This window comes from Benincasa hispida, chromosome 3, assembly GCF_009727055.1.
Source record: "Benincasa hispida cultivar B227 chromosome 3, ASM972705v1, whole genome shotgun sequence".
NCBI classification, from domain to species: Eukaryota; Viridiplantae; Streptophyta; class Magnoliopsida; order Cucurbitales; family Cucurbitaceae; genus Benincasa; species Benincasa hispida.
In genome coordinates, this window is record NC_052351.1 from 70,862,384 (window position 1) to 70,924,634 (window position 62,251).

Genomic DNA, 62,251 nt, shown 5'->3' on the forward strand with positions numbered 1-62,251 from the left:
TATGTTGTATTGTTCATTAGAGGAATCAATGGTACTTAAGCAGTGAGATGTAACTACAGGGGAAAAACGGTATTTTGGCCTAGTTGTACTTACGAGCATCTGTGAAGGTTCAACGTACTCATGATTTGTTATATCCGAAATATATCTATGGTAAGAAGAGTTCAGCTGTTGGTTTTTAGTGGAATGCCTGATAGTTAATGGATGGTGGATCTCGTGGCTAAAGAGTTTAGTTAGCTATTCACGGATCATTGGAGCTTCGAGCCACAGGTCCATTAGGTCCATTTGGTAGCTTGGATAAAGTTGAGAACCAGTATTTGGGTTAATTTGAAATGTTCAAATTGACAAGAGGAAGTTCGATTATATATGATATAATTGGACTTGTTAATTATATATGATATAATTGGTTAAATGTATGAGATATACTATTTTGGAGGAAATTAGATATAAATATGATTTATATCAAGTAGAGGAGAAAATACTATAGTAGATATGTGATATCAACCTTTAGGATAAAAATATAATATGATTATATTAATTAATTAATTAATTGGTTAATTATATGATAATTAAGCCAATTTTCACGTTTGGATGTGGGTTAGTGGGAATGCATCGGTTATTGTAACCGATGAGTTAAAATGAAAAATATTTTCATTTTGAATGGTCCGTCGTTCAAACGCCCGAAGAGAAAAAGAGAGCTCGCTGGTGATACTAAATGATTGCTTGAGCTTTACGAGAGACTATATGATAGCTACTCTCTGTCTAAACGATCGTCCACCTCGCACCTAAACGATTGCACACTTTCGCCTACACGATCGCATAGCTTCTCTAAACGATCGTATAGTGTGTTGATTTTACTAACGATCATATACCTTTTCCTAAACGATCGTTTAGTAAATCCTACACGATTGTGTAGCTCCTTCTAAATGATAAGCATTTCTGCTATGCGATAGCATTTTCTTCCCTCTCACTTGCTTATCGTCTACATGATTTGTGTTTCCTCCTTCCTCTACCAAATTCACCAAAGATCACCCTTTGGGTTTTCACTCTAAGAATACCCGGGGCACTTTAGTGGTGGTGTCGTCCCCGTTGCGATCATGAGTTCGCAGTTGTTCGTGCTGCTACAGTCGACGCTTTCGCCGAGCGTTGGTAGATCGCATGGAGGTTTTCCGCTGCGTTGGAGTTCCGAAGTGTGAAGAACATCTTCTTGGTATGGAACCCTTTCCCTTGTTATTTATCTTGTTCTTAGCATGCCGTTAATTAAGTTTTGTTTGCATAACTGTTCATATGAATATATAATGTGTATTTCGGTCATGGTGAGATCGAAGCGATCCGAACACGCTCATGGAACTCTTAAATATGAGATGGATATGAGTAAATGAAAATAAAATAATACTTATTTTATTATTAGCAATGTATACAAACTGTTTACAAACTAGGAGACTCCCGGAGAATTAGGATACCAATCCCAATAATCTCTCACTTGTCCTAATACCTTGGGAGACTAATGTACAATACATAAAACAGTACAATATACAATAAACTAGGGCATACTCTATACCCCAGTATCATCTCCCACTTGCTCTAGACAAGATGCCGTCCTGATGACCCTCAAACACTTTAGTCATGAGAGCCTTTATAAACAGATAAGCAAAGTTGTGCTCCGACGCGATCTTCGTGACTATCACATCACCGCGATGCACAATCTCCCTGATCAAATGATACTTCCATTCAATATGCTTGCCTCAACGATGAGTCCGAGGTTCCTTAGAATTTGTACACATCATAGTGATGGGATTGGTTTCCTAATTCTCCCAAAGTCTTGTTGTTTTGTAAAGATACACATTGTTCGATGAATAAAATAAATGTTATTTAATTCTGACATTTACTCATATCCAATAAACAAAGCTCCATGGTTATCTTATGTGAACTTAAGTATGTATATGTGATATACATGTAGATCATGCCTTAAGTGATAACCTAAATAGATTTGTAGTATAAGGATTAAGGTGGGATACCTGATCCTGGTGACACTACGGATACGACCCGCTTTGTAGAGGTTTGCAACTATTGTAAACTACTACAGATGGTAGATCCTGACCATTCATGTAGAGACGTGCGAGCGGGGGTGTCCTATACAAAGAGTTTGTATAAGACTTGGACCATGAGATGACTAGACTCTGTATATAATGTCGTTGATATTAGAGACTTACATCTCACCTAAATGACCATAGGTGACACGACATCAATCCTGAGTGTTTTGGGAACTCCTTCCTTTGAGGGCGGTTCTTTGATTAGTATGGGTGAGAGTGGCCAAATTGCCAACTCAACATGCCTACCTTTTTGGGGACTTGTCTGATCTGGGAGCTGGGAACTCAATCCACAAGATGGAATTCACTATTTTCTTGAAGTAGGGATAAGTAGAGAGATTGTTCCCTTAAGGGCTGATTCTGGGACTTGAACATAGTGGTCACAGCTTCTCTTTGGAAGAGAGGACTCGATCATAGTAGGACTATAACTTATGTTTATTAGAGGGATCAGTGGTACTTAAGAAGTTAGATGTAACTACAAGGGCATAACAGTTATTGGCCGAGATGTACTTACGAGTGATCTATGAAGGGTTGTCGCACATTTGATTGGTTAAGATGGACACATATATATCTGTGGTAAGGAGAGTTCAACTGTTAGTCTTTAGTGGAGTGTCTGACAGTTAATGGATGGTGGATCCCGTGACTAAAGAGTTTAGACAGTTATTCACGTACCATTGAAGCTTCGAGCTACAGGTTCATAAGGTCCCCTTGGTAGCTCAATGGATTCAGTTAAGGATCAGTTCTTGGTGTTGATTTGAAATGTTCAAATTGACAAGAGGTATTTTGATTATATATGATATGATCAATATGATGTATGAGATACATCTAGTGGAGGATTAATGTAAATGAGATTTACATTAAGTACCATAGACTAGAAAAAGAACTATGGTTTATATGTTTCATGAGATGAAATATTAAAACTATAGGTTATAAATATATTATGGTAAGTTGGCTATCATTTATATTTATAATATTAATATGGATAATTAAATCTTTTTCTCTAATAACCAATTGAGTGGGAGGTTATTGGTGGTTCATGGTAACCGTGAGATAAAAGAAAAATTATTTTCCTAATTTTAGTAAGTTGTTTGCAAAAGTAATTTTGAGATTTCTCTCGGAAAAATATCTCATGGGAGCTTGTCAAGTAAATACAGATTTACTAAGCGACAACTTGTTTTAGTAAATGATCGTGTAGTGTTTTGTAAGCAACAGACACGGTACTAAGCGATGAGCTAAATGATCGCTTAGCTTTTGCTAGATGATCACTTAGCTTTTGCTAAATGATTGGGCATTAACCTATACAATAGGTCTCCGCCATCTCCCACTTGCCCAATCGTGTACACGATTGTTCATTCCTCTATCGTCTGCCTCAAACCAAGTCCAAACAGAGCCCACCCTCTGGATTCTCATACAAGAATACCAAGATAGCCTTCTTGGTGGTGTCATACTCAACTCGACACCATCAATGTTTTGTGGAGGCCGTTCATGTTACTAGGAAGTTTGTGACTAAGGCGATCGCTGAGTTCGAGTGCCAAGTGTTCGTGCAGTGTTGCGGTCATGTTGTTCGAGCGTTCGAGGTTGTTGTGTTCTGACGGTCGTGAGCAAGGAGTGAGGAGATGAGTCGAAAAATGTTCATAGTTTTTCTCCTTGTTTCTTGTTGTATCATGCTGTAATTTCTATATAGATTGCATAACTGTATGTTTTGTTTACGACAGTAATTTGTAATATTCATACATGATTGTAATTTGGAATGATCTTTTTTTCGCTGCTCATGGAAATCTCGGATTCGATTTCCTTCACATAAAATAGAGTCTCACATATAACTCATAACATAAAGCCCATTCATCTTAATGCATATCAAATAAGATCCCAAAAATGCTCATACATTCTTGTAAAATATCTTATAAAAAAAGATCATGCTCAAACTCATAGCATACTCGGAACTTAACAGTCACGTGCTCATATAACCTCTCTAATTAGGCATTACATTTCATACGGACTTAGGTTCATCAAATTATCCTTTAATTTTATTGTTCAACACAAAAGCGGTTCCAATAGTAAGATTACTTATCTCAAAATTCAAGCTCGATCAAACAAATTTATGCTCTTCCTTGCCTAAAACGAATCCTGAATTAAGAGCTCTAGTAAAAACCATAATTTAATTCCAATCCTAAGAGTATAACCCAAGTCACGAATTCACATCCATTACATCCAAAACACTTACCTGAAGTGTTTGCTTAAACTGGAACTACCCTCGAGCTTCGAACACGAAGTTCAATGTAGACACAAGCCAAATTGAGGGGTCTTAAACCAAATCTAAAACCCAACAAATAATTAAATTCACGTCAAACCAAATGGGCATTCAAAAATTAATAATAGCCCAAACTAAACTCACCAATTGCTCACAATTCTTGCTGGACAGTGATTCACAATGCCCAAAATCTTCCAACCTAAAACCAAAATTTATGGGTAACAATAAATTGGAGAAGAAATTAGAGGGGAAACAATAATACTTCAAAAGACCTTCCAAAAATCATAATCTTAACAAAAACTTCCAGATTTTGACGAGATCAGGTAGCAACACTTGACAGAGATCGGCGAAAGACCTCACCACGACCAAAATACGACTGACAACCCTAGATCTACGGTAAGACAACGCTTGAGATTGACGTTCTGTTGTTAGGTTTTTAAAGGATGTATATTTTCTATGTTAATTCCCCCAAACTCTTGTTGACTACTTGCTTTAATTGCTAATTTTATAGGTAAAATAGTCCTCGAGGAATTTATGAATCATTAAGAGAAGATTGGACCAAAAGGGATCCAAAACAACCAAGACATTCAACAAATTGAAGATAATCAAGTAAATTACCAAAATGCCATTGAGAGTCGAGTATTCACCTTCGAGTAGCAGTGTCAGGACCCTAGGAGAGGTGTTGCGCAATGCTTGAAGACAAAATGATTCATTCTGCTACAAAATAGGGCAACATTGCAATGCTCTCCATAACGTTGCAATGCTTCAGACTTTGACGCAAATCATCCACGTGCTCCTTGCGTTGACAAGTGTTGAGGGGTAGCGTTGCAATGCAAGCTCAACGCTTCTTGGATTTTCATCGATTTAGCGTTGCAATGGTACCCCAACATCGTGACGCTACCCTGCGAACTATAAAATGCTTTTCTTTCATTTTTGCAAAGGAGAGGAAGAAACTCCATGGAGGTGGGGATCTCTCTCCGAGTTCTTTCACTTCTTTGGTAATTCTTGTTCCAATTTAGGTTAGATTTTATATTTTTGTTGAAATTTAACCAAAACTCTTGTAATTCTTCATACAATTTGTTAATGAATTTGTGAAGTTTGACTGAATCTTGTTTTTATTTCAAGGGTTCGTGCAATTCTTTTGAGTTTTCTACTTTCTTTATTAATTACAATCTGATTTGTGCTTTCTTGAATCTATACTTAATTCTTGAAGCATGATGAATGATCTTTTTCTTGAACATATATAGCCTAGATGCTTGGTTTTGTCACAATCATTGTTGAATATGTTGCTATCAATGTGTTCAATGGAATGTCTAGCTAAGATCTACAAGAGGCAATAGTAATAGTGTGTTTGATGACTATCCTAGGATGCACTAATTACTAGATTTGGAGAAATTTTGGTTAATTGAGTAAGTTATCTTAACAATTAATCAACGCAATTGAATCCTAGAACCTAATGCACATGTTTTCTATTTTATATGGCCGTTATCAAACCCAATAGAAGTAGGTGTTATAGTCTAAGGGTGAATGGAAGCATGTTTTGCTTGTTTTCATTGTTGTTTTGTATAAATGTTATATAAAAGAGGTAGCAATGAATGGACAATGCATTGAGTATGTCACCTAGGCTATTTATAATCGTTATGAATGCCTTGCATGTGTTAGCTTCACATTGTGGTTAGTTTCCTTGTGTTATAAAGGAAATTAGACCTAAAATCAATAATTCAGAGTTGCATGCAGACTTAGGGTGAACTCAAGTTTTTTTAAAAGGGTTTTAAAATTGGATTGAGATAGACCTAAGTTCAAGTGGTTCTAAAGAGTTTAGATACCTAGATTAATCTTTTACAATTGGTTTAATAGGATTAAATTGGTTGGAATAAAAGATTAAATTTGTTTTAAATCTATCTATAAGGGACCTTTTGTCTAAGGCGGGTTCTGGCTAGGCTGGGGTTCTTAAGTTGACGGAAACGTAATACCCATACCTGGGAACCTACCTGGAAAAGTGAATTAGATAGATTTTCAACAAGCATGCGACAATTTGGTCCAAGACTCCATTAAAGAGTTTAATGGATGATCATCAAAAGTTGTTTAACTATCCAAGGTAAAAGTTACTCTTAGGCAAACCTAAAAGTCACTTAGTTAAAATCCTTAGCTGTGTTTTTCTAAAACCTTAGGTTATAAAATGCTCAGTGGGAGGAAGAGATGTATCTGATATGTCTATGATTCCACTCACGTTTCTCCCTGTATGTTCACATCATGAGATTCATGCTTGGCCTCGTGGTGCCCTGGGAGCATCTCCCTTCGGATCGTGTTTGCATGAGTCAATATCAAGGTGAACGGACAGAGTGTTTATAATAAGTGGGTGAAGGGTGTGTGTCAACACGTCCTATGGTCTCTATCATTGGTTCACACCGTGAGATCATTCTGTACTCCCTCGTGTCACCTTTGAGCATCCCCCTTTGGATGGGTTTTGTGCATTTGGTCAAGATCAAGGTAAACTCTAGAAATGGATAGGGTCGCTTTAGATTTTGCCCTAGTCGGATTTTTCCCCCTTCGGATTGGCTTTTTAGGGCGGACCTCTAGGGCCTAAAATGGCGGGTCACACTTACGGAAGATTGTTAAGTAAGTTAATGATCTCTTGGCCAAATCAATGATGGCTAGTCGTTATAGGAGCAAGAGTTGTTCTGGTATTAATGACTGGTTGAGAACTTCTCAATTTAGAAGAGGGATAACTGACCTCCCTTTGGTGGCTTTTGTCCTAAACCTTTGAAGCATCATTGTGAAACTAGATGTCACACGGGGTTCATATTAGTTTTGCTAAAACCTTATTGGATGTTGTTTTGTTTTACAACAGGTATTTGCCTAAAACCTAATGTAGGTCAATGTGTTTTTCTTTTTAGCAACTTGTTAGTATTTTTGTTTAAAGCTTTTAAAATGACCAACTACTTACAGTGGAAAGAATCGTATGAAACGAATTTCGTGGCAAACGACCTCAATCCCATTACTCTCCAAAAGAGGAGAAAAGACAGTAAATATGATTTATTGGTCTTGGAGACGTGTTTGGTAGAGAATGATGATTCTACTTGGATTCTAGATTCGGGTGCTACCTGATAACTTGTAGAAATACAAATTATTTATAATTCTTTATTTAGATATTGCGGCCAAAAGAAAGAAGTTGCATCAATTATAGAGAAATTAGCTAAGAACTGCAAGAATTATAAATTGTCATCAATACACCCACTGACACCATTGCGATGGTAGAAGAGAATATTTCAAGCCTGTTTTGCAGGAAATCAAGTCACCACATGCGTTCATGGCTCAAGATAAAAAGAACAACGCATCTATGTCGCATTGTGCCCATCATTCAGAAATGATTAGACGATCAACGCAATGACGGCGCATGCGACAATCGATCAAGAACTAAGCGATCAACGCAAATTTAATAGCATGCGGTAATAAAAAACAACACCGCATGTGGGCAAACGATCGAAGATGCAAAGAAGCAACGCAATTGCGGAGGATCCTGACATATGTACAGCTGACCGTTGTGCATTTCTAACGGGACTGATCGCGTAACAGAAGGAATATTCACTCCACCATTTCCAGAGCTGCCATAACAATAAAGTGGGGTCCACACTGTAGAGAGTCAAAGCTGAGTTTATAAATAGCCTATGAAATTCTATGAGAAAATATACTTGATACGGGCATATTTTGATATTTGTATATTGAGAGAGAGACTGGTTTGAGTGTTGATCGAAGAAGATCTGGGAAGATTTAAGAGACAAGGCCGAGAGGTGAGTCTCAGGGAAAATCCTTTCTATTCCCGCTGTGAATCTCTATATCAAGGTCACTTCTACCGAACGAGCAAGCCTGAGAGGGAAGCTCTTCCTTCCATTCATTCCATTCGCCGGCAAACAAATCCACCGTCTATATCTATGTCAAGACGTTGGCACTTTTCTGTATTTGTTTCTATCTCTTTATCATTAATTGTATTCATCTTTTTAATCTCTATCATTCACACCATGTATCAGATGCTAAATATTAGTATTGAATGTCATGATCATTTTCATTTCCATCTTTCTGTCTATTTCCGTTCCTCCATTAATCGCTTTCTCCATGACGTTTTCTTAATCCCTTGGTAGTTAGAATGAATTAAACAAGTAAATTAATCTGTGCTAAAGAAATAAATATGTTTAGCTAAAGCATGCTAGACGACATCTTCACCTGTGAGAGTAGAAGTGAAGATGCCATTCTGCCTGTCGAGAGAAGGTTAGAAGAATGTGTTAACTAAAGCGAGAAGTACTTCCAGAGATGAAAGTAACCTTGCGTTCATTAAGTTCATCCCTGTTTCACCACAGAGATGTGGGAACACGGCCGATCATCGAGAGGTGTACGCCAAGGGAAAGCGGAACCGTAGTTAAATCTTTAACGCAATTAATGAACTTGCGATGTTTATATTAATTACCCTTCCTATCTCTGTTTCATACATAAAGACTTGCCACCGCATAACACGACCCTTTGTATAATCTTCACAGTCAATCTCAATCTCAATATCATGTATCTGTATCCTGTATCTTGTATCATATTAGCTTAGGTTTACTTTTACCGCATTTTATTGTATTATCGCAACTTTACTTTACCGCATATTTTACTTTACCACAATTTTAAATACCTATACAAACCAATCTTTTATTAATTGAAAAACCCCCAGTCGCATATATCACGAACGTAACGCATTAACTACGCAATCCCTGTGTTCGACCTTGGATCATTCTGAGAAACTTGCAGTGGAATTATACTTGGTTTCAACGCAAGGAAACTTGTGACAACGCATAGCATACTACAAGCATTTCATTAATAACCTATACATCTAGAAGTAGTATCGCATATCATCGCATTACATTACACACATTATGTGCTTACAAGTTTATGGATTCTAGACTCGGGTGCTACCAATCATGTCAGTTCCTCTTACCAAGGATTCAGTTCCTAGCAAACGTTGCCACAAGAAGAGATGACTCTTCGAGTCGGTACTAGTGAGGTTGTTTCAGCTGTTGTTGTAGGCAGCCTGGAGTTATTTGTTGACAAGAAACATTATCTATTACTGGATAATGTTTTTGTAATTTCTTATATTAAGAGGAACTTATTCTCGGTTTCTTGTCTCATTGAACAAGGCGATACCGTCTCCTTTTCTGAGAATAAAGTATTTATTTTCAAGAATGGAATGAAGGTTGGTTATGGTTCAATGGAGAATAACTTATATGTACTAAGACCATTAGTCTTAAAAGCGTTGTTTAACACTGAAATGTTCAGTACGACAATAACAGCCAAAAGACCAAAGGTTTCTCCTAAGGAAAGCGCCCATCTTTGGCATCTAAGGTTATGTCACATCAACCTCAATAGGATTGAGAAGTTGGTGAAAAGTGGACTTCTAGAGAGTTTAGAAGAAAACTCCTTGCCGGTATGTGAATCATGCCTCAAAGGCAAGATGACCAAATGACCTTTTACTGGAAAAGGTTATAAAGCCAAGGAAGCCTTGGAGCTTTTACATTCAGACCTCTGTGGTCTGATGAGTGTAAGAGCTCGAGGTGGGTATGAATATTTCATCTCTTTCTTAGATGATTATTCAAGGTTTGGGTATCTCTACCTAATGCAATGTAAGTCTGAAGCTCTTGACAAGTTCAAGGAGTATAAAGCTAAAGTTGAAAACTTGATAGGTAAGACGATAAAAACACTATGATCTGATCGTGGTGGAGAGTATATCGACCTCCAATTCCAGATATGATAGAACATGGGATTGCATCCCAACTCGCGGCCCCTGGTAGACCTCAGCAAAATGGTGTATCTGAAAGGAGAAACAGAACCTTGTTGGACATGGTTCATTCTATGATGAGTTATGCTCCTCTTCCAGACTCGTTTTGGGGTTTTGTAGTGGAGACTGTATGTTATATCCTGAACAACATTCCCTCAAAAAGTGTTTTTGAAACACTTTTTGAGTTATGGAGAGGCCGTAAAGGTAGTTTATGCCATTTTAGGATTTGGAGCTGTCTGACACATGTGCTAGCGACTAACCCAAAGAAGTTGGAACCGCATTCAAGGGTTTGCCTCTTTGTGGGCTACCCCAAGGAAACGAGAGGTGGATACTTCTATGATCCAAGTGAGAACAAAGTGTTTGTTTCTACAAATTCTATCTTCTTAGAAGAAGACCACATGAGGGATAATAAGCCACGAAGTAAGCTCGTTTGGCGTGAGATCTTTAGTGAGATTGAGACTGCTGAAGGTTCAACAAGAGTTGTTGAATAGGCCGACAGATCAACAAGAGTTGTTGAGGTCGGAACGTCTAGTCAACCAGCTCAAGAGTTGAGACTGTCTCGATGTAGTGGGAGGGTTATGAACCCACCAGATCACTTTATGGGTTTGACTGAAGCCCAAAACGTCATTACAAATGACGGGGTCGAGGATCCGTTGTCTTTTAAGAAAGCAATGGAGGATATCGACAAAGATGAATGGGTTAAGGCCATGAACCAGGAAATGGAGTCTATGTACTTCAATAACGTCTGGGAGCTTGTTGATCCACCTGATAGGGTAAGATCTATTGGGTGTAAGTGGATTTATAAGCGAAAGAGAGGTTGTAATACCTTGACCCCTAATTTGGAGGGCATGAGGAAATAGGATATAAAAACAAGAAATATAATAAAATTATGAGGAATTTAGACGCGGGAAAACCAATATAAATGAATTAAGTATGGAATAACGCAATGGTTTAAGTATTGTCTACGTGTTGCGAAGGGCATATGGTGATGGAAGCGTTGGACCAAATAACTGTCCTACGCGTGATGCCAAGCGAGATTGGAGAGAGCAGTTTGAGCGAGAAAGTGGGAGAGAGCGAGATCAACGAGAGCAAAATCAGCGAGATTGGGACAGATGGACGCATGGGAGAAGAGCTGGATGTGTTCATCAGTAATTTGGATAAATAAATTAGAAATTAAGCAGATGAAGTGGCAAAAGAGAATTACATGCAGGAAGATTTTTATCAACTTAAGTAGCTGATGTACGGTTGAGATTACATGCAAATTAAGATAATTTTGGTTGGCAAACCCGCCAGATTAGACAACTCAAAGCTCGGCTAAGCCAGAGTTAGTGTGGCAGCCTAAGGAAGGTCCATTTGTATAGTGAGTTGTCGCGTGGAAAGAAGCTAGGGACGACTATAAATAGGAGGCCTCGGGTGAAGATTAAACTTATTCCAACAATCCCAGTATAAAAGTCCTTAAATAGAGACATTAGTGTTTAGTGGTTAAGCTGCCGTTGGTATTGGAGTTCAAAGATGGTGTTAAGGCCAGGCATACTGCTGCACAGCTTCACATTCGATCTGTGTTGGAGTAGGGTAAGCCGGTAGTTTCTTTAAAAAGTGTTTTCAAATATATTTATGAAATGATATTAATTGGGAATTTTTCCTTGAAACAATGAAAATGATAGGGAGACATTTATAAGTAAATTACGATAGGAGAACTTACAGACTATGAGTGTTATACAGCTTTGATAATTAAAGCATATTGTGAGTGTTTATATAGCTTTGATAATAGATGCATATTGTGAATATTTATAGCTTTTATATGAGTATTTACTTAGCTTTATGCTTTGATATATGAATATATGCATATGTAAATGCAAAATATATGCTTTTGATGATATGATGATCTACATGATATTATTTGTGTAATGACTATGGAAACTGGAATTATACCTAGGATATAGTTAGCATGCTTAACAAAAGGTGCTTGGCGGGAAAATATAGTCGGCCTCGGTCGGCAGGAAATAATAGTCGGCTTCGGTCGACAGGAAATAATAGTCGGTGACAACCGGCGAGAAATATAGTCAAGTACCTAAGCATGACTAGCGGGATAAAGAAATAGTCGGTGTACACACTGGCGGGAAATGGGTCATAGGAGGTTTCCATAGGTGATTGTGATGATTGATGATGATGTTATATGCCTGCCACGTGTAGCATGGGAATAAAGGTTATTGATTGCATGACTATATCTATGACCATGCATAAGTTATACTGTGAGTATTATCATGAGATTGATTTCCCAAAAATGATGATTTGCAAACTGATTTCTGTCTTAAAAGAACCACTCACTGGGCTTAGTAGCTCACACTCTTCAAAAGGTTTTCTTATATCCTCCCCAGGTAGCAAAGCGGAGCATTCGAGGAAGAGTCCATCACCCCCCACCACCATCTCAGGATTGGGTAAACTCTCAAGGCACAACTCAGACCATGTAACAAAGAATAGAAAGAAAATCTACTTATGTGTATAGAGGGATAGGGGGAATATTGTAAACTTATTAAAATTTGTAATAAATATGGGGGGAAAATATTGAACATGAGTATTGTCTTAGGATTCTATTAATTACCCTCATGCTCCCTTCCTGGTCTTGGGGTTTAAGGCTTGGGAAGGGGTGTGATAGAGGTGTAGATGGAAAGGTGCAAACCTTTAAGGCTAGACTCGTGGCAAAGGGTTATACACCAGTTGAGGGAGTTGACTATAAGGAAACTTTCTCACCTATTGTCATGCTCAAGTCTATCCAGATTCTCATGTCCATAGCCACATTTTATGATTATGAAATATGGAAAACGGACGTCAAGACTGTCTTTCTTAATGGTAATCTTGAGGAGACCATCTATATGACTCAAGCAAAGGGGTTTATAGATCCAGATCAAGAGTAAAGGGTTTGCAAGCTTAATAGGTCCATTTATGGGCTGAAACAAGCATCTAGATCTTGGAACATCAGATTTGACACTACTGTTAAGTCATTTGGCTTTGATCAGAATGTTGATGAACCTTGTGTATACAAGAAGATCATCAACAACTCAGTGGCTTTCCTAGAACTGTATGTGGATGATATCCTACTCATTGGGAATGATGTAGGGTATCTGAATGACATTAAGAAATGGCTAGCTTCTCAGTTCCAAATGAAAGATTTGGGTGAGACACAGTATGTTCTAGGGATCCAGATCATTCGGGATCGTAAGAACAAACGTTAGCCCTGTCTCAGGCGTCGTACATTGATCAAATGTTGATTAGGTACAGGATGCAGGATTCCAAGAGGGGTTGTTACCCTTCTGGCATGGAATCATTTTGTCTAAGGATCCAATTTCCTAAGACACCTCAAAGATTAAGGAGATGACACAGATCCCCTATGCTTCTGCTATAGGAACTAATGTATGCAATGTTGTGTACCAGACCCGACTTTTGCTTTGCAGTAGGGATTGTCAGTCGGTATCAGTCCAATCCAGAATTTGATCACTGGATGGTGGTCAAGAATGATTTCTCAAGTATCTTCGAAGTGATGTGATAGTCCTGAAGATTGCATCGAAGCACAACGTTGCTAATACCTTTACAAAGGCCTCAAGGCTAAAGTGTTCAAGAGTCACCATGGAGAGTCTGGGTCTATGGGACATGCGGTATCTTGTTTAGGACAAGTGGAGATATACTGGGCTATGCTCTTAGTTTATTGTATTATTGTATTCGTACATTAGTCTCTCGAGTCATTAGAACAAGTGGGAGATATATTAGGATTAGTGTCCTAATTCTCCTGGAGTCTCGTTGTTTTGTAAAGATAAACATTTGTTTGATGAATAAAATAAGTGTTATTAATTCTGGCATTTACTCATATCCAATAAACAAAGCTCCATGGTTATCTTAATGTGAACTTAAGCATGTATATGTTTGATATACAAGTGATCATGCCTTAAGTGATAACCTAAATAGGTTCTGAGTATAAGGATTAAGGTGGGATATCCTGATCCTGGTGACCACTTCGGATACGCCACTTTGTAGAGGTCTGCAAATGTTGTAAACTACTATATAGATGGTAGATCTGACCATTCATGTGGAGACGTGCGAGCGGAGATGTCCTATACAAAGATTTGTATAAGACCTGGACCATGAGATGACTAGACTCTGTATATAACACCGTTGATATTAGAGACTTACATCTCACCTAAACAACTATAGGTGACACAACCTCAATCTTGAATGTTTTTTAGAACTCCTGCCTTTTGAGGGTCGTCCTTTGATTAGTATGGATGAAAGTGACCAGATTGCCAAACTCAACATGCTTGCCTTTTGGGACTTGTCTGATCTGGGAGCTGGGAACTCAATCCACAAGATGAATTCACTCCTTTCCCAAAGTAGGATAAGTAGAGAGGATTGCTCCCTTAAGGGCTAATTCTGGGGCTTGAACATAGTGGTCACTACTTCTCTTTGTAAGAGAGGACTCAATTATAGTAGGACTATGACTTATGTTCATTAGAGGGATAAGTGGTACTTAAGGACTTAGATGTAACTACAGGGGCATAATGGTTATTGGCCCAGCTGTACTTATGAGTGATCTATGAAAGTTGTCACACTTCTGATTGGGTTAAATGGCACATAATATATCTGTGATAATGAGAGTTTAGCTGCCAGTCTTTAATGGAGTGCCTGGCAGTTAACGGATGGTGGATCCGTCAATTATTCACGTAGGGTTGGAGCTTCTAGCTACAGGTTCATAAGGTCCCTTGGTAGCTCAATAGATTTAGTTGAGAATCAATTCTTGATGTTGATTTGAAATGTTCAAATTGACAAGAGGTTATTTAATTATATATGATATAATCGATATGATGATGAGATACATCTAGTGGAGGATTGATGTAAATGAGATTTACATTAAGTACCATGGAATAGAAAAAAGAACTATGGTTATATGTTTCATGAGATGAAATATTGAAGTATAGGTTATAATATAGTATGATAAGTTAGTTATCATTTATATTTATAATAATATTAATTATTGGATAACTAAATCTTTTTTTCTAATAACAATTGAGTAGGAGGTTATTGGTGGTTCATGGTAACCGTGAGATAAAAGGGAAACTATTTCCTAATTTTTAGTAAGTTTTGTAAAAATTTGTTTTGAGATTTCTCTCTTCAAAAAAAAAAAAAAAAAAAAAATCTCACGGAAGCTTGTCAAGTAAATACTAATTTACTAAGCGATAACTTGTTTTAGTAAATGATCGTGTAGTGTTAGGCGACATACACGGTACTAAGTGATGAGCTAAACGATCACTTAGCTTTTGCTAGATGATCACTTAGCTTTTGCTAAACGATTAGGCATCGACTTATACGATAGGTTTCGACCATCTCCCACTCGTCCAATCGTGTACACGATTGTTCATTCCTCCTTCTTCTGCCTCAAACCAAGTCCATAAGAGCCCACTCTCTGGATTCTCACACCGAGAATACCAAGGTAACCTTCTTGGTGGTGTCATATTCAACTTGACATCGTTGAGGTTTTGTGGAGGCTGTTCATGTTGCTGGGGAGTTCGTGACTGAGGTGATCGCAGAGGACGAGTATGCGGTGTTCGTGTTGCGGAGCAGTCGTGTTGTTCGAGTGTTCAAGGTTGCTGTGTTCGAGCATTCGTGAGCAAGGAGCGTGGAACGAGTCTACAAATGTTTATAGCATTTTCCCTGTTCATTTGTAGTTATCATGTTGTAATTTCTGTATGGATTGCATAATCGTTTGTTTATGTTTACAACTATAATTTGTAATGTTCATTCATGATTGTAATTTAGAATGATCTATTCTGCTGCTCATGGAAATCCTCGTGTTTGATTTCCTTCAATAGAAGCATGTGGGTTGATTAGGATTTTTCCTATCCAACCTTAATCAATAATTAGGATGCTCTCTCAACTAGATTATTGCTAGTTGTCGGCCTTTGTAGAGGCTAGCTTGATCGAATGGAGTGAGTAGTTACGTGCATAATCCGATTGTCAATTAACTTTTAGAATTCGATGATAGGAATTGCATTAAACGTCTAACTTGAACTAGAAGCAAGATCATTTCTCACTTGTTTACATTCATCTTTTATCTTTTGATTTTTAGTATTTTTCTAATTTTATCAAATCCTCGTTTTATTGATTTAATAGTCAAGGTTAGTTAAGAAAGGATTAGAATTAAAACCTTCCTGAGGATCGACCTCTTACTTCCACTTTAACTAGTTAGGTTGTTGTTCGAGCTTTATAAAGATTGTTTGTTTCGGTTTAGGTAGAACTAACGATACCTACTTTACACCGAACATTGAAAAAGGCATGGCTTGCGTTGGAGCGGAAGAGGGTGACAGACGAACAACATCAAGAAGTTGAGAGCAGCGATGGCGCGGCTGAACTTGGTTGATTGGAACTTGAAGCGGCGGCGCTAGGGTAGAGACCACTAAGAGAGAGAGAGCGCGATTGGCTCGGCGAACAGAGGAGAGACGAGATTAGATTTGCGGCAGCTGGAGTCTTCAGATTTGGCGCGACTTGAAGAGAGGGTTAGCGCAAACTAATGATCCCAACGGCTCTGGCAAATCGCGAATAGGTGAGAGAGATCAGATAACTGGAACGGTCAGCGGCTAGGGTTGTGCAATAGGAGAAAATGAGGGGGGTTGCATGTTCCACGAAGAAGAAAGGGAATTACTTTATTTTTTTTCTCTTTTTTTTAAACACTTATAACCCATATATGTATATAACAACCTTAAATCCCTTTCCCTTTTTCCTTCTCCTGAACTAAACCTTAAAAAATTAATAAATCAATTAAATCAATTATCCTATAATTTTGATTTAATTTATTTATCTTCTCCAAATTAAAACAATTTCTAAATCTCCCAATTTTAGTTCAATTTCTCAAATTAAATTAAAATTTGAAACAAAACCAAATCCTCCGCAACTTAAATTTAAATTCCAACTTCTTCATTGAAACAAATTTTTAAATCTGAATTATCCCGGCACAATAATTCAATTTAACATCGAAACCCAAAATAACTCCCAAATATTTTGAAAATAAATAAATTTAAATTACCTCAAAATTTTGGGATGTCACATTCCTCCCTTCTCAAGAAATTTTCGTCCTCAAAAGTTTATTTCTGAAAAAGGTCTAGGTACTGGGCTCTCATCTCATCCTTTTGCTCCTATATCGCCTCCTTCAACTTGTGATCCTACCACAAAACTTTCACTAGAGTTATCTCCCTGTTGCGTAAAGTCTTCACCTCCATGGCGAGAATTTGAACAGACTTCTACTCATAACTTAAGTTCTCATTCAACTGTAATGGTTCAAAGTCCACCACATGAGATGAATCTGTCACATACTTCAACAACAAAACATGAAAAATATTGTGAACTGAAGTTAAAGATGGTGGAAACACCAATCGATAAGCTATAGGGACAACTCGCTCCAAGACCTCAAATGGCCCAATAAATCGTGGACTTAGCTTTCCCTTTGCTACTTTCAAGAACACCTTGTCACTAGTTTCAAACTCCCAGTCTTTATGCCTAACATTGGTGTAACTTTTCTGTACTCTAAGCTATTTGCATACGTGCTTGGTGTTGAGTTGTATGTCCTAAAACTCGCAGTTTGCAAGATTAAACATATTCTATTTGCAATAAAAAGTTATTAAAGTTTATTCAATAAAACTGTTATTGAAGATGTAAATTGCACTAAATCCAATAAACTAAGATCTATGGCTATTACATGAGTACTTGGACTTTATGTGGAGACATTAGAGTGGATCAAGTTTGAGTAGATAGCCAAAATAATCTATATGCATATGGATAAAGCTGGGTACCTTATTTTGGAAACATTATTGGATGCGACCCACTTTGTATTTAGTACAAACGATGTGATCCTGAATCGTTCATGTGGAGACATGCGAGTTGAGGTGTCCTATGTAAAGAGTTTGTATAAGATCGGACCAAGAAATAAGTCACTCTTACTTTATAACATTGTTTATTCGGGATTATCCTTAGATTTTCATGAGTGAGGGTTGGCTCAACAGCACCAGCTCAATAAGCCTCCCATTTTAAGGGTAAGATCGGATAGATAGTTGGGGACATAAGGTGCAAGATGAAATTTGCTCCTACCCGCTTTTAGGGATAGTAGAGAGGTTGTTCCCTTAAGTACTGACTTCGGGACATGAACAAGGGGCCCCACCCTCTCATTGCCCCGAGAGGGACTCAGTTTGGTGATTGGATCACAGACCAATTATTCATTAAAGGGTCAGTGAGACTTAAGGGACAAGATATAATCTTGAGGATAAAACAAATTTTCATCCAGTCGTTATTACGAATGACCTGTGAAGGGTTAACTTATCGATTATGGTTGGACAAAAATATCTATAGTGAGGGGAGTGCAGCTACTGGGCTTTAGTCAAGTGACCTGGTAGTTAACGAATGTTGATTAATTAGGTTTAAAGAGTTTAACCAATTAATCTCAGATCATTGGAGCCCATGATTTGTAGGTCCATTAGGTCCCCTACTAGTTCACAGATAGATTAAACCTTATAATAGAGTAATGAGTGAATATGAAACGTTCAAATTCGAATTAAAGGAATTAGTAATTATATATGATTGTTCGAACTCTAGAAAGGCGTCGTCGTATACGCCTTTAACACGTTGTGAATGTGATGAAATAATGGTGTATAATTGCGATGATGGTTTATGCGTTGCTGATAACTTGTAGAAATACAAGTTATTTGTGCTGTTTTATTTAGATGTTGCAGCAAAAAGAGAGGAAAGTTGCGTCATAATATAAGAATTGGCTGAGAAATACGAAAATTATGAAATTTCGTAAACGCATCCACTAACCCCATTGCGATGGCGAAATAGAATGTTTCAGTCTTTGTTTTGCAGGAAATAGGTCACCGCATGCGTTAATGGCTCGAAAACAAAATGTACAAACACATCTACATCGCATGCGCCAATTGATCAAGAACGAAGAAATGATCAACGCAATGACGGCGCATGCGACAATCGATCATGAGCTTTAGCGATCAACACATTTTAACCACATGCGGTAATAAAAAATAACACTGCATGCAGCGATCGATCGAAGATGTGAAGAGCAACACATTCACGGACGATTCTGACAAGTGTACAGCTTTCTGTTGTGCAATTCTGATAGATTGATCGTGGAGTAGAGAGTAATTTTCCATTACGCCATGGCAAGAATGATCATAATTATATAGTGGGACCACAAATGCAAAAAGCCAAGGTCTTGTATATAAATAGCTTCCTTGAACATACGAGGAGAGGGAGGCTGGTTTGAAGAGACTTTACAGAGTAAATCCGGGAGAACTACGAGACAAGGCTGAAAAGTGAGTCTCCGAGCAAGGAATTCTTCCGATTCTCGAAGCTGAAGCTCTGTGAAAAAGGTCAATTCTACCGGGAAAGCAAGCCTGAGAGGGAAGCTTTCCTCTCCACTACATCCATACGCCGGAAAGCACAAGTCTTCGATCGGGATCCGTGTCAAGACGTCGACACTCTTTCCGTATTTGTTTCTATTCATTACTTCATCTTCTGTGTTCATCTTGTTTAATCCCTCATTCACAATCATGTATCAAACGCTTAATTTTAGAATTAAATGTTATCATCGTCATCATTACATCTCTCTGTCTCTTTCCACACATTTATCATCCATTTTCTCCATGATGTGTTCTTAATCCCCTGGGTAAAAAGGGAGAATTAAGCGAATGAGTTAATGTGTATTAAGGAATCAATTAAGTTTAGCTAAAGCATGCTCGACGAGATCTGCATCTGTGAGAGTAGAAGTGAAGATGTTATTCTGCCTATAGAGAGAAGGTTGGAAGAATGCGTTAACTAAAGCGAGAAGTATTTCCAACCTTGCATTCATCACGTTCATCTCTATTTCACCATAAATGTATGGGAACGCGGTCGATCACTAAAAGGTGTACGCTTAGTTGTGTCCTTAACGCGATTGATGAACTTGCGATGTTTTTACTCTTTACTCATTCTCTCTCTGCCGCATTCATAAGACTTGCCATCGCATCCATAGATTCTTTTGTACGACTTCACAGCCAGTCCTCGACCCCTGTATCATAGCAGTTTAGGAATTTACTTTATCAACACATTTTTACTTTCAGCGCAATTTATATTTCTGCACAAACCAAAATTCTTTATTCATTATTATAACTGGTCGCATGTATCACATTAATATCGCATTTAACGACAACAATCCTCATGTTCGACCTCGGATCATTCTGAGAAACTTGCATTGGAATTATACTTGGTTTCAGCGCAAGGAAACTTGTGACACGCACTACTTCATCGCATACTACGAGCATACACTATCAACGCATACACTTAGAACGTAGTATCGCAAAATATCTTTATTGCAAAGCACTTGAGCGCATATAGAGCATCATTCATTCATTCATCAGCGTAATAGATAAAGATAGATTAATTTTTACCGTTACAAGTTTATGGCAACATGAGCTTGTATTATATTCATCCATCAGTTGCGTGTATAAGCGATACAAAACATAACACAACATTACCTTGCATTCGTATCCTTACAGTTGCACATGCAAGTTTTCCTAGTAAAACCCAAGTATAAATTTTACTAGGTTTCCTAGTAAGTTCAGGGTCGAACATAAGGACTACTGAGATACTATGCATTAGTAAATTTTAATTCCTTTGTGGTGACAAAAACAAATAAGTTGGTTGGCGTATTATTTTGATTATAAATCCTATGCGGCAGAATTGAGTAAAGAGTTGATGACAACAAAAGTTACAATAAGTATGCGGGGAACGAGTTGAGAAGGAATTTAGTTAACACTTCCTAAGATTGCATTCAAGTTATGCAATCATGCTACACACACAACAACATGTCATCTCTCAATGCAAATGTCATAGTTCCTATTTCTAGGACGCATGCGATGTATATGATAATGTTGATAGGACTTATGTCTAAGCCTCTATTCTTGTCTATGCGATGATGAATGATACACACATACACAAGGTGACCGCATACTATCATAACCTATTTTCTAGGGTGCATGCGATGCATAATAGCAAATAGAACTTATGTATAAGTTTCTATCTCTTGCTTATACGGTTCTAATCTGACTCTCTCAAGCCTAGATTCTAACCTGACTCTCTCAAGTCTAGGTTCTTTCTTTATACTACTATCTCAAGTATCTCTAAAGGGTGAAGGACGCATACATAAGACAAGATGATCACATAAAGTGAAGATCTTAGGTCATGCTAGCTAAGTACTTCTCAACCCATTCGAAAATTTAGCTAGTCATGCAAAATGTGAAGAGATTGAACAAATGTTGAGATGAGAATTCCATTTTATAAATAAAGTCAGAATACAAACAATAATGGAAAGTAGGGATAAGAAGCCCGGTAACAATGTCTTGCTTCCCAAGGCTTTTACACTGTCTTTTTACTCTACTCTGTCTAGAAGAATATCCTTGCTTTCGCAAGTGTCAGCCCTCTCTCTGTTTATAGCACCTCCCAGCAGTCTTTCGAGCTATCCAGGAGTGATCTCTCGGCGTCTTCTTCTCTTCGTTCGCCTTCGCTTCTAAGTATATGAACAACTACAGACTAACAGCTAACTAATTGTATATTCTATCTTCTATGTGTATGGCGAACTATGTCGAACTTGAACCCTTTTAACGATGGTGGCCTTCGGTATTTATAGAGCTCAAGGTGAAGAAGCTCTTCTCTCAAATGATTGCAATGATGGGCGGTCATTACATCTTCTGTCTGATGCTCCAATTAATGGTCACCGAAAAGTTGAATGTACTTGCTACAGTGTGTCGTTAACGGCTTATCAACTAAATTCGGATTCAACCGTCATCAGCTTTCCATCCCATCTTGATTTATTATGCTTTCATCTTGATGCACCGTCTTTATGCGACCACCTGCTTGAGCAAATATTACACCAAACCACTGTAAGCGATACGACATTGCATGCTTTGGTTGCAATATTTTAATACGCATGGTCGCAAATTCCTTAGATCGCAATTCGCTTTGCACCAATGCATTTTTATCGCACAAAATAAAGTACATTAGCTGCTTTTATGATGGCACATGCGATGCAATATCTCAGTTTTAATGCTTCTGGACACGATTTTGCATATTTTTACCGTCGCATATCTCACATTGTTTTACATCTTTGCACACTGTAATAACGTGTATATCTAGCCCATTATCAGCCTTCGGCCTGAGCAAAGAAATAATATAGAGAGAAAATCATCGATCCAAGACTTATACCACAAACGCAATAAAATGGTAAGATCGGGGTCGAATCCACAGAGAGACTAATGATCAACCAGGATAATTTAAGAAATTCCACGTGGGATGGGGGGGGGGGGGGCTGTTGGTTTTGCAAAATACTTGACAAGAAACAGTAAGGAACAAGAATGAGCACAGAAAAGGGATTGAATCAAATTGATGGAAAAATCTTGAGATTAGTTTGTATGTTTTTTATTTTCTATCATTAGACATTAATTAATTTTACTAATTTTGTGAACCCCTAAACCTATTAGAAAATATAATAGCCCGATTAGCCAATTTTGATAAAAAAATCAAACTAGTACTAATTCAATTATTAACTCTTCCTTCTTAGTGAAATACAAGTTAAAACTGAATTGCAATACAACAGGGTTCAATTGTTGAGACATACTACAAGCCGAAAAAGCCATATCTTGTAGCATGATTAATTGGGAAATATTATACTAGGGTATACATGAGTTTGACCAGAAAAAGTCTAGACCCTAAACATGCGATCCTAATATGTGCAACTAAATCAATCAATATTGCATAGGCTATGACGATATTGCAAATAAGAACTTTGATAAATTAATTTACCAGATAAATTCATAGAAACTCATTTAAAATTAATACAAATCCATCCAAAGGGTTCACAACAATTAAGTAAATTTAACTAGCAACCTTCAAGAATTAAGACATACAAACAATCCTAAGAGAATTTACCTAGCCTCTAAAAGACATATATTGAAATTACAATGATTGATTAAGAAACAAAACGGACTAGGACAAACTTTGCACAACAATTCAACTACAAGGGCTCCCAAAACCGGACTAATTCTTCAATTTTGCTCTCTTCTCATTATCTAGAGTGTTGGCTCTGAATGAATTATTTATAGGTTTTTTCGCAGCGTTGCAATGCTAAGAAGAGTGTCGCAACGCTGCTGCGCGTTTTTACTGAGGGTCAAGGAGGCGTCACAACGCTGCCCTTGATGCTTGGTTGTGCATGCATGGAGGTGGTAGTTCCGTCAAACTACATAGCGTTGCAATGCTAGGGTTGAGCATTGCAACGCTACCATTATGTCTAATAGCGTTGGAGTTGAGTATTGCACTTACATTACAAAGGTGGCGTTGTTCCATCTTTGGAGCATTGCAATGCTCGGAGTGGCATTGCAACGCTGCCCTTAGCCTACTGCCTTCAAGCATCGAATGAGCATTGGGCTTATGCTTTGGAAGAGCGTTGCGATGCTCGACAGGGCAGGATACTTCAATGTGTTGGTCTTCTTTCTTCATTTGTCTAATTTGGCTCCCATCTTGGCCATCTTAACACCTTTTTGTCCCGAACGCTTCATTCGACTGCTTGTACACTCGAGTCCTACAAAATAATCAAATTAAACATATTAAGTAGCTTAACAACCCCGAGTTAAGTAGAGGTAGATAGCACATTTCTGATGTTATCAAACACCCCCAACTTAGCTCTCAATTGTCCTTGAGCAAGGTAAAACAAGCAATCATGCAAAATTGACAAGAAAATATTCACTCCATTCATTGAATCCTTTCTTAACTCTCAACAGTCTTTTGGGTCGCAAAATAAATCAAACAAAATCAAACAATCACTCAATTGAGACTTGTTATAAAAGGCCTTTTTCAATCAAAGCCATGTATAAATGAAACAATAAGACATCAAAACTTTTTCATAAATCGAAAAGTACCGAAAAACGATTATCTTACTCCCATCTCATCTTCCCTCCACTCTGGCTCGGTCATCAGCTCGAGACATACTATTATTTCTAATCAAAGAGCAAGACTAGCCAGGAGTGCCCAAAACTCACAGGCACAAAATATAGAGGGCATTGGTTTTACCTAGAGGGCTAACTTTCACACCCGACCACCGGAAACCTATCACTCTTTTCTTGCGGGAACTGACTAGACACGGCGAAGGTAACTCTTTTCACCTCTATCCCTGCACACATGCACACTTTTGATAATTTCTTTTGTGTCAGCACGTCAGCATGTGCCTCCTTTTTATGGTTTTTTTTTTTTTTTGTCATTTCTCGCACATAAGGCCACTATTTTGTCACTGTCTAATTTTACTCTTAGGCACTAAAAGTTACTCTCAAGCCAAAAGGGGTCCTTTAGAGGTGACAACGAAAATCCAAGATGGATAATTCGTTTCTAATACTTTTAAGGGATTCAAATAAAAAAAAAAAAAAATCGACCTAGGTTCATTATGCATGTATCTTATGAATTTTTTTTATAAAAAGCTCAAAATCATGAAAATTACTCCTCTTTAAGAACAAGCAACCCAATGAGTGCATCATCAATTTTTTATTGAAAGGAAACGACAAACAGTACAAACAAACATTAAAGCATCCATCAAATAGAGTCAAGACAATAATTCAGATTACGAATCAAAATATCAAATATCACGAAGCATGCTTCGCCCACCCCCAACTTAAGAGTTATGCATTGTCCTCAATGTATATCTAGGCTTTAATTTATGCTAAAGACAAAAAAGAAAAGGGAACAAGAGGAATAGAAAAACTCCCCTGGATTTTGGACACAAGCATGATCATTGGGAAAGCCTTCCTCCAAGAGCCAAAATTGACATTCTTCCGAAGAAGAAAAGTAAATGTAATCGGCCATTCTTGAATTAAAAAGAAAATGAAAGAAACAAAAAAAAAAGAAGAAAAAGAAAAGAAAAGAAAAGAAATAATTTAAACTTCTGGTTGCCTACAGGTAGAGCAGATTTTAACGTCTTTTGCTAAAAAACTAGTGACGCAGACTCAAGTGATAGAGGGTGGAGCCAACAGGAAGCTTGAGCAAGCTGAGTTAACTTCCCCTTCGTTGAAGATCTTAAGGTGGTGCCCCTTCACCTTGAACTTCTTACCTATCTCCAGACTCCTGATTTCAACTGCACCATAGGGAAATAAGTTAATAATCTCAAAAGGACCAAGCCATTTAGACTTAAGTTTATCGGGCATGAGTGATAGATGTGAATTATAGAGCAACACTTTCTGACCAACCCGGAATTCCTTCCTTAAATGACCCTTATCATGAATTAGTTTTCACTTTTCTTTGTAGAGTCTTGGGTTCTCATAGGCTTCAAGGCGTAGTTCCTCCAATTCCTGTAGTTCCAAAAGTCTCTCCTTACCGACTTAGGCTAGATTCAAATTGCATTGCTTAACCACCCAATAAGCTTTATGCTTAACCTCTACTGGCAAATGGCACGCCTTGCCACAGACAAGCTTGAAGGGCGTCGTTCCAATAGAAGTTTTGAAAGCAGTTTTGTAAGCAAAAAGAGCATCGTCAAGGCACGTGCTTCAACCTTTCCTTGTTGAATTGACAGTTTTCTCTAGGATACTCTTAACCTCTCGATTAGAAATTTCTACTTGGCCATTCGTTTGAGGATGGTACGAAGTAGAAACCCAATGGTGAACTCTAAACTTTCTCATGAGCGCCTCGATGGTCCAATTGCAAAAATGTGTACCCTAGTCACTAATTATGGCTCGGCTTATGCCAAACTTGGAAAAGATGTTAGCTCTTAAGAATCCTGAAACAATGGTAGCATTGTTAGTCCTAGTGGGGATAGTTTCAACCCACTTCGACACATAATCCACTGCCAAAAGAATATACAAGTAGCTATATGAAGAAGGAAAGGGTCCCATGAAATCCATATCCCAAACATAAGAAATCAAACACAAGGATAGAATTAAGTGGCATCTCGTTTCTCCTAGACAAAGAACCTAACCTCTAACATTTCTCACAGGATTTACAAAATGCAAAATAGTCAGCAAATAGAGTATTCCAAATCAACCCACTATCCAAAACTTTCCTAGTAGTCTTCCTAGGGCTAAAATGCCCTCCACAGGCTATCTCATGACAGAATGAAAGTACAGACTCAAACTCCTCACCATGGACACACCTTCTAACGATTTGGTTAGAACAAATCTTCTAATGGTATGGCGGGTCCCAAACAAAATATTTTGAATCATTCCTCAGTTTGGCCTTTCTGGAACTAGGCATATCATAGGGGAACTTACCACTAACCAAGAAATTTACCATGTTAGCATACCATGGAATTAGAGTGGTAATCTAGAATAGGAGCTCGTCAAGGAAATCCTCTCATAAAGGCGTAGGGTCCTCCTCTTGCACAATCCTGCTTAAGTGGTCTGCCACCAAGTTTTATGCTCCATTCCTATCCTTGATAGTCACATTGAACTCTTGAAGGAGAAGGATTCAACGCACAAGATGGGGCTTACACTCATTCTTGCCTATACGGGTGTCATGCGAAGTATCCAACTACGGGTAAGTGCCTTTCACAACTTTAACTCTTATCAGCTTGGGTTTCCCCGTTGCGCCGACAGTGGAGTTTTTTTTTTCACCATTTTTTTAATTTTTTTTTTGAAATAGCATCGCAATGTGATGGACACATTTACCCGGAGCACTACCACCCCCAAACTTAGGAAGTGGCAGCGCTCTTGCCGAAAAGCTAAAAAAAAAAACTCATCAGGAATGCGGTAACAAAGTTTGAGTAGAGGTTTACACATAACAAAACATAGACTGTCAAACCTTGAAGAAGCTATTAAAGTGAAGTGAGCCTTGCAATGTTTAGTTAGCGAATGTAGTGAATTATAAGTATCATCAAGGATGCTAATTTATCAACGCAAAGGTAGACAAGCGAACAAAAGAGAATTTTAAAAGGATAATGCATAAAAGATAACAAGAAAAGAACCTTCGAGTAGAATAACACTTGTGACCATGCTTTAGAATTCATGCGGTCATAGCCATGCGCTGAATGATGGAGAGGATTCTTCTGTTGAAACTACACACCGAGGAGAATTATTATCACATCTACAAGGAGCGAACACATACCACATCCAAGAAAGCAGCCGCATATCCAAAATGACAATAATCAAAATAAACTAAGCTAGGAAAGCAAGGTAAAGATAGAGTAGAAGACACCCCTAGAGAAATTGGAGTGGAGCCACCGCAAGGAGTCTTCCATGCAAGAGATTGATCTCAACTGCTTAGGTCAAGAGGCTTGTCCTGACCATTGGAACTTCCAGCAGTTGTTGGGCGCATGTTGGTCGACATGCGCTTATAACTGCTTTCAGCTCATACAACAGATAGCCTTTCTATCTCGAGGTCAATACTGGCTTTCGTCGCATCACCTACACTTCAAATATTGTTTGCAACTTAGTCGCACAAGCTATGCCCAAGGTAAAAATGCGTACTTGCGAAAACACAAAACTCAACAAACTATTAGCTGCCAAGTCCCCGGCAACGGTGCCAAAAACTTGATGCATGGGAAAAATGGAGAATAAATATACGTGCGTGATGTGCGTTGATCTCCATGCACCGATGGCCTTACATTGGACTAAGAAATATGCAAGATGCGTTTAAGTGTGTATGCAATGACCATGCATTCCTACCACAAGTTTTCTTGCTCTCTCGCCAAGTATAACGAGATTGCAAGTTTTTTGGGGTGATCTGAGGTGGAACTCAAGGACTTGTAACTAAATGTTGCGAAGTGATGTGTTTGCGGCGAAAAATAAAAGAATAACGAAGTTAAGGGACTATGCGTTACTCGTACTCCTAACTAAACAGATTAAGCAATAAAAGTATGACTATAGAGTTGATAAAGACGCGATAACTAACGCGTAAAAAGATGCATGGACAAATAGATAAAATGGTGGAGAAGATAACTTCATCACATCATCAAGCTTGATCGCAAGGGTAACCCTAGCCAGAACAAGTTATGCGATCATGCTATACACAAATATACGATTCCTATTTCTAGGACGCATGCGATGCATATGCGATAATGTCGATAGGGCTTATGTCTAAGCCTCTATTCTTGCTTATGCGATCTAACTCACGTAAGACAAGGTGACCGCATACCACCATATCCTAGTTCTAGGGTGCATGCGCTGTGTAAATAGCAAATAGAACTTATTCCTAAGCTTCTACTTCTACTTATGCGATCCAATCTGACTTTCTCAAGCCTAGATTTGGTCTTTAGACTACTCTCCCAAGTATGTCCAAATGATGAATGATGCACTCATAAGACAAGATGATCACATAAAGCATGGTTGAACATAAGATTATTCCTATCTCTAGGAACACTGCTTACTTTGCTTAGTGAGTTCCACTACTTACTCTCTCGGGCAGTTAGTTGCAGCTGATCAGCTCATAGACAAGCATTGCAACTGCTCATAGACAAGCGTTGCTACAGTCTCACACTAAGCAAAGAGAATTTACTCACTATACTCGCGCAACGCACACCTCTTGGTGGTTTGTTACATGCTTCATATGTCTATGCCGTATGATTGAGTATGCGATACTCTTGCAATCTTACTTAGTTTGTTACAATGAAAGTAAAGAGTGATAGAGAAGAAGTAAATGAAGATGGAGTCGAAGGAAATAAAGTGATGCATTGATTACAAAATGCATTAATGTCTTAAGTTAAAATGTAATACAATACAGAGATAGAAGAGAGATGAAGGTCTAGATGTAGACAATCTCTTGGTTCCATCAGATGTGTATCAAGGCTACCGGTGGTGCCATGGAAGGGCGGTGGAGTAGTCTCTCTCGAGATCTATCTCTGGAAAAGCTCTGATCGTCACTCAGAATGGGTGAAGGAATGAAGAACTCTCAAAGAATGTCTTCTCACGCTTTCATCTATGTTCACAAGGATCTGCCTTAAGGCAGAAGTTCGGATGCTTTGAAGTTGAGCTCTAAGGCTCTATTTATAGAGCTCAATAGTCGACAACATTAATGGTCCCACTCTAAGTCTCTGTCACTAACGGCGCGATGGACTTGCTCTGAATCTTTGCTACTAACGACGTGGTAGGTGAAATGTCAACATCATTTTTTTGATACTCCTAAGGTATGCGTTCATGCTTGGTTTCCAAAGTACCATCGCATTCCACCAACCTTGTGATCACCCTTCTATCATGGTTATTTACTCTGTTGCCGCAACATCCATGCAACGAACGTATGCGATCGCCTTTGCGATGGTGGGATTCACCGCATTCGATTGATTCCTGCGATAGCTACAAAAGATAGACATTTTGACGCAGAATAACGCATAATATTGGGTTAGCCGAGATTTTCAATATTGATCAACGCAAGCTCACTTTTCGCATGAATTCTTAAAAAAATCACCGTATATTCTACTTGTTAGCCCTCATAATTCTAAATAAAGGGCTACAATAACTTGCATTTCTACCAGTTATCATAAGTCCCATAAGTGCAAGTGAAGGTAGTCTTTTCCTAGTCTTCTTGCGCGATTGGGATTTGGTAGAATCTAGAGAACCCATCAAGAAAACAAAAGAACGGTTTTCCAACGAGCCGTTCCACCATCTAATCAAGGAAAGGGATAAGAAAGTGGTCATTTTTAGTTACCTCGTTGAGCTTTCGAAAATCGATGCACATCCTCTGTCCGTTCTGTACGTGCATCGGTACCATCTCACCCTTTTCGTTCTCCATGATTGTCATGTCGGTCTTTCTTGGAACTATATGAATATGACTTACCCACTTACTATCAAGAATTGGGTAAATAATACCGGCTTCATTGAGCTTGATAATTTCTTTGAGAATGACGTCTTTCATCGTGGGGTTGAGCCTTCTAAAGGGTTGAACTGTGGGCTTGGCTCCTTCATCTAAAGGTATTTTATGCAGGCAAAGAGAAGGGCTCACTCCCTTAAGATCATCAAGAGTCCACCCAATGGCCTTCTTATAGGTCTTCAGAGTCTCAACTAAGGATTCCTCTTGGGTAGGCATCAACTCCCTAGAAATTATAACTGGAAGGGTGTTCCCTTTGCCCAGGTACACATATTTTAAATGACTAAAGAGAGCCTTCAGCTCAGTCCCTTGTACCTGCAAATCAACAATATCAAAATCAAAAGAAGGTTCCTCAAGGTTGCTAACATCAACAACAAAAAGTGATAAATCATGCAAGTCATGTGAATCCAAATCAATACATGGAGCAATCAATATGTCATAGTCATCATCACCATCATGCAACACAATATCATATAATAAGTCATGTGCCTCAATCATACACAAGGATAGATATTCCTCAGGAAATTTCATGGCATCATACATGTTAAATGAAACTACTTCCCCATCAAACTCTACAGAAAGACAACCCTTGTCAACATCTATTTTTGTCTTTGCAGTTTTTATAAAGGGCATTCCTTACAGAATTGTAGAAGAAGAAGGAGTGGAAATTTCATCTATTTTCAAGATGTAGAAATGAACTGAGAAAAGCAAATCCTTAACTTGCAATAACACACCCTCAACTATCCCTAGAGGTTGGATATAAGATTTATCAGCTAATTGGATGCACAAAACAATTTTTTGTAAATCATTCAAATTGAGACCCTCATACACATGATAGGGCATGACATTAATAGAGGCTCTTAAATCAAGCATGGCATGACGAATGACTCTATTACCAATAATGCAGGGTAAAGTGAACATTCCTGGGTCTCAACATTTTTCAGGCATATTATGTTTAAGTAGAGCCGATACATTCTTACTTACCACAACCCGTTCCTTATCCTTACCTATCCTGTTCTTGGTGCACGGTTCCTTGAGGAACTTAGCATACCTGAGAATCTGCTGAACTGTGTTCAAGAGGGGAATGTTTATCTGAACCTTTCTAAATATCTCGATCAACTCCTCGTCCCTTTAGTCTTGCCAGTCTACTAGGAAATGAGGCTTTAGGAATATAAGGTTCAACAGAAGGTGAAGGAAGAGTACTTACCTTAGGGTAGACGGCGTGCCTCAGATTTACCCTCATTTTTCTTAGCTTCTTCGTTGGACTTACCAGGTGGAGGTGGGTTGTCTGAAGAGATCGTAGGCAATGGAAGCTTCTTACCACTCCTGAGTGTGATGGCACTCACATTGGCATGTTTTGACTGGGCAGGTAACTTCCCTGAACCCTTGTTCTCTGTTCGACTCACTGTAGCAACTAATTGTGTGACTTGAACACCTAGATTTACCATACTCGCCCTAGTTTCTTGCTGATATGGCTTGGTGTCTTGTCATAACTAGAGAGAGTCCTTTTGTAGTTGCTGGATTTGCTGTTGAAATTTTAGGGAGTTATCAGCCAAAGATTTGACGATGTCTTCTAAAGACATACTTGAGGAAGATGACGACAGTTGATTGGAATGATTGGAACTGTCATGCCCTTGTCCTTGGCCTCGACCTCCCCATTTGAGGTTTGGGTGATCACGCCAACTTGGATTGTATACTGGGGTTTGAGGGTCGTATTTCCTCTAGTAACCCCCAACTGCGTTGACTTGGGCTTGAGGACATGCTTCAAAGGCATGTTCTACTATTCCACAAGCCCCACAAGCTTTTATATGAGCGAGTCCTCCTTGGGCCATCTGTGTCACAAGAAAAGTTACGTTAGAAATTTGAGTTTTTAATTCCTTAACCTAAGAATTAACAATTAAATCAGATTTAGTAGTCATGGTTCCAAAATTTTGGTTGTTTTTCAGCCATGTGTGAAATTAATTCTTGGGCCTCCCTAGGCGTCTTATCAGCAATAGCGCCTCCAGCTGATGAGTCAATAGAGTACGTGTCACTGGCAAGCAAACCACTATAGAAATATTGAATCAATAATTGGTTAGAAATCTGGTGATAGGGAAAGCTAGCACATAAACATTTGTATCGTTCCCAATATTTAGACAGAGACTCACCAACAAATTGTTTTATTCCATAAATATCTTTTCTTATTGAGTGGGCTCTAGAAGCTAATTTTTTTTTCAACAAATTTCTTTTTAAGCTCATTCCAAGTAGTTATCGAACCTAGAGGCAAGTAGTACAACCAATCCTTGGTCGTCCTGTAATGAAAAAGGAAACACCCTAAGATTCAGTTATTCTTCTATGACTCTATGAGGTCCCATACTTACAAAAACCATATGGAAGTCCTTGATGTATTTGTGGGAGTTCTCCCCTGTATTCCCTCTGAAGGTAGGCAATAGATTGATAAACCCCAACTTGAGTTCGAATAGCACGTTGGTCGGTGGAAATACGATGCACAAGGGTTGCTGGTCTATGTCAGGCTCTACCAGCTCCCTCAGAGTTGTCTCACGGACTTCTTCTCCCATTGCTCTTGTTGTATTGTCAACAATTTGTTGATTTCCTTCTTCTGATATTTCTCCTCTGTGTCTCCTTTGGATTCTCCTCTCCTCTCGCTCAATATCTGTAACAAAAATGAAATCCGCACTCCCAGAGGAGCGGGTCATAAACCAAAGGCAAGCAATATACACACTCTTTTTAATATAAATGGAATCCAAAAATTCTCCTAGGCTAATTGCCATGTCTCCCCAACAACGGTGCCAATTTTGTTCGTACTCCGGAAAGGCATCGTCGTACACGCCTCTGGTTCGAGCAAAGAAAGATAATATAGAGAGAAAATCACNTTATGAGTCATCTGGGGTCAATTTGGAGCAATTAGAAACTAAAAAGAACAATAACCTACAAGGAGTGAGAAAATGACAAGAAGGCCCCTAGGAGGTCGCATTCTCACATTGTTTTACATCTTTGCACTGTAATAACGTGTATATCTGCCCATTATCAGCCTTCGGCCTGAGAAAGAAAGATAATATAGAGAGAAAATCACTGATCCAAGACTTGTACCACAAACGCAGTAAAGTGGTAAGATCGGGGTCAAATCCACAGAGAGACTAATGATCAACAGGATAATTTAAGAATTCCACGTGAGGGGGGAGGAGGGTTTGTTGGATTTGCAAAATAATTGACAAGAAAACAAAGAAAGCAAGAATGAGCATAGAAAAGGGATTGAATCAAATTGATGGAAAAATCTTGGGATTAGTTTGTATACTTTTTATTTTTTATCATTAGGCATTAGTTAATTTTACTAATTTCGTGAATCCCTCAACCTATTAGAAAATCTAATAGCCCAATTAGCCAATTTTGATAAAAATCAAACTAGCACTAATTCAATTATTAACTCTTCCTTCTTAGCGACATATAAGTTGAAACTGAATTGCAATACAATAAGGTTCAATTGTTGAGACATACTACAAGCTAGAAAAGTCATATCTTGTAGGATGATTAATTGGGAAAGATTATACTAGGACATACATGAGTTTGGCCAAAAAAACTCTAGATCCTAAACATGCAATCCTAATGCGTGCAACTAAATCAATCAATATTGCATAAGCTATTACGATATTGCAAACAAGAACTTCGACTAATTAATTTGTCAGATCAATTCATAGAAACTCTATTAAAATTAACACAACTCCACCCAAAGGGTTCACAACAATTAAGTAAATTTAACTAGCAATCCTTCAAGAGTTAAGACATACAAACAATCCCAAGAGAATTTACCTAGCCTCTAAAAAACATATCGGGATTACAATGATATGGATCCCAAGAACATACTGCACCTCTCCTAAATTTTTCATTTGGAATTGAGCCGCTAGCCAGTTTTTTACTTCAGTAAGGTACCTTACATTATTCCCAATGAGTAGAATATCGTCCACACAAATTACTAGAAAACTACTTTATTCTTGTTGATCTTCTTGTATACAAGGCTCATCAACATTTTGGTCAAAACCAAACTATTTTAGCACAGTTTCAAATCTAATGTTCCAAGATCTGGACGCTTGTTTCAACCCATAAAGGGATCGATTCAGCTTGCAAACCTTTTGTCCTGACCTTGGACTATTAATCCTTCGGGCTGAGACATAAATATATTTTATTCAAGATTTCCATTCAAAAAGGTAATTTTGACGTCCATTTTCCATATTTCTTAGTCATAATATGTGGCTATGGACAAGAGAATTCTTATAGACTTTAACATAACAATAGAAGAAAAAGTTTCCTTATAGTCAACCCCTTATCTTTAGGTATTACCCTTTCCTACGAGTCTAACTTTGAAAGTCTGTACCTTCCAGCTGCATCTCTCTTTCCTGTATAGATCCACTTTTTACCCTATAGGTTTTACCCCTTCAAGTAGATCTACAAGCTCTCATACTGAATTGGAGTACATTGACTCCATTTCAAGGTCCATTGCTTTGACCCATTGGTCCTTATCTACGTCATTCATTGCCTATCGATAGAACAATGGATCCTCAATGCCATCATCAAGTGTTGGAGTTAATGTCCTAAATCGAGTATATCTTGTAGTTTGTAAAGACAAATTATGTATCTAATAAAATAAGAGGTATTTTTATTAATGTTTAGATTGTATTAAATCAATCCAATAAACTAAGATCCAAAGTTATTTTATGAAACTTAAACATGTATGTGGAGACGCACAGGTGGATCACGTTTAAGTGATAAACTAAACGGTCTGTAGTAGATGGATAAGACTGAGTACCTTATCCTGGTGACATTACGAATACGACCTGCTTTGTAGATATTACAATTGTTGTAAAGTACTATAAATGATCTAATCTTGATAGTTCATATGGAGACATGCGAGCGGGGGTATTCTATATAAAGAGTTTTGTATAAAACCAGACTGTGAAATAAATAGTCTCTCTAGATAACACCGTTGATAGAAAAGAGTTACATTTCACTAGGATAACCATAGATGACTTGACTTTAATCCTGAGTGAGTTGTGAACTCGTCTATAAGAACAATCCTTTGATTTGTATGGGTGAGAGTGACCTTGTTAGCCGACTCAACAATCTTACCATTTTGGGGACTTATCCGAGTAAGGAGTTGGGAACACAACTACACAAGATGGAATTCACGCATTCCTGACCTTAGGGAAAGTAGATAAATTGCTCCCTTAATAGCTGATTCCCGATCTTGAACATTGAGGCCTCAACCTCTCACTGGCTGGAGAGTTGTTCGTTTATAGATAGACTATAAATTGTTTGTTCATTAGAGGGATCAATGGTATTTAAGAAGTTAGATAAAACTACAGGGGTAAAACGATATTTGACCAAACTATAGTTATGAGCAATTTGTGAAGGGTTGACTCACTGTTGATCTTTAGTGAAGTGATCGATGATTAATGAAAATTGAAAAGTACAGAAATAAATCTACAATGCAAAAAGTGAAACTATCGATCTTTAGTGAAGTGGCCGATAATGAATGAAAATTGATTAATTTAATTAAAGATTTAATTAATTAATCTTATATCATTGAAGCTTCTAATTTGTAGGTTCATAAGGTCCCATTGTTAGCTCATTAAGGAATATATAAGAGGAATGGTTAGAATTGTTCAAATCAATTGCATATTAATGAGATTAATATAATATAGTTAATTATAAATGTGATCTATAATTAAGAGAGAAAATATTTGAATAAGATTCAAATATTAAAGAGATGTATACATATAAATATGTGATAATTATATGTTGATTAATTCTATATTAAATATGATTTAATATAGTCGTTTAATTGATTAATGGTTAATTAATTAATTGATTAATGGTTAATTAATTAATTATTTTTTTTGAAGTAGAGATAAATAAACATGTGATCTTTATTTATTTATTGATTATATATATATATTAAATTGAATTTAATATATATGATTATTTAATTATTGAACTAATTAATCAAATAAAATTTATTTAATTAAATTAGAACTAGAGTAGGAATAGAAAAGACTAGGAGAAAGGGGTTACCTCTTTTCTCTATAAATAGGTCTTCATGGCCCATGTTTGTGTATACAATTGAATTGGGAATTATGAATCTCAGTCTCCTATTACTTTTCTCAAAATCTCTCTCCTTTTCTCTACTACTTTTTCTCTCTCTTCCAAATCTTGGAGACCACACATCCAACTTAGTAACACAATACCAAGAGATAATAGAGAAATAAACTATTAGCTTAGACTTGCAGACCATGAACTAACAATATATGAACAGATTCAGAACTTAAAGTCTGCTGATATATAATATGATATACTTGCTATGGAGAGCTATAATTATTTTACACTACACATAACACCACCCAAGCTCAATAATATAATAACAATACATCACTTTATGTTATGTTCTGTTTCTAACTGACAAAGTATTCTCCACTGGCATGAACTTCTTTCACCCTCTTATCATAATCATCCTCTTCTTCTTCCAGCACTCGGTCGCCGCCTTCATCATCCTCTTCGATTCCCCAGTCAAATCCCGCGACAGTTGTTGATGATGGGGGCAGGTTTCTCGCCTCCCCCATGATCTTCATGATCTCATCAAAACTTTGAAGAGAGAAGCTTGGATTGTCCCTATTATAATAGATGGCTTGGGCCGATTCTGTTAGTTCTCTTGGCAAGTTCTTTACGAACCATGGGTGGTTCTTGATCTCTTTTACTGAAATTCTCTGCCGTACCATGTCAGGTGTGAGAATTAAATAGAAACGAAGCAGTATCACCAAAAGATGTATGGTCATGTGGAGTTACTCTCTAAATTTTGTTATATCTACAAATTCTTTTACATTGTGTTATACCAACTAATACTTTGCACTTCACTGCTATGTTTGCAACTTTCCTAGATAATTTATATGGGGTGTCAAATTTTGAGGATGAATTAAAGTGTGGCTTGTTTTCTCTCTACATTGAAGACTGTAAACTAGCTGCTTGAAATCTTTCTTGGATTGTTTCCTATAAGACTGAGTTGAGATTAATTGCCAAATGTGCTAGCTAGCAAATACAAAAGTTTTCAGATATTTCAAGTATCAAAATTGAGAGAGAGAGTTTTATATATAAGCCTTTAAAAAAGCTAACTGAAGCTCAAAAACTTGTCCAAGTTCCCTAGTGAAGAGATGGGTCTTAATGTAATTATTATTTATCCCTAGATCATGAAACTAAAAAATCAATTCAGATAAAGAAAATAAAACTAACATATAACATAGGGAAGATAACTTTGTATACTGGCATTAAATTTCAATAGAATTGCATGTGGTAGAGCCTATTAAGGCTGGTTGAAGTTTCCCTACACTACCATTTTACCATTTTAGAAGTTTCAATTCAGAATCAAACAAAACTAACAAAGTGAAGTTAATTTTATATTAGAACTCTAAATAAGGAAATGATCACAAAATCATATTAGTTTGTCACAGAAAAATACCCTTGACGGATTTTGGACAAAGATGCGAGAGAGTAGATGTCGACAATCTCTAGATATGTGAACATAGTCTGGTATTTTATACTGTACATCCATTATTCTCTGCAGAACGACAAAAATGGAGTGAGGAAGATGTGCACTTTACTGAGATTACTATACGAAAGGGAAAATACTGGACCTGAATGGTTTTCCGAAGGTTTCTAGGATCGTTATGGTCTTCGAAAGGGTATGCACCAACCAACATAACATAGAGAGTAACTCCACATGACCATACATCTGCCAACTAAATACGACAAAAGAGAAGACAATAAGCCATTTTAGAGTGAGAGTTTGAATAAAGAGAATCTATTCTTTGAATACTTCTAATGATACCAATAACCATATTAATTTTATATTTGCTTAAAGGAAACAAACTGTAAGTCTTTCTACATGCACGATGAGAACAAAACGTTACATGAAATTTTAGTGCTCAAACTAGAACAAAGCTTTTCATGAAATTCTTGTGCTCAAACTAAATCAAACTTCATTACAGAAACAAAACTATCGAACATGTTGGAATGCCTTGAATCTGATATATGACACTCCGAACGCCCAAGTACAGTGGTCTCTATGAGGTCAAGAGGGTTTAGAGAAGCGCACTATATAAACTCTCTAACCCTCGAGGTGTCTCTACTCTGTATTTTCTTCAAGAATTCCCTCTAATGATAAACCATTTTCCTTTTGCTCATGGATGTAGCTAACATACTGTTAATGAACTACGTAAATCTCTATATCGATTCTCTTTTGTTTTACGTTTTCTGTTTATCTTTAATTGATTCATAACAGAACGAAAAACCCAATTTATTTTCAATAGAAGGAAAAACATCTGTGGATAAATTTTCAAAAGGTCTACAGTTGATTATGTAGTAGTTCAAGTTCAAAATGTAGTCAGTCATCCAAAATGTATCTTGCAACAAGGTCAAAGGAATTTGGAAAAAAATATGCAGTAGATTGTGTAATGGATATGAAATAATATTCTTCTTCCTTTTTCATAATCTTATTGTAGTTGGATTATCCATATGTATATAAGCACCTTTCCATCATACTCCTGTCGACATATAACCTCTGGTGCTATGTATGCTGGTGTACCAATAGTTGATTTTGGTCTTGAATGCAACACAGATGACTACAAAAAAAATTGACAATATAATATCATAAGTACAGAGAGAAGGAAAGAAAGAACATATTAACATTCTCGAATTCAAAGACCTTGGAGAAGCCAAAATCACAAATCTTCAAGCGCGGGGCTGCGCTTCCATCTAGAAGGGTATTTTCTAGTTTCAAGTCTCTATGACATATTTGCTGCAAAGGATTGTGTCACATGAAAATATCATATAAGATTTTTAAACAAGAAACCACACGAGGCTTTGTATGTTTTTTATTCTACCATTGAATGGCAATAATAGACTCCCGAAATCAACTGTTGGAAGAAATATCTTGCCTGTAAAAAGTAACGTCAAAGAGTTAAACAACTTCAAAAAGTTAGCACTTCTTAAGAACTTCGGCACCCCAAAGCCAGTTTCAAGAGATAACAAAAGGTTTGAGTTATTAAGTTTTCAATCCGAGGCTTCGGTTTAGATATCGGAGGGTATCTCCAAACATTCACAGTGTATAAGAGACAGAGAAAGAGAGTAGATAACAAACCTCATCTTCACTAAAACGTCCAGCTTTGCTAATTCTTTCAAAAAGTTCTCCCCCAGCTGCATATTCCATCATTATAGCCAAATGCGTTGGGGTTAAAACAACCTGCAAATCTTAAAACCGACTTCAACTTCAACTTCAAACCTATTTTGCTGAACAAGTATTACCAAAACTTTGGCAATTACATGAAAAATCCTAAAAAAAGTAGAGAGAAACTTGCCTTCTTGAAACGAATTATATTTGGATGTTGAAGCGATCGATGGTTTATAATCTCTCTTGCCACATTCTCATCAATCTGTCAATACAAATAAGCATCAAAAGCCCCCAATTTAAGCACCCATATTAGAAAAGAAACAAGGTTGATTTGAAAGCCAAAACGAAAGAGAATTAACCTTATGACCACGTTTTATGTACTTGATGGCGACAAGCTCTTTGGTGTGTTTATGCCTCAAAAGTCTAGCAACACCAATATTTCCAGCACCCAACTCCTTAACAGCTTCGTACTTATCCATTTCTGCGCACAATCTAAGTTGATCAGACCTGAAATAGACTAATGGCCTCTAACATTTTCTACCTTCGTATTTCAATTACAATTCCAGCTCTCCCTCACCTTCTTCATTGTCGTCTTCAGTTCCCCGTCGTAAACTCTTGGGCGGGTTCCTTGCCTCCCCCACGATCTTCATGATTTCTTCAATACTTTGAAGAGTGAAGCTTGGGTTATTTCTCCGATAATATACCGCTTGGGCTGATTCTGTCAGTTCCCTTGGCAAGTTCTTTCGGAACCACGGGTGACTCTTGATCTCTTTTAGTGAAATTCTCTGTCATATTATGTTGAGAGTGTGAGAATTACATCAAAGAGAAGCAATATAACCCAACATCTTAACGAAGGTACAAGTTGGAAAGAAAGGATGTTCTAGCTCATGTGGGAGGGTCTATCAAGGCGAATCTAAGTCTCCCTACGCTACCATTTTACCATTTTAGAAGTTCTAGCTCATAAAATCAAACAAAACTAACAAAGTGGAGATGATTTTTCAAATTCAAAATAAAGAAGCGACAAAAACATATTAGTTTATGCCACAGAAAAATACCCTCGACGGATTTTGGACAAAGATGCGAGAGAGTAGGTGACGACAATCTTGAGATATTTTAACATTGGCTGGTATATTGTACTGTGCAGCCTTTATTCGCTGCAGAACAACAAAACTAAAGTGAGAAAAGTTATCACTTGACTGAAATTACTATACAATGGGGCATGTAATGGACCTGAATAGTTTTCTGGAAGTTTCTAGCATCGTCCTGATCATCAAAAGGATATGCACCGACCAACATAACATACAGAGTAACTCCACATGACCATACATCTGCCATCTACAACATGATGGAATAGAAGACAATAAGCCATTTTGGAATTTGAATTAAGAGAGTCTATTTTTTAAGTTGAATTATCTCAAAATGTAGATAAGAACCTTTCCATCATATTGTCCATGAGATAGAACCTCCGGTGCCGCGTATGACGAAGAACCAACAGATGAATTTTGTTTAGAATGAAAAAGTGATGACTACAAAAGAAATTGACAGTACAACAATATAAGTAGTAAGTACAGAAAAGATAAAAGAAATAACATATTAACTTGAATTGAGCCAATAAAATACTCATATTCAAAGACCTCGGAGTAACCAAAATCACAGATCTTCAAGCGTGGGGCTTCGCTTCCATCTAAAAGGATATTGTCTAGTTTCAAGTCTCTCTGACATATTTCCTGCAAAGCATTGTGTCAAACAAAATATCGTATAACATTTTTAAACAAAAAACCATATGAGACTTGGTATATTTTTTATTCTACCATTGAATGGCAATAATTGACTCCAGTAATCACTTGTTGGAAGAAATATCTTGCCTGTAACAAATAAGATCAAAGAGTTAAACAATCTCACAAAGCTCACAATTCTTCTTTTGGCGTACTGTACCCCACTAATTCAATAGAATGCTTCTTAGAACTCGAGGACACAATTGTACAAGCCATAGAACAATTCTGAAGAAGACGTCGACACCCCTAAACCAACTTCGAGACATAACAAAGGTTTCGAGTTATTAAGTTTTCAATCCCGGACTTGGATCTACACGTTCGAGGGCATGTCCAAAGAATAAAGCTAGAAATTCATAACCTATGAGAGAGAAAAAGAGAGAGATATTACACCACATCTTCACTAAAACGTCCATGGTTGCAAATTATATTGAAAAGTTGTCCCCCAGCTGCATATTCCATCACGACAGCCAAATGCGTCGGGGTTAAAACAACCTGCAAATCTTAAAACCGACTTCAATTTAATCTATATAACACTCTTGATGCATTTAATACTAACACTTCCATCAATCTCCCACTAAAGAAAATCATTTTTTTTTTGTCATAAGAAACAACAAAGCCAAGCCCATATTGGTGAACAAGTATTCCCAATACTTGGACCATTACATGATGTTAGATTAAAGTAATCCTCAAACACAAAAAGTAAAGAAACTTGCCTCCTTGAAACCAATTACGCTTGGATGCCGAAGCAATCCATGGTTAATAATCTCTCTTGCCACGTTCTTATCAATCTGTACATACTAATTTAAGCATCCATATTAAATAAGAAACAAGGAAAGAAATGAATCGAGAACAAAATTAACCTTAGGACCACGTTCTATGAACTTCACGGCCACAAGCTCTTTGGTGTGTTTATGCCTACAAAGTTTAGTAACACCAAAACTTCCAGCACCTAAATCCTTAACAACTTCGTATTTCTCCATTTCTAACCCACAAGAAGAAAACAGAACAAAAATGAATAGCAATAGCAAGGAAAGGTTTCAATGCTCATTGACTTCAAAATACAAAAACAACGAATGGGCTCTCTAACATTTTTTTTTTACTAATTTTTGTATATGTTTTTCTAAGGCTTTGACACTTGTTTTGTTCCCATTCCAATGTCATCCGTTTTTCTTTACTAGTTTTTGGTTTTGTTTTTGTATGTGTGAGGTTTGATACTTTGTCTGCTTCCAATTCCAATTTCCTCATCCCTCTCATCACTGTTTCATTCTTTGATGGATGACATTGGTTTGCATTGAACTGGAAATCTATTTAAAAAAAGTTCTGGAAAAAAACAAGCAAAAAAAACCAAATTTGAATGTTAAATTAAATATTCACAAAATCACACTCAAAATATAAAGTCAAACTTATCATTTATATTGAGATTTTGTACGGAGCACCCTCTCCCAGGCATTAATCATGGCATTCTAATGCTTAATGACTCGCTCTTGACAAAACAAATGAAAGCTAACCTAGCTTCTACTTACGTCAAAGTACACTTACAGTGATTGTATAGAGTCCCGTTGAGGACATCTCTCCCAACTTGAAATTGTCACAGCCCCTAATGGTAATGATTATTGTGATTAACTTTTTCTCACGCTTCTGCCACTCGAATTCGTGGGTGTCATGCCACTGCAATTTTTGAGAATAGTCTTCTCACAATTTTTAAATTAAATCGAGAATTCATGAAATCCACGTAGTTCTAGGGAAAGAACCGGAAATCGAGCAAGAGCTACTAAAGATTTGACCTGGAAAGATTGATGCTTCTAAAGCTAGTAGTAGAGCCACTTTTTCTTTTCATCTTATTTTTTAAGAATTTTTTTTTGTATTGTGAAGACTAAAGTCTATGAGCTCAAACTAAAGTCTTTGAAGGTTTAAAAAAAAAACATTATAACGGTTGGATCCTAAACCATGAAAATGATCGGATTCGCTATTGAACCCGTGCAAAGTAACAGTTCGACTCTCATTTGTGGAAAGAGTCAAAGAATATTTTTTAATCGAATTCTCCAGAGGTGCTCGGGAAAGTAGATGTAGGTCGTGTTTGACCGAACCACTATAAAAAGCACGGTGTCTTTTTCTAACTATTTCCTAGTTATTTTTGCACTTAATTTTAATTGCTTGATCTTGTTGGTTGATATGATTGAATAGATTATCACATACTTTTATCAATGTTGTTATTTAATATCAACTAGGGTTTTGTTAATTTAATTTAAAAATTATCTAATTAGTTCAATTGAGCATATTTAGAAAAATTTTAATTAAATTCTTTTCACCCCTCTAGGGTTGTCATACCGGTCCTAACAACATTTATATGTTTTTATCCATATTTAGAGTTTTAAATTTTAAAATGTAAATTTATATTAAAAAAAGACAAAAACGTTTAAATGTATAATCTTTTCTGTTATAAATTCAATTCTTTTTTTAAATTAATATATGTATTATGTAATATATTCTAAATTATGTAATATAACAAAATAATAATTATACAAAAACTTTTTAATATAAAACATAGTTCAACTGGTATAGTGTTTATATTATCAACCTCAAGGTTAGAGGTTTCGTATTTAATCTAATACTTTTGCAAAAAAAAAAAAAATGTTAACAAACTAATTAATTTATAATAGTTTATGTTAACTCCAATATTGAGCTAGAGTATTCAAATGACCCAACAACCTCGAACTACCAACCCAAACTATAAGGGTTGGGTTGGATCTTGGGTTGATCTAACCCAACCCAAACTATAAGGGTTGGGTTGGATCTTGGGTTGATCTAACCCAACCCGAATTAAAAACATCTCGACCATTTTCTACAAATTAATAGAAGGAATAAAATTTAGAATCCCTTACTTTCATTGACGGATCCTTGGAGGGAATTTAGAAAATTCTACATATCACTTTTTTCTTCTGTGATGCAAAGAGAACTGACTAGAGATAGGGAGAGTTGGGAGAAGATCTCTCTCCCACTCTCATATAACTTCTCACATTGGGGTTTGGTATAACAAAAAAAAAAATCACTATTTATTTTAAACAATAAATTCATTTAATTTAAAAAATAAATTAAATAAATTAAATTTATTAAAATAAATCAAATAATATTAATTAATCAAATTAATTAATAATAATTAAATATCTCATATTTAATAAAATGTGCACTAGATCATATTCTAATGCATCACTCTCTCATAACCTATAGTTTTAATTCAATTAATTAAATCATATCTTCTCATTGCACAATCTACCATATTAGGTGATACTTTCTCTCTATGTGTTTTCCTCCTTTGTAGTTGTGAGATTCTTTTGAGTTGGCTACTGCCCCACTGTTGTCATAGTATAATGTAACGAGCAAGTCCATATTTAGAACAATTTCCAAATCTATAAGGAACTTCCTGAGCAAAACTACTTCTTTACCTGCTTCACAAGTAGTTACATGCTCAGTCTCCATAGTGGAGTATGTTATGCATCACTGCTTGATCCTTCTCTAAACTACAACTCTCCCATTAAGGGTGAACACTGACCCTAGCGTAGATTTCCTAGAATCCTTGTCTGTCTGGAAGTCAAAGTTGGTGTACCCTGTAAGGATAAAATCTTTAGACCCATACACCAGCATGTAGTCCCTCGTTCTCAGAAGATACTTGAGAATGTTCTTAACCGCCATCCAATAGTCTAACCATGGATTGGACTGGTACCTGCTAACTATTCTCACTGCATAACATATGTCAGGCCTAGTGCAGAGCATAACATACATTAAGCTACCTACAGTTGAGGCTAAGGAATATGTCTTATATCCTTAACTTCTTGAGTGTCTTAGAACACTATTCCTTAAACAAGTGAACCCCATGCCTGAAAGGCAATAAACCCTTCTTGGAGTTCTGCATTAAATATTGAGCCAATATTTTATCGATATACGTTGCTTGAGACAATGCCAGTATTTTGTTCTTACGATCCCTAATGATATGGATCCCAAGATCATACGGCATCTCTCCTCAATCTTTCATTTGAAATTGGGCCGCTAGCCAATTTTTCACTTCAGTAAGGTACCCTACATCATTCCTAATGAGTAGAATATCGTTCACACAAAGTACTAGAAAAGTTACTTTATTCTTGTTGATCTTCTTGTATACACAAGACTCATCAACATTTCGGTCAAAACCAAAAGATTTGATCTGGACGCTTGTTTCAACCCATAAATGGATCGATTCAACTTGCAAACCTTTTGTCCTGACATTAGACTATGAACCCTTCGGGCTTAGATATAAAGATATTTTCTTCAAGATTACCATTCAAAAAGGCAGTTTTGATGTCCATTTTCCATATTTCATAGTCATAATATGTGGCTATGGACAAGAGAATTCTTATAGACTTTAACATAGCAATAGAAGAAAAAGTTTCCTCATAGTCAACCCCTTCTCTCTAGGTATAACCCTTTGCTACGAATCTGGCTTTGAAGGTCTGTACCTTCCCATTTGCATCTCTCTTTCTCTTATAGATCCATTTTCACTCTATAGGTTTTACCTCTTCAGATAGATCTACAAGCTCCCATACTGGATTGGAGTACATTGACTCTATTTCAAGGTCCATTACTTTGACCCATTGGTCCTTATCTACGCCATTCATTGCTTGTCGATAGGACAATGGTTCCTTAATGCCATCATCAGGTATGACGACCTAAGTGTTGGAGTTAATGTCCTAAATTGAGTGTATCTTGTAGTTTGTAAAGACAAATTATATATCTAATAAAATAAGAGGTATTTTATTAATGTTTAGACTGTATTAAATAAATCCAATAAACTAAGATCCAAGGCTATTTTATGAAACTTAAACTTATATGTGGAGACATACAGATGGATCACGTTTAAGTGATAACCTAAACGGTCTGTAGTAGATGGTTAAGCCTCCCCCCCTCCCCCCTAATCTTTTGCATTTTGGAATTCGATTAATCTATTTTAAGCCAATTAATAGAGGTTCTCTTAGGTTTGACCTCTTACTCCACTATTGTTATGTGCTAATTTTAGTTATAGTTAGAGCATTATAAATTTCATTTGTTTTGGGTAAGGTAGAACTAACAACACCTATTTTACATTAAACAATAGTACATAGAAGAGACGTGATCATCAAGTAGATAGCCTTAGAGGACAATTTAGTTGATCCATTTACAAAGGCCCTCACGGCTAAAGTGTTCGAGGGTCACCTAGTCAGAATAGTACTACGAGCTTCATAAATTTAGGGTAAGTGGGAGAATTCATGGGTATATAAATGCCCTAGTTTATTGTATTTATTCTCTCATACTCAATATTGTATATTCGTATATATTTAAACCCACTAGAGTTTTAGTCCAAGTGGGAGTTTGTTGGGTTATATTTCCTAAAACTCACAGTTTGTAAGCTTTAAACATATTCTATTTACAATGAAGATGTTATTGAGCTTGTTTCAATAAAATTGTTATTGAACATATAAATTTCATTTATAGATTCCTAAATCCAATAAACTAACGAACCCATGGCGATATCATGAATACTTAAACTTTATGTAGAGCCATAAAAGAAAATCAACTTTGAGTATATAGCCAAAACGGTCTAAAAGTATATGGATAAGTTTGGGTACCTTATCCTAGAGACACTATGGATGCAGCTCGCTTTGTATATCAATACAAACGATATAATCCCGTAGTCGTTCATGTGGAGACATGTGAGTGGGGGCATCCTGTGCAAAAGATGTTTGCATAAGATAAGTGAAGGAAATCATAAACACAGAGATCTCTATGAGCAGCAGAAGTGGATCTTTCAAAATCCCATTCAGAATGAACACAACAATCACAGTCTAACCAGAAACGAACAGATTATGCATCAATAGAAATTACAACATGCTACTTTAAGATTCAAAGGATAGAGTATGCATACCTTTGAAGAACTATTCTTCAAGTATCCCTCGATCAGTCTCCAATGTGTCCAACAATGCACTCAAACGCAATGACCAGAATAGCCAACAACACGAACACAAACACAACGATCGACTATAAGCACCTCGAATCCAACTGAGTCCAACTCGATCCACGAACTGAGTTAGAATACCACCACAAGTGTTACCTTGGTATTCTCGGTGTGAGAATCCAGGAGTTGTGGGCTCTATATGATCTTGGATTGAGGAAGAGAGGAGGTATGTGATCGAGTAGACAATCGAGTAAGTGGGAGATATGAACATTGTCTATCGCATAAATGATGTATTTGATCGTTTAGTAAACGGAAGCCTATCGCATAGACTTTGCTACTCGATCGTGTAGCAAGGATCAGCTGAGTAACCATCGTATAGTCAACTCTTAAACGATCTTTTAGACTCTCAACGACTATCGCTTAGTACAAAAAAAAAAAAAAAAATCACTTGATAGCCCTTTTTCGTGAGAATTTCTCGAATGAAATCAGTCTTTAATTTTGGAAAAAAAATTCCTTTTTATCTCACGGTTACCATAAAACTTCCAATAACCTCCCAGTCAATTCGGTTATTAGAAAAAAGAATTAATTATAATATAATTAATATTTATAAATAAATATGATAACCAATTTATCATATTATATTTATAATCTATAGTTTTAATATTTCATCATATGAAACATATAAACCAAGTTCTTTTTCTATTTTATGGTACTTAATATAAATCATATTTATATTAATTCCTCCAATTAATGTATCTCATACATCACATCAATTATATCACATATAATTAAATTTCCTCTTGTTAATTTGAACACTTCAAATTAACCCAAAATCTGATTTTCAACTTGAACCCATTGAGCTACCAAGGGGACCTCATGGACCTGTAACTTAAAGGTCCAATGATATGTGAATAACTGACTAAACTCTTTAGTCACGAGATCCACCATCCGTTAACTGTTGATCACTCCACTAAAGATCGACAGCTGCACTCTTCGCACTACAGATATATTTCTGTGTGCATATAACCAATCAACAGTGCGATAACTGATAACGGGCAGAAATGCACATTATCATAGTGCTAAGTTCTTAAACAATGTTGGATTGCATTGATGAAATATGTTAAATTGAGTCCATTAAGCATAAATTCTATAATATTGTGGTTGCATGTGTCCAACGCATTAGAACAGTTGATCTTTATAATTTTGTGCAAAGTATGCGTTAACGCAATGCAAAGATTGTGATCATAGGAATTCATTGGTCGAGCGCAACTTCACCGCAAGACTTTGTGTTGATCGTCCTCGCACACATTCGCTCGAGAAGGATCGCCGCAACTTGGTCAGCGCAACATGGTGGGCACTGATAACTTGTAGAAATACAAGTTATTTATGCCACCTTATCTAGATATTGCGGCCAAAAGTTAGTAATTATGCACCAATTGTATGAAAATTAGCCTAGTATGACAATAATTATAAATGTTTGCATTTACACCCACTAACGCCAAAAAGATGGAAGACAAGCCGAACTTTACTCTGTTTTGCAGGAGACCAAGTCATCGCTGGCGCTCAAGGCTCATGAGAGACTAATAAACGTATCTCTGTCACATTGCGCCCGTCGATCAACCATGAAGAGACGATTATCGCAGTGACGGCGCAATGCGACAGTCGATCCAGAGCTATGCTTCAATCGCATGCGGTAATAAAAACAAACACCGCATGCAAACCTATGATCAAAAGATGCAACTGAGCAATGCAAGAGTGGGAGATTGAGACACGTGTACGACTAACGGTTGTGTAGAATTGATAGTCTGATTTCATAACAGAAGAAATAACATCCCTCCATTTTCGGAATTACCATAACAATCAAGTAGGGACCACAAGGCCAGAGTCAAAGATCCCCTCCTATAAATACCTCATTGATTTCAGAGAAAAAAATATGTTATTTGATACGAGGCTAAGTGCTATAAGATTTTAGAGAGAAAAGGCTGAGCTGAGTGTTGAAGAGAAGAAATCCAGGAAGAAAATGAGATAAGGCCGAGAGGTGAATCTCAGATCTGACCTACCATATACCCGATCGAAGCTCTGTGTAGAGACCCCTGCTACTAGTGGAGCAAGCCTGAGAGGGAAGCTCTTCCTGCCATCGAAACCATCCTATCCGGCAAGCAGATCTCCATCGAATCTGTGCCAAGACATTGGCACTTGTTTGTATCTGTTCTATCTATCTTTCATTGTATTTCATGTTTTCTTCATCTCATCATTCACACATCATGTATCAAACGCTTAGTAGAAATATTAAATGTTTCGATAGATTCTATTTACCATTTTCTATCTATTTTCATTCATCCGTTAGTCACTTTCTTCATGTTTTCTTAATCTCCTGATGAGCAATACGAATCACTAAGAACTTAATCTGCATTAAAGTTATAAAATACGTTTAGCTAAGGCATGCTAGACGGTATCTTCACCTATGATAGTAGAAGTGAAGATGTCATTCTGATCTATCGAGAGAAGGTCAGAAGAGTGCGTTAACTAAAGCGAGTAGTACTTCCAAACGTGGAAGCAACCTTGCATTCATTACGTTAGTCTCTGTTTCACCACAGACATGTGTGAGCATGGCTGATCACTGAGAGGTGTACGCCAAGAGAAGAGCGGAACAGTATTTGTACCTTCAATCCAATTAAGAACTTGTGTTGTTTGTATTATTTGTCTTTCTTTTTCTATTCTATTCATAAGACTTGTCGCCGCATACCATGTCTTTGCACAATCTTTACAGCCAGCCTTAATCCTAGCATCTTGTACATGAAGTCCATATCTTGTAACACCTAGCTTAGATTTATTGTATTTTTATGTTTTATCACATCTTTACTGCTTTCCTTTATTTTACTGCTTACATGCCTGTACAAACTCCTTTTTAAAGAATTGAAAACTTGGTCGCATATACCATGAACATACCACAATAACCGAAACCATTTCCTCGTGTTCGACCTCGGATCACACCGAGAAACTTGCGATGGAATTACTCTTGGTTCCATTGTAAGGAAACTTGTGCCAACGCATGGCATACTACGTGAACACCCATAATTAACGCATAAATAGAAGTAGTATCGCATCATTATGAGCACTTAATATCATACATCCCAAAATAGCATTATAGACGCATCTAGGTGAAAGGATAATTAAGAGCGATGGGATAAAAAGCTAATGACAATCGGATCCAAATTAAGTTGACAGCCAATAACGGTCACGAAGTACATTTAGCTTTATCGGTGACAATTATCCGACGCATCAGTCAGGAATTAAAGCTATCCCATCTGTATAACCAGGAGAGAGAAGCTGCCTTTCACCATGGAAGCTCTATAAATACCAAGTGCATTCTTCAGAAGAGGGGTTCACGACTTTTACAATCTTTTGTTCCACAATTTCACGCCTCAGTCTATAGTTTTCTTTCATTTTAAGGCGGACGCGAGGAAGAAGGTTGTGCAGGTAGATCATTCCGGTAAGCTTGGGAAAGCGTCGGAAGCTCCAAGACAAAGAGAGGGCCGACGCCTGTGGAAGCGGGAACATCTTTAGATCAGAATAGAGATTCAGTGTAAAAAGCCTCGGTCAGCAAGGAATTGCTACCAGGCTCTCTACCTTTACTTTCCATTGGCATTTTGTACTCAACTCATTTATAAGAATGGAATTTATTTCTCTACATTTGTTCACTCTGTTTTTCACGCATGAGTAGGTAAATTAGTTGAATAGGTTGAGAAGTATTTAGCTAGCACAACTTGGGAATCTTCATTCTTTGCGATTATCTTGTTTATGTATGCTTCATTCGTCCATTAGAGATACTCGGGAGGGTAGTCTAAGGACAGGATCTAGACTTGGGAAGGTTAGGTTAGAATCTAGGTTTGGAAGAACCAGATTAGAATGCATAAACGAGAGATAGGCGCTTAGGAATGAGCACTATTTGTTATTAATGCATCGTATGCATCTTAACGATAAGATATGATTGTATGTGGTCACCTTGCTTTCATGCATTTTGCATCAACACATAAGACAAGAGTAGAGACTTAGGGATAAGCTTTATAGACACTTTTACATTCAACACATGCGTCCTAGACTTAGGAGCATCGCATTTACATTGGAAAATGACTTGCTGTGCATGGTTGTAACATGATCGCATAGTTTGACGCATTCATTCATCGCATACTCATTGCATCTATCAACGCAATTTTCTTTCTCAAATCCGCCGCCTTTATTTATTTATTTTTCATCAACACAACAACACACCTAACACTTTATTTATTTAGTTGGTTATCATAAAGTTTTCATAAAAATTACCAACGTAATCTATTTTCACAAGTCCCTGTGTTCGACCCTATACTTATCAGGAAACTTAGAAGAATTTACACTTGGATTCCACTGGGGAAACTTGGGTGCACAACGTAATTACATCAACGCATAGCATCCATATTTCTACCACATAATTTCGAGCATCAATAACCCTTCACAAATCGCTCGTAAGTACAGCTAGGCCAATTTATCGTTTTTCCCCTGTAGTTACATCTAACTCCCTAATTACCATTGATTCTTCTAATGAATAATAAGTCATAGTCCTACTATGATTGAGTCCTCTCTTCCAAAGAGAGGGTGTTGCTACTATGTTGAAGACTTGAAATCAGCCTTTAAGGGAGCAATTTATCTACTTGCCCCTACTTCGAGGAATGAGTGAATTCTGTCTTATGTAGCTGAGTTCCCAGTTCCCCAATCAGATGAATCCCCAAAAATGTAGACTTGTTGAGTTGAAAATCTGGCCACTCTCACCCATACTAATCAAAGGACCGTCCTCATAGGCAAGAGTTCCTAAAACACTCAGGATTAAAGTCATTTCACCTATGGTCATTTTAGTATATATATATATATATCAATTATCAACGATGCTATATAAAGAGACTAATAATCTCGTGGTTTGGTCTTATACAAACTCTTTGTATAGGACACCTCCGCTTGCATGTATCCACATGAATGGTCAGGATCATCTTAGCACTTTACGACACTTGTAAATATCTACAAAGCAGGTCGTATCCGTAGTGTGACCAAAATAAGGCATCTCTTCTTTATCCTTATACTACATACCATTTAGGTTATTACTTAAGGCATGATCCACTTGTATGTCTTACATACATGCTTAAATTACATGAAATAACCACGGATCTTAGTTTATTGGATATGAGTAAATGCAAATAAAATAAAACTTATTTTATTAATAACAATGTGTACAAAATGTTTACAAACTACGAGACTACCGGAAGAATTAGCACACTAATCCCAACAATAGGACCACTAAATAGTCACTTTTCTTTATAACGACCATTTACTGTCAAAACTGACTATTTCAATTTGATGACCTAAGGCAACTCGATCTCAATCCTGATCTAACTATGAACTCTTGTTTATTCGAGATTATCATTTAATCTACATTGGTGAGAGTGACTCAACATCGCCACTCAATAAGCCTCCCATTTTAGGTGTAAGACCGGATAGATAGCTGAGGACACAGTCTTGCAAGATAAAATTCGCTCCTACCCGTTTTAGGTTTAGCATGTAGGTTGTTTCCTTAAGTACTGACTCTTGATCTTGAACAATGGGGTCCCACCCTCTCTATATTGAGAGGGACTCGGTTTTTATTAGTAGAACCATAAATTAATTGTTCATTAGAGGACCAGTGAAGACTTAAGGAGCAAGATGTATTACAGGGGTAAAATGGGAAATATGATCTAGCTATAAATACGAACAACCTATGAAGGATCAACTAACTGATTATGATAAAATCAAGTGGACAAAAATATATCTACGGTAAGAAGAGTGCAATTATGGAGCTATAGTGGAATGTCTCGGTAGTTAACGAACATTGATTAATTTGGTCTAAAAAGTTTAGCTAATTATTCTCAAATCGGTTGAGCTCATGATCTATAGGTCCATTAGGTCCCTCTACTAGCTCGCAAAAGGATGAAACCTTAGAATAGTGTGTTGAGATAATTTAAAATGTTCAAATTCGGTTTAAGATTTGGATTATTATATTCGGTATAATTAATGTTTAATTATCGAATTAAATATTACGATTTTAGAGAGTTGAGAATATTTAAATATGATTTAAATATTTTAATTAGGTGTTTTACTAATTTAATATTTGATATTAAATTGATCTCAAATTAATTAATTAAATGGTTTAATTAATTATTTATCCAAATTAATTTTATTGAATTTTGAATTTATGAAATTCAAAATATAAAATTGATTTTTTCTCTTTTAATATATTTTGGAAATTGTTCCAATTATTATTTTAAAAAATGATAAAATGGAAAGTGGGATAATCCCACATTTTCCATTTAAATCACACCTAATCCACTTATCTAAGTAGGAAATTAAGAGGCAAATTCATGTTTTGTTTGATTTGCATACTTAAGACCTATAAAATGATTCAATTTAATTTATTTCCGGGTTCATGCAATAAAAAATTCAGAGGAAAAATAAACTGTTGTTGAACACTCTCTAAAAACCTTCTAAATTCATCTCAAATCTCACTCAATTTGGGTTCCACCACTCAATCTAAGGCTTGAGAATAGTAGAGAAGGCTCTTGTGGTGTCTACTTCAAGACTTAAAGAAGAAATTTGTGGAGATTTGGAGCAATTTGAGGATTCATCGAAGGTTGTGTTCTTGAAACCATATTTATGTATTTTATGAAATTGCATGTTTCTTTACTAAAATTAAATGCAAATAAAATAACACTTATTTTATTAATAACAACGTATACAAAATTTTTACAAACTATGAGACCACTGGGAGAATTAGGACACCAATTCCAACAATCACCCACTTGTCCTAATGCCTCGGGAGACTAATGTACAATACATAAAACATTACAATATATAATAAACTAGGGTATACTCTATACCCCAGTATCATCTTCCACTTTCCCTAGATAAGGTGTCGCATGTTTCGTAGACCTAGACTCTCCAGATGACCCTCGAACACTTTAGTCATGAGAGCCTTTGTAAATGGATCAACAATGTTGTGCTCCGACGTGATTTTCATTGACTATCACATTACCACGATGCACAATCTCCCTGATCAAATGATAATTCCATTCAATATGTTTACTTACCTCTATGGTGACTTCAAGGTTCCTTTAAATTTTCCACAGCCCTGCTATTATGACAATAAAAAGTGATCGAAAAAGACATATTTGGAACAACTTCCAAATTTGTAAGGAACTTCCTAAGCCAAACAGCCTCTTTAGCAGCTTCACAAGTGACTATGTATTTGGCTTCTATAGTGGAGTCTGCGATGAATCCTTGCTTGATGCTTCATTAAACTACATCCCCTCCATTCAGAGTGAACACTGAACTTGATGTCGATTTTCGAGAATCTCTATCTGTCTGAAAGTTAGAGTATGTGTATTCTGTAAGGATCAAATCCTTATCTCCATACACGAGCATATAATCTCTCATTCTCTGAAGATACTTGAGAATCTTTTTGACCTTCATCCAGTGATCTAATCCTAGATTGGACTGATATCGACTGACAATCCCTATTGCATAGCAAATGTCAAGTCTAGTACATAACATTGCATACATAAGGCTTCCAACAATCGAAGCATAGGGAATCTGTCTCTTCTCATCAACCTTTTGAGGTGTCTTAGGACATTGCTCCTTAGACAAAATAATCTCATGCCTGAAGGGTAAAAAATCCCTCTTGGAATTCTGCATCGAGTACCTAATCAACATCTTGTCAATGTACGATGCCTGAGACAAGGCCAACCTCTTGTTCTTACGATCCAGAATGACCTGGATCCCTATAACATATTGCGCCTCTCCCAAATCTTTCATTTGGAATTGGGCGGCCAACCATGTTTAAATGTTAGCCAGAAAACCTACATCATTCCCAACGAGTAGGATATCATCCATATATAGTACCAGGAAAGCTATTGAGTTGTTGATGATTTTCTTGTAAATACAAGGCTCATCAACATTCTGATCAAAGCCAAATGATTTGATCACACTATTAAATCTAATGTTCCATGATCTAGATGCTTATCTCAACCCATAAATGGACCTATTAAGCTTGCAAACTCTTTGCTCTTGATCTAGAACAATTCATGTAGATGGTCTCTTCAAGATTACCATTCAGAACGACAGTCTTGACATCCATTTTCCATATCTCATAATCCTAAAATGTGGCTATGGACAAGAGAATCCTGTTAGACTTCAACATGACAACAGGTAAGAAAGTTTCCTCATAGTCCACTCCCTCGACCTGGGTATAACCTTTGCCACAAGTCTAGCCTTAAAGGTCTACACCTTTCCATCTACACCTCGTTTTCTCTTGTAGATCCACTTACACCCTATAGGTTTTACCCCATCAGGCCAATCCACAAGTTCCAAGACAAAATTGAAGTACATAGACTTCATTTCCTGATTCATGGCTTTAATCCACTCATCTTTGTCAACATCCTCCATTGCTTGCTTATAAGATAATGGATCATCAACTCCATCATCAGACATGATGTTTTGGGCTTCAGTCAAACCCATGTAGCGTTCTGGTGGTTTCGCAACCCTCTCACTACGTCGAGGTAGTCTCAACTCTTAAGATGGTTGACTATATGAACTGACATCAACAACTCTTGTTGATATATCAGTCTGTTCAACAACTCTTGTTGAACTCTCAGTAGTCTCACTAGAAATTTCATGTAAAATAAGCTTACTTCGTGGTTTATGATCCCTGATATGGTCTTCTTCTAAGAAGATAGAATTTATCGACACAAACACCTTATTCTCACTTAGATCATAGAAGTATCTATTGGGATTGGTGTCCTAATTCTCCCAGAGTCTTGTAGTTTGTAAAGTGTACACATTGTTATGAATAAAATAAGAGTTCTTTTATTTGGCATCTACTCATACCCAATAAACAAAGCTCCATGGTTATTGTATGTAAACTTAAGCATGTATATGAGATATACAAGTGGATCATGCCTTAAGTGATAACCTAAAAAGGGTTGTAGTATAAGGATTAAGGAGGGTTACCTGATCCTAGTGACACTATGGATATGGCCCGCTTTGTAGAGGTTTGCAAGTGTTGTGAACTACTACAGATGGTAGATCCTGACTATTTATGTGGAGACATGCGAATGCGGGTGTCCTATACAAAGAGTTTGTATAAGACCAGACCACGAGATGATTCATCTCTTTATATAACGTCGTTGATACTTGAGACTTGCATATCACCTAAATGACCATAGGTGACGTGACCTTAGTCTTGAGTATTATGGGAACTTCTACTTTTGAGGGCGGTCCTTTGATTAGTATGGGTGAGAGTGGCCATATTGCCAACTCAACATGTCTACCTTTTTGGGGATTTTTTTGATCTGGGAGTTGGGAACTCGGTTACACAAGTTGATATTCACTCCTTCTCCGAAGCAGGGGTAAATAGATAGATTTCTCCCGTAAGGGCTGATTCCGGGTCTTGAACATAATGGCCACAACTTCTCTTTGGAAGAGAGGACTCAGTCATAGTAGGACTATGACTTATGTTCTGGTACTTAAGGAGTTAGATGTAACTATAGGTGCATAATGGTTATTGGCTCAATAGTACTTATGAGCGATCTGTGAAGGGTTATCGCACTGTTGATTGATTGATATGGACACAAAATATATTTGTAGTAAGGGGAGTGCAACTGTCGGTCTTTAGTGGAGTGCCTGGTAGTTAATAGATGGTGGATCCCGTGACTAAAAAGTTTAGTCAGTTATTCACATACCATTGGAGCTTCAAGATACAGGTCTATAAGGTCCTCTTGGTAGCTCAATGGATTCAAGTTAAGAATTAGTTCTTGGTGTTGATTTGAAATGTATAAATTGACAAGAGGAAATTCGATTTTATATGATATGATCGATGTGATCTATGAGAGACATAAAGTGGAGGATTAATATAAATGAGATTTATATTAAGTACCATGAAATAGAAAATGGTTTATATGTTTCATGAGATGAAATATTAAAACTATAGGCTATAAATATAATATGGTAAGTTGGTTATCATATATATTTATAATAATATTAATTATTAGATAATTATATCTTTTTCTCTAATAACCAATTGAGTGAAAGGTTATTGGTCTTAGGGATGATGCCCCAAAGTCTCGTGTCCCGTAGTTTGTAAACACACTTTGTACGAACGCTTGTGATGTATAGTATACGATATTTTCTGCACTACTTGACTTTGCACATTGGAGGTTTTATTTGTTTTATTACAAACCAATAAACTAAAATCCCTGGTTGTCATTACATAACTTAAGCATGTATGTGGTGACATACAAGTCCATCATGTCTTAAGTGATAACCAAAATGTTCTGTAGTATACGGATAAAGAAGGGAAACCTTATCCTGGTAATGCTACGGATGCAGCCCGCTTTGTGGAATAGTTACAAGTGTTGTGACTTGCTACAAATGGTCTGATCCTGATCATTCGTGTGGGGACATGCGAGTGAGGGCTTCCTATACAAAGAGTTTGTATAAGACCTGACCACGAAGTGTTAACATCTCGTTATATAACGTCGTTCATGATAGAGATTTCACTTCACTAGGATGACCATAGGTAACATGACCTCAATCCTGAGTGAGTTGAGAACTCCTGCCATTGAGGGCGGTCCTTTGATTTGCATGGGTGTGAGTGGCTAGGTCAGAGACTCAAACCTACCACTTTGGGGTTCGCCTTATTTGGGAACTGGGAACTTAGCTACACAAGATTAATTCACTCCTTCCCTGAAGCAGGGGTAAGTAGATAGATTGTTCCCTTAAGGACTGATCCCGGGATTTGAACGATGTGACACCACACACCTTCTCATGGCCCAATAGGTATTCACACATAGTAGGACTATGTTGTATTGTTCATTAGAGGGATCCGTGGTACTTAAGAAGTTAATGTAACTATAGGGACAAAACGGTAAATTGGCTCAGCTATACTTACGAGCATCTGTGAAGGGTTATCGTACTATTGATTGGTTATATCCGATTACACAGAAATATATCTGTGGTAGGACGAGTTTAGCTAACGGTCTTTAGTGGAATGCTTAGTAGTTAACAGATGGTGGATCTCGTGGCTAAAGAGTTTAGTTAGCTATTCATGTACCGTTGGAGCTTCGAGTCATAGATCCATAAGGTCCCCTTGGTAGCTCAATGGATTCATGTTGAGAATCAGTTTTTGGGTTAGTTTGAAATGTTCAAATTGACAAGAAAGAGTTCGATTATATATGATATGATTGAACTGGTTAATTATATATGATATGATTAACTTTATGTATGAGATACATTAGTGGAGGAAAATGGATATAAATATGATTTATATCTAGTGGAGGAAAAAACAGTATGGTTGATATATGACATTAAACTATAGGTTAATGAATATAATATGATTATATTTATTATTTTAATTTTGGACAATTATAGGATAATTGGCCGCTGTTTTCTCCGTAACTGTGCGTTAGTGGGAAGTTCCATTCGATTTTCGTAACTGAAGAATAAAATGAAAATTTTTTTCATTTTGCAAGGATCACGATTATTTGCTCAAGACGAGTATCTCTAATGGACGAATGATGCATACATAATACAAGATAATCGCATAGAATGAAGATCCCTAGTTATGCTAGCTAAGTGCTTCTCAACCCATTCAATAGATTTAGCTACTCATGCATAATGGACAGAGAGTGAATAGATATAAAGGTGCAATTTCCATTTATATAAATAAGTTCAAAGTACAAAATGAAAATAGAGAATAAGGATAGAGAGACTGGTAGCAATTCCTTGCTTCCCAAGGCTTTTACACTGTTATCTCTATTCTGCTCAAAAGATGTTCTTTCTTCCTCAAGAGTTGGCCCTCTCTCTGGTTTGACGCTTTCAGCACTCTTCTGAGTTCACCGGAACAATCTCTTGGTATAATCTCCCTTCACTCGTTTCTGCCTTCTAAGTAAAAGAAAACTATGAATAGGGCTACTTCTATCTAAAGGGAAAAATTATCACAAGTTAACTATTTTAGTGCGATGGACGCATGCGACCGCAATATTGTGAACTTAATGCTTTTGGACGCAATATTGTATATTTTTATCATCGCAATCCTGCATTGTTTTATGAATTTTCACTATAATAACGTGCATTTCTGCCTGTTATCACTACACGATCGCATACACACGTGCGCATCTTCTAAATGATCGCCTACCTTTTCCTAAACAATTGTCTAGTGCCCGAGCATTTACTAAATGATTGTATAGACGATCGCTGCCCTTTTGCTACACGATCGTGTACTTCATCTAAACGATCAAGCATTTTGTCTATACGATAGACACAACCTTCTCCCACTTGCTTGATCGTTGTATACGATCTCTGTTCCTCCTCCCCTCTACCAAATTCGAACAGAGCCCATTCTTTGGATTCTCACTCCGATAATACTAAGGGTTCCAAGTGTTGGTGTCGTCCTCATCTTCGTCTGTTCGTGTGGTTGTCATTCGTGGTAGACGTCCGGGATGTTCCTGAACGATAGCTTGACGTTCTAGCGAGAGCGAGAGCATCCATTCGTGGAGAGAGCGAGATTTTTGCTAAAGAGAGTCTTCAACTAGTAAGTTTTGTTGTTCTCCTGTTTGTTATTTTCTTAAAGCATGCTAGTAATTTTACAGTATGATGCATATCTGTTTGTTTGAATGTAAATGTGGTAGTTCTATCACAATGTCTTTGGAAAGATCCGCTTCCACTCAGAGGTACTTTTGTATAAGAGTTCCTTCAATTGGTGGTTTCATGGTAACCGTGAGATAAAAGGAAAAATGTTTTCCTAAATTTAGTAGATTTGAAAAAGTTTCTATTCTCAAAAAATACTAATAGATCACTGTCAAGTGAGAATTGTTTTCACTAAATGATAGCTGAAAAAGAGACTAAACGATCGTGGAGTGACACTATACGATAGTTCACTCAGTTGGTCGTAGTTAAACGATCGCGAGGCTTTTTCTATACGATAGCTTGCCTTCTTTTAAACAATTGAGCATTCATCTATACGATAGACATTTCTCATCTTCCACTTGCTCAATCTTCTACACGATAGTTATTTCTCCAATCTCTTCCTTTAACCAAGTCCACATAGAGCCCACACTTCTGGATTCTCACACCAAGAATACCAAGGTAGCTATTGTGGTGGTGTCCTTACTCAACTCGACTGAGTTTGAGGTTTTGGAGGCCGTTCATTGGGTTCGAGATCTTGAAGATCGTTGAGTTCCAGTTTGTTGTTGATCATGTTGTGTTACGGTCGTAGTGTTTGAGCGTTCATGTGTTTCTATCTTACAGACTGATTAAACGTTCATGATCGAGGGAGTTTGAAGGATGAGGTTTCAAAGGTATGTGTTGTTATCCCTTGATCTCTTATGTAAAGTATGCTGTAATTTCATATTGTGCATGACCTGTAAGTTTCCATTTCTTGACTGTAATTATTAGTGTTCAACTTCGAATGGAATTTGGAACGATCATTCCTTTACTCATGAAAATCCTCATGTTTGATTTCATTCAATTGGTATCAGAGCCAGGTTGTTCTGATATTCCAAATTTCATTTCTATTTTGAACTTCTCCTACAATCGTGGTGGGTTTTCTTCATTGCGTTTAAGTGTTAAATACGTTTTCGGATGGCGTTGATGGATGTTTACGGGTTAATTACCTTTGTTTAAAGGATGCATGCACTAAACGATCATATAGTTAGTATGCTTCATCGCATAGTCACTAACTATACGATCACATAGTATATGATACTTTGGCGCTTGCTCAGCGATCGTTTAGACGATTGTGCTTCACCACATCGTTGTCATTTAAACGATCGTTTAAGGTTTGCATTATGCGTTGTGTGCTGCAGGATCACATACCTCATGCTTCATCGCATAGTAAAAGGTACACGATCATTGTTAAAAGATCGTTTAGCTCTAGAAGCGTTGGTAAACAATTGAGTAAAACGTTTACTCTTTCATGTAGACGATCGCTTGGAGTTTGGTACACGATCAACAGAGACACGTTCCTTTGTTTGGACGATTCAAGACCTGGTTCGCATGTTTAAACCGGAGACTTTTTGCTTTTGTAATAGTTAGCTTTTAGTTTTGTGGATTTGAGACAAATTATCCCGGTTAATCAATTTTTGTTTAATATACATGAGATGTATGCGGTTTATATGGCATAGTGTATGACATATAGATTTGAAACCCACTTTAGGTTGTGCAATTATTCATGCATCATGTATTATAAGTGTTATAATATGGCCTGATGAAATTATAAGAAAGCATGTGCATGCATCATGGAAATATAAGAGTTATTTTTATGCATGCAATAAGCATATTCATGCATCATCTTTATATTATAAGCGTTATAGTATAAGGGTGAACGGAAGCACGCTTGCTTGGTTCGTTGCTTATTTGTATAAACGTTAATAAAAGTAGCAATGATAGAACAATGCATGAAGCATGACATTTAGGCTGTTTTATAACCGTTATGAATGCCTCGTATGTGTTTGCTTTGCGTTGTGAATGGTTTTGGTTGTTTTTGTTATAAGCGTTATAATAGAAATTAAAACTAAAATCAATAAGAAAGAGTTGCATGCAGACTTAGGTGAACTCATGTTTTAAAAGGGTTTTAAACTTGGATTGAGAAAGACCTAAGTTCAAGGTTCTAATGGGATTAGTAACCTAGATTAATTTTTTTAAATTGGTTTAATAGGATTAAATTGATTGGCATAAAAGATTAAAATTGTATTAAATCTATCTATAAGGGACCTTTTGTCTAAGGTAGGTTTTGTCTAGGCTGGGGTACTTAAGCTGATAGAAACGGAACACCCTTACTTGGGAACCTACCTGGAAAGGTGAATTAGATAGATTTTCTACAAGCATGCAACAGTTGGTCAAAGAGTCCGTTAAAGAGTTTAATGGATGATGATCAAAAGTTGTTCAACTATCCAAGGTAAATTTTACTCTTGGGAAAACCTAAAAAGTCACTTAGTTAAAATTCTTAGCCGTGTTTTTTCTAAGTAAATTAAAACCTATGTTATAAAATACTCAGTGGGAGGAACAGATATATTTGACATGTCAATGATTCCACTCACATTTCTCGTTGAATGTTCACGCCGTGAGATTCATGCTTGGCCTCGTGGTGTCCTGGGAGCATCCCCCTTCGGATGGTGTTTTCATGAGTCAATATCAAGGTGGACGGAGAGAGTGTTTATAGTAAGTGGGTGAAGGGTGTGTGTCAACATGTC

General features: G+C 37.0%; 1 pseudogene; it reads right to left on the reverse strand.

Annotated features, from left to right (window-relative positions):
• Positions 1–36,304: 36,304 nt before the first annotated feature.
• LOC120074155 lies at positions 36,305–42,828 on the reverse strand (annotated as a pseudogene).
• Between the last annotated feature and the right edge of the window lie 19,423 nt (positions 42,829–62,251).